Source organism: Meriones unguiculatus, chromosome 9 (genome assembly GCF_030254825.1).
Source record: "Meriones unguiculatus strain TT.TT164.6M chromosome 9, Bangor_MerUng_6.1, whole genome shotgun sequence".
Taxonomy (NCBI): Eukaryota; Metazoa; Chordata; class Mammalia; order Rodentia; family Muridae; genus Meriones; species Meriones unguiculatus.
This window is the reverse complement of record NC_083357.1, coordinates 64,992,851-65,064,939: the sequence shown is the minus strand read 5'-3', so window position 1 is coordinate 65,064,939 and position 72,089 is coordinate 64,992,851. Positions and strand designations below refer to the sequence as shown.

General features: G+C 44.1%; 1 long non-coding RNA gene and 1 pseudogene across 3 annotated transcripts; both read left to right on the top strand.

Moving 5' to 3' along the window:
* Positions 1 to 27,009: 27,009 nt before the first annotated feature.
* On the top strand, positions 27,010 to 27,134 carry LOC132656716 (small nucleolar RNA SNORA17; annotated as a pseudogene).
* A 29,073-nt stretch (positions 27,135 to 56,207) lies between these two features.
* LOC110547755 (uncharacterized) lies at positions 56,208 to 65,352 on the top strand. Of its 3 annotated transcripts, none has more exons than XR_009594346.1 (3): positions 56,208 to 56,604; positions 58,142 to 58,256; positions 65,133 to 65,352. It is a non-coding gene; the product is annotated as an uncharacterized LOC110547755 (long non-coding RNA). The 3 variants fall into 3 exon arrangements; XR_009594344.1 differs by having other exon boundaries at positions 58,131 to 58,256; XR_009594345.1 differs by having other exon boundaries at positions 56,209 to 56,601.
* Positions 65,353 to 72,089: the final 6,737 nt, after the last annotated feature.

Here is a 72,089-nt window from a genome sequence, read left to right as displayed (position 1 = left end):
CTTCCCTTCCTCCCTCTTTAACCACTCTCCCTCCTTCTGGAAATGTTTATGGGGAACAATTCGGCATCCATCCCATGTATACTGCATACTGCTCAGTCAAATTAATTAGCGTCCATCGTCTCTGTGCACTTAATTCTCTGTGGTAAAGACATCCACAACCTTTTCTTTGAACCCTGAGCTCCACAATGCCATTTGCCTTTGTGTCATGAAGCCTGCTGAGGAAATTCACACTGTGGCTCAGAAGGGCAGCTTGCTAGAGCTATCAGGATGTAATGCAAACTTCTGTTGAAGTATTTGGATAATTGCAAGTCTGCAGTCAGAGGCAACCTGAGCTGTGTCATTTACCTGCTTTTGTGACTGGCCAATCAACTTCCAAGTCACAGTTTCCACATATTTATAATTTCCTCAAACACAGAATTATCAACAAGATTTAAAAATGATTTGTGTAGAAAATTTAACAGACATAGCTGATAAATATCGGTTCCCATTTGTTAAGGCTTTAATTTGAAATGTCTGCCAATATGCAGACGTGTGTGTGTGTGTGTGTGTGTGTGTGTGTGTGTGTGTGTGTGCGCTTGGGGCTCTTTTGATTTGATCAGGTTTGGTTTGGATCTGGTAGTTTGTTTGCTTGCCGAGAAACCCACCCCTTCTCTCAGTCTGTTTTTCCAATTCTGTGGTGAACGTGCTTGTGAACCACAAAATGTGTATGGAGGTCAGAGGATGGCACGGGTTTCTCTCTCCTCTAAAATCCTCTCCTGATCATGTGGCTGCTCATCAGCCAAATGGCTGACCTCCATGCTAGCTTAAATGCCATTGCGGTTTTGTTTTGGGGGGTTTTGTTTGTTTGTTTTTCTGTTTTTTGTTTTGTTTTGTTTTATTATCCTTTTTCAGCTTCTTTGCTCAGGGTGCTGGTGGGGGAGTCCTTTAGTTCTAATAAAATTCTCCTAGAACTTCTATTTGAGTTCATTCTTAAATTATTTTATTAATGAAACTGAGAACCTCAAAAGGAGACTCCAATGCCTTAGCATCAGTTTATTATACATTGAGGGTTAGGAGTATAAGAGGGAAAGAGAAAGCCGTGCCATTTGAGCTAGGCACGGAGGTCAGCCATTTGGTAGATTGTTAATCCCAAAGATGGAGGAACAGAGCACCAATATGGGTGGAATTACTCCCACACTAGTTAAAGCAAACATCTTTAAATAAGAATTCTTCTCAGCTGGTTCAGGCACGTAGATAATACCAACCACCAATTTAGCACTTAGGCCCATGCCAAGTACTGTGCTGAGCACCTTAACACAATGTCTTGGAAACCCACAAAACACACCCAAGATCGTAGGGATGAGCACCATTTTATATTTAAGGCAAGTAGCTAGAAAGGTTAAATAATTCACGCAGTTAATAAATACTTAAAGAACTGAGCTGGGCGCTAATTCTTGGCTTTGTAATAAAGCAAGGTAATCCTTTAGCAGGACTGTCTGCATCTTGTTCTTTCCCTTTCGAGTTTTGTGCCAAACGAGACTAAAACAGCAAACACTGGAATAAAAACTGAGGCGTCAGCAATGGCATCGATGAATCTTATCGGTTCCTCCACCCTGGCGGCTGACCCTGCGGGACCTTTCTTCCCTCCTCTTTCCCAGTGGATGTGCTTCTGTTCCTGCCAGCAAACCAGCATTAGCAGAGAATAAGCCACACACATCCATGTTCTTTTTCTCAAGCTCTGAGCTCACAATTCACCGTCTGGGAAAGAATGGAGAGAGACATGCACATGCTGGAAACAGGAGATCAGAGGAGAGGATATTCACCCTGAGCAAATCTAGTGTAGGGAGACAGACATTCAAGGAAAAATTGCATGGACACTTAGTTTTTTGGTTTGGGGGTTGTTATGTTTTGTTTTGTTTTGTTTTTTTTCTTATTTCTCCTTGCTGGGTGAAACAGAGACACAGAATGCTTCAAGACTATATGAAGAAAGGACATCATGTGGGCATCCCCAGGAAGCGACATGAATGCATACACAGATGTAGCCAACGGCAGTAGAGTACTGCGGAGAAAAGGAATAAATTGTTAAGGCTCTGAGTCAGGGAGACACGTATAGTACGTAACTGAAGAACAACTGAATGATAGAGCAAGGAAACAGGAAACTTGTGAGAAGAGTCCATGGCCATAGGTACAACACGCAGGAATGCAAAGGATGTGGAATGGCATAGTAAGGGCCAGAGAAGTAATTAACATGCTATAAGCAGAAAATCCGTATTATTAAAGTCCCCCCAATAAGCCTCCATGACTGATGGAGCCATGACTGATGCTTGTATCAGACTAGACTTTTTTAAATTTTTGTTTTGAAAGACGAAATGTGTGTAAGTGCGTGTGTGGGAGAATGAGAGAGAGAGACACACACATGCCACAGCCCTAGTATGGAAGTCAGAGGGCAACTTTCTCGTAGGCAGCTCTTTCCTTCTACCTTCGCATAGGCTCCAAGGAGTGAATTATGTCATCGGGTTTGCACAGGGCCATCTCATTGGCACTAGAATTTTCAAAGACAGTCAAATGCTCTGTGCAACCAACTAGTAATTCTTCTTCTATATGTCTCATCTATGCCTAGCAAATTCACAAGCGAGCCAAGCGCTCTCGAGCTATTTTCGGTTTCATGATTGATGGGTATCCAAAGGGCTTCAAGTGTATCCTGGAACCTGCATGGAGCCCTTTCCACTGAACAGACTGGCCTTCATGTAGCTGCTTCATTTATTCATGCCGCTTCCTTTTAAACTTTAACGGAGTAGCACATACTGGAGAGCAAGGCACATTGTGCTTTTTGATCTGTGGCTTAGCTGGCTGCCACTGCTAATAGCATGCTCATCCATCAACATCATGGCACATTCAATATGGCCGTGCCTGAGACCATCTTTTTCCAGTAAGGGTGTCTTCCTCTGGGCAATTGCATTTTATACATATTTAAATCTTTTTCCTCCCCTCCCCTTTTTCCCTCAGATGGAATTCCTGTCAGGATATAAAGTCAGACAGCGTATGAGTTCAAATCCAGCTTGAAATATGCTGTGAGGTTCTACCTCAAAAGTGTGGGCATTTTACAGTTCCTTTGAGTGTGGGTAAAACACTCAGTAAATCATATGGAATTTATTGAACAACTACTTAAGAATTACCCAAGTGGAGCTTAACAGATGGTTCAGGACCTAAGCATGTTTGCTACTCTTCTGTGAGACCTGAGTTTGGTTCCCAGCATCCAAGTCACCAAGTCAGGCATCTCACAGCTGCCAACAACTCCAGCTTCAAGGGATCCAGCACCTCTTCTGACTTCTAGAAGCACCTGAACTCATGCACACACACACACACACACACACACACACACATAATAAAAATAAATATTTTTATTAAAAAGAATGCAACTAGATGCTGTGGTGAAATTGAGGACAGAGTATATATTAACTGATCCTGTTACATAAACACAGATATGTTAATGGGTAACTGATACAAGGAAGTATATGGGATTTCCAAATAAATTATAGTAACCACATCTACAATAGAAGCAGAGGAAGGAGTAGTCATTATAGTAATGAGCTAAGTCACCTTAGCTGATGGGCCCTCTGGAGCAAGGGGAATTTGATGGACAGGGAAAATAGCTACAGCATTTTAGATAGAGACTACTCTCCAGTGACAAGGGTGTTGTCTAAAGAAGATGGAGAGGTGGTAACTCCGTGAACAAGAAGGATTTAAATGTTGAAGGGTCCCGGGACCAGATCATAGAGGGACTTCTGTATCAAGACGTGATTCAAGAATACAGCAAGCTTTACATGCAAAGTTGATAGTGGCAGAAAAGGACTTAAAAATTAAAGTCAAATCCCTAAGCTGAGAAAACCACAACTCAATGTGTGTGATCAATACATTTTTAATCTACTGAGAACTTAAATCACATCTGTCTCTGTAGTCATTATCTTTATGAGGCTGCGACAGAAATACGTCATGGGAGCAACAGAAAAGGCAAAGGGTTTGTTGTGGCTTACAGTTTCCGAGAGATTTCATACCTTTTTGGGGAAAGGATGCCGGTGACGCAGCTCTGCCCATGGAGCAAGAACCTACAGCAAATGTTCTCCATTGGCCCGTGAGGAAGCCAAACTGGGGTTAAGTGGAACCTCAAAAGGCCCATCATTAGTGAGCCACTTTTTCCAAACAGTTCCCCCCTCCTAACAGCTCCATAACTCTATAAACTGGGGGTCAAATATTCAAAATGTCTGCCTGTAATGGGCATTTGACAATTCAAACCATAACAACCTCCTCAGGGCTGCTGAGGTAATTCCCAGTTCATCAAACCTGTTTCCATTGTTTCAGTGTTGGTATTATACAGTCAAGCAGAAAAATGGTTCTTTTGTTGGTGGTGATGGTGTTGGTGGTGGTGTTCCAGAGAGTGAACCTAAGGCCTCCTACATACTCACCACTCTAACATTCTAACACTGAGCTCACGCCTTCCTTTCTACTTTTAATCTTGAGACAGGGTCTCCCTAGATCGCCCAAACTGGCCTGAACTTACTCTGTATTCCAGACAGGCCCTGAACTTGGCAGTCTCTGGCCTCAACCTCCTGAGTAGCTGGAATTTAAAGCTTACACTATATTTGAAAAAAAAGAAAAGAAAGAAAGAAAGAAAGAAAGAAAGAAAGAAAGAAAGAAAGAAAGAAAGAAAGAAAGAAAGAAAGAAAGAAAGAAAGAAACTTTCAGAATAAGATCAGAACTTGAGAAATGTTAAATATGGCTGTTACAAGTATCTGTTATCTGAGCTGATCCAAAAAAAAAAAAATTGTAAGCCCTTTTGTCAATTTAAATTAGCTGCAACAAAGACACTATTCCACTGAAGTGTGCTCGGATGGTTCCTAGACTCCTGATGAGTCACGAGGCTACGGTGAGCTGCAGGAATTACTAAAGATTTGATTGGTGAAGGAGAAACCACCCCGCAGGCAGCCATCCTACAGGGCTCCGCTCAGCTCCTCTCCCACGAGCTGCAGCTGACTCATCCTTCCTTCCTGTTGAGTCATTCGCTCTGATCCTCGGCAGTGGGGACTGCAGAAGTCTTTGTTGCCCCCACCAGGAATGCTTTGTTTTACTTAAGGGCAATGTACATGCAGTAAGCGTTAATATACCTCACAGAGCTTAACTACGGAACTTGATGCTTTACTTTTTCATTAAAAAAAAAAAAACAAAAACAAAAACGTTGTGTGATGGAATGAGTGTGGTATATGTGCACCTGGGTGTCCAGACCCATATGTACATTCTCACAAGTGCAGCGGCCAGAGGGGGACATTGGATGTCTTGTTCTGCTCTACTTTGCTCTCTGTTGCTATGACAAAACACAGACTGAAGCTTGGGAAAGAAAGGGTGTGTTTTGAATTACACGTTAGAGTCCATCACTGAGAGACGCCAAGGCTCCGGCAATGAGGAGTGCTGCTTGCTGGCTTGCTTCCCCTGACCTGCTCCACTAGCTCTTTTTATACACCCCAGGCCCACCTGCCTGGCAATAGCATCACCTGCCGGGAAACCCTGCTGCTATGGTTGAAGTCCACCGTGACCAGAAAGCTCTGAGCTCAAGGCAAAATGGAGGCTTCCTCTTCTCTGCCCAGGGATCCCGGATCTCCACACCCTCTACCTGAGAAATGTCGCGCAGTCCTAAGGGAAATTACAGATCCAACTCCTCCCCTCTACCCCATAAGAACCCATTCAGCCAGCACCTGGGATTCCCTGCATGTCTCTCCATGTTAATGAGGCAGCTCAGTACCTTAGCCCTTCAGCTAATGATCCTTACCCTCCCTGGGATTCCCCCAAGCTCTCCCCAAAGTTCTGTATAACCCCTTTCACCCCCGAATAAAATTGATCTGCCTCCCTGAAGCTGATCCTGGAAGGTCATTCCTGATGGTGGTCATGGGCCACAGAATCTGTTGTTCTGTTGTTCCTGAGGACGAGTCCAGGAATGAGGGAGAGCCACAAACACCCACAGCGTACTGGGCCCTCCTCCACCAGCTAGCAATTAAGAAAGTGCCTCACAAAACAAACATGGCCACAGACCAATCTGATCAAGGCAGTTCTTCGGTGGAAGTTCCCTCTTCCTAAGTAGCTCTAGGTTTGTGTTAGGCGAACAGCTGAAGCTGACAGTGACATGCTCTATCACTTACAGCCATTTTCTCTTCAGTCAGGGTCTCTCTCTCTGAATCTCCAGCCAGACTTGCCGGCAGCAAGAGCCAGCCATCCTCCTGTCTCTGACTCCAGAGCTCTAAGGTTACAGATACCTTTGGCCACTTTCATTTGTTGAGCACTTTTTCAGGTCTATTAGCCATTTCTATGCCTTTGACTTGTAGGACTTTTTAACACAAGCACTCTCTCAACTACCTGCAGTCCAAATCCTCTCTCATTTTGTGACCTGCCCTTTGACTATCTTGACCCTGTCTTTTGGCAAGCATCATTAGATGAAATTCACATTGTTTTAAATTTACACCTCGTGGGTTTTGTATCCTAATAATCTTTGCTGCCCAAAGATATTCTTCTAAGTTCTTCTCTAAAAACATGATTATTTGATCTTAATTACACATGTAAGATCCATATTAAGTTATTTTTATGTGTGATGTGGGGTACAGGTTAGAGTTATTCATAGATTACCCAGTTCTAGTACCTTTTGCTGGGAAAAATGGTCACTTATACATTTAGTTTCTATGGCTTCAACAAAATTCAATTGACAGTAGCCAGTTTCAAATCCTGAGTAAGATTTCCAACCCCATTCTCCTTCAAGGCTGTTCTATGTGGTTTTCACTTCAATATGCATTAGGATTCTGCTTACCAACCTCCACACAAATGAAAAATCTACTGGGATAGGACAGCATTGTATCTACAAATCAAGTTGGCAAGAACTGATGTCTCAATGGCTGGAGAGACAGATCAGTGAGTCAGAACGCTGGCTGATCTTCCAGAGCACCCAGGTTCAATCCCCAGCGCCCACCTGGTAACCCACAACAGTCTACAACTCCTGTTCCAGGGGAGCCAATACCCTCTTTGGATCTCTGAGAACACCAAGCATGCACACGGTACACAGACACACATACAGGCAAAACATCCATATACATAAAATACAACTTAAAAAGAAATAATTGAAATCTTAATATTTCACTTTTGCAGTCAGTGGATTATATCTATCCATTTATTGCATTTTCCCTAACATTTAAGCAAAAATACTTCAGCAGTATTTCTTGCTTTTCAGTATAGAGAAACTAGATGGCTCTGTTCCCAGGTACTAGGGAGAGAGGCAAAGATGGGGTTGGTGCAATTATAAATGGCATTGTTTTTAAAGTTCCATTTCCAATGGTTTGTCGCTAATATGTAGAAATAAAAGATTTTAAAATATTAATGATGTTTGTCTTTATGTCTCACTAAATGTACTCACTAGTTCAACTAGCCTTGTTGACTCAACCTCACAGTAAGTCTGAATCAAGACTTTTCCTCTATCCTTTCCAGCTTTTGGCCCTGTTATTCCTTGAGGCAAGTACTTTCCACTAGAGATATATCAGCTTGTACCTCATCACATACGAGGAGTGGCAGTGAGCATATAATGTCACGTAGGAGGAGTGGTAGTGAGCGTGGCTCCTTTGCATTTTCTCCAGGCTTTCCAGGAGAGCATTCACTAACTCATCATTAAGTCTGGTGTAACTGTAGGCCCTTCCTGGCTCTCCTCTGTCATACTGACAGAACTTCCTTCCTTATTTCCTTCTTCAGGAAGACTGTTAACCACAGGCAATTGTTGGATTTTATCAAATGATTTTCTGCCATACACTGAAATTGTATGGTTTTTTCCTCTTTATTCTGTCAATGCAATGGAGTACATTGACTGATAGCTCTTGATCCACCTACTATTTCTGAGATAAGACCCAGGTGACAATCATATATTGGGTTTTTGGTATTATTGCTGGGTCTGACGATAGCTCAAGGCTTTTCAACAACACTCAAAAGGGATATTGGTCTATAATTATCTTATGATGTCTTTGTCAGGTTTAAATACCAGGAAAATGCTACCCTCACTAAATTCTTTGAGAAATGATCTCTCTCCAGCCTCTGAAATAATTTGTGTAAAATTAGTCGTGTTTTCTCATTCCATGTTTGTTTGGTTTAATCTGATTTGTACACACACACACACACACACACACACACACATATATATAGTGTTTATAGTAAAGAAATTTGGCTTAAAGCTTCTCTCTAGAGTTTTTAATGATCTATTATATTTAATAGATGTAGAAGTTTTTGAATTTCTATTACTTCTTGAGAAAGTTGCAGAAAATCATTCATTCAAAAAATTACATGTTATTCTAGTTGAAATAATTCATGTTAGTTCATAATATTTTCTTTTTATTATTTAATATCTATAGAAGTTTTAGTATATTCTTTTATTCATATCTGTTATGTTACTACTACAGTGATGATGATAACAACAGTTACATATTTTCTCTTTTATGCTAATCCTATGGGCTTATAAAATTTATTAAAATTTCCAAATATTTTTCATTGTTGATTTTTTTAAATTGCCAGTTTGTTATGCCCCTTATTTTGTTTATTTTTTTTCTTCTATTTTCTTTGGGTGCATTCATGGTATTTATTTTTCTATCTTTTGTGTCCTAGTCATGGACACTTTCTAGAACTTGGTGATCCTGGAAGCATTATTCTACCTAACTCAGGAACCACCTGTATGAAATACATCATTCATGAAGGGCCCCATCCCTGAGTTTTAAATATCTGGAAGGCATCTATCTTGCATGAAAGACAGTCCAAACAATCAAAACATTCTCATATCTCTTAGTCCTAGGCTAGATAGACTGGGAGGAAGGTTTGCTTTTGCTTATTTGGATTCCATAGGTCTGATTTCCTTGTGGGTAACCTTGACATTTCCATCTCTGTTAAAATAAAGTATTGAAGAATACATGAAACAAAGATAAGAGAATCACACCAAGTTTTACTTGCAAGTTTAAGGAAGAAAGGAGGTAAAGAAAACAATAGGACTCTGAAATGCTATAATTTGTAGAGAATGAAAATAAATCAGAAATATGTACAAGGCAGTATGCTATGGTCAGGGAGAATTTTTCCAATACATTTAGTTATGTTGTAATGCAGAACAAAGATAAATCCGAGGACCAGTGAGCCATGGCTAGAGAAATGCTGATCAGTGGATATTGATCAAGAATTTCCTCTCAGAAAAGGTGTTACTGCCTGTCACACCCTGAGAGAAAGTTTGTCTGCATTTTAGTGGTGAAAGTGAGGACAAAGCAGGAGTTACTCATTTTCACCACATCATAATTGCAATTGCAATCAGCTGTGGACCATGAGCCTGGACATCAAGTGATTGCTCCTCAGGGAAGCTCATGCTGAGCCCAGCAGCTTTTCTGGCTCTGTTCATCCTCTAGATTCTTGGCAACTGACTGAACTTCTAGCAAAACATCTCACTACATTCTGGAACCTGTTTCTTATTTTCTGCTCTTTTCCACTGAGCTTTTCTAAGTGTCTCTGTTACCTTCCAAGTCTTATACAAACTCCCATAATTAGCATGTACTTTTCTACATCTTGATTTCAGCCTGGCCTGATAGCCAGCATTTTTATGTAACATCTGGCCTTGAACCTGGCCATCAGTGCCTGAGGCTTGGTCCAGCTCCAGATAATAACAATTGAAGTTTTAAGGGAGATGCTTCTTAAGGTAGGAGTGATAAGAGGGATTCTGTATCCTGAGACAGTGACCAGAAAAGCATCAGTCAAGAACTGGGCAGGTACCAGGGTAATGGAGTCTAGAAAGTTGTGGAGAGTATCATTGAGCCCATGGACTTTTGTGAGGCTTAGTCTTCATTGTCGACTTGGTAGAATCTTGATCACTTGGGACATGGACCTCTGGGTAAGGCCCCGGGGATTATCTTGGCTACATTAATTGATAAGGGAGGACCCAAGTTAATTGTGAGCATTTCCTGAGCAAGGGCTCCTGGACAATATAAAGTAGAGAAAATACGGTGAGCATGTATTCATCACCCTCTGTTCCTTGACTACGATGTGATGTGAACACGTGCTTTAAGATTCTGCCACTCTGATTTCCCAGCCATGATAGATTGAATCCTTGACCTAAAAGATAGAATAAACCCATTCTCTCCTAAATTTCTTTCATCAGAGTATTTTATCACAGTAACAGAAAAAATAACTAAGATTGCTTTCAATGATCCATAAATCAGCAACCCTTTTCTATTATTGGACCAAATTGTAAATATTTTACAGTTTGTGGGCCAGAGGGTCTCTGGCACCACTACACAGCACTGTGATGGTAGAGAAAAAGCAGCCAAAGACAAAGCATTAAAAAAAGACACAGCTGTATCCCAATAAAACTTTATTAACAAAAACACATGTTGGTCTAGATAAGGGGCAAAGTTACATAGTGGCTCTGCTGTTTATAGTTACATGACCTTGATGACATAGTTGCTGTCTGTCTCCTCTGTCTTAGTTCTCCTCATCTCAAAAATTGTTGTAATAATACCTACTGTTTAGATTTGTTAAGGGTCTCATGTATGTGATCATTAACATTAGCTGTCAACTTGACAGATCTATAGTCTCTTAGGAGACAAGACCCTGGCATGTCTGTGAGGGCTTCTTTTATTAGGTTACTTGACGTAGGAGGACTCACCCAGAAGAGTTAGCACCGTACCATGGTCTGGAGTCGGGGGCTAAGTAAAAAGGAGAAAGTGGGCTGAGCATTAGTATCTGTCTTCTTCTGCTTCTTGGCTGTGCGTCAGAGAGGAGCAGCCACCTCAAGCTCCCACTGCAGTGACTTCCCCACCATGGTGGACTAAAGGCTGGTCAAGTATCTTGTCACGGCAACAAGAAAAGTGATTAATAAAATGTACACGAAAGACGCTTTTCTCCAGGCTTTGACGCACAGTGTATGATTTAGCTGTGAAATGTCCTTCACACACTCATGCTTGAGCACTTCAGTCCCAGCTGCTGGTACTATTTTTTTGGAGGTTACATAACCTCTGGAACATGGGATCTGGATAGTGGAGATAAGCCACTCGAGGTGGGGCTCTGAAGGTTGTCGCTGCCTCTGATTCTGGCAACGATCAGCAAAGTATGCATGGTGACAAATTGGTAAGAGACAGATGTTGTGACTATAATTGCCATTATTATCATATCAATATATCATCATGATAACTGTGATCCAGAAGAGGCCACTAGAATCAACTTCTTTAATTGCCCCAACATACCTGTCTCCTTAAGCTTCAGGAACTTTCAGCCCATCTCTGGCCAGTGATGTAGTTCCCTTGGATAGTGCTATAAAGCCTGGCAAGGAGTTAGACATTCCCGGTACCTAGAAAGCCACTGTCACTCAAAACTTTGATCACTGATGTTTTTACATCTCTGTTCCTAGGATCCTGAAGCCCCTGACCTGCTAGTTCCTAATCTTTTATTAGCATTGGCCTTACACAATACAACCCTCTGGCTTCCTAGACTGACAGTTGTAAGGGCTGAGTTTCCCTCGGTCTTTGACACTTGTGCACTTGAACTGAACTGTGCCTACATAGACTTCTTGGTTGCTGAGATGGCCTAGATCAGGACAGGAGCATGCTGGGAGGTGTTATCCATCCTGTTTCAAGTGAGCCTATGTGCCTACCTCACTATGACTGGATCTCTCAAGCTAGACCGTGTTCTGGGCATAAAGCCACTTCACTGTAAACTACGTACTACTGCTCTATTTAGCGACCCAACTGCATCACAGAATTTCTTCCCATTATCCAACTCTACAGCCATTGGCCAACCTCTCCCATTAATGTGGGGGATCTGGACATGTCTGGGCTCTTGTAAAGAGAAAGCAGAATGATTACCAGGAACTGGGGAGGAGAGGATGAGGCTGAGGTTGGGAGAGAACGTACAGCAGGTACAAACTCAGAGACAGCAGAAAGGAAGTCTGCTATTGTGGTGTGCACAGGGCGATGGTAGTTAGCAGCACATTACATAGGCCTGTCTTCTTAGTATTCCTTCTTAAGCACTTAGCTTCTGGGCTGCTTTTTTTCTTATAGATTTTCCTTAGAGCCTTTGCACATGAGTATAGACAGGGAGAGTCAGAACATCTGCCTGGCACAGGCCTCTCAGAGTGGGGCAAGTTTTATAAACATGGCAGAAATTACTTCCTTTTCTGTGGAACCTCACAGAACAGTACTTAAATCTGCAACTGCAGAGTCACGGGATCTTGACATGGCGTTTGAAAAGTTGGAAATGTATATAACCTCTTTCCATTTCATGATCTGTATCTTGACCCAATATTATAACATATAAGCACCTACATAGCATATCTTTACAAGGCTGCCAGCTCTTCCTAACAATCTGTACAAATGTTTTCCCTGAAGAGCAAGGTTTGTGTCTTCAGTGCTAACAAGAGTGTTCACAGCATTACTGAGCACACAGGCAACATGCATTCCAACACTGAGCTTTCTAACTGGGCTAAGACAAGCTACAAGTGCATTCCCATGACATGCTGGAAGCTCAGTTATCAGCTGTGCATGCAGCATTTAAAATCTTAGTGACCACCCACAGAGGGCCTCTGAAAGAGTCGACCCAGCAGGTTATTAAAGCAGATGCTGAGACTCATAACCAAACTTTGGACAGAGTCCAGGGAATCTTATGAAAGAAAGGGGAGATAGAAAGACCTGGAGGGGACTGGAGATCCACAAGGAGGGCAACAGAACCAAAAAATCTGGACACAGAGGTCTTTTCTGTGACTCCAAACAAGAACCACACATGGTGATAATCTAGAACCCCTGCACAGATGTAGCCCATGGCAGCTCAGTTTCCAAGTGGATACCCTAGTAAGGGGAACAGGGACTGTCTCTGACATGAACTCAGTGGCTGGCTCTTTGATTACCTCCTCCTGAGGGGGGAGCAGCCTGACCAGGCCACAGAGGAGGACAATGCAGCCAGTCCTGATGAGACCTGATAGGCTAGGGTCAGATGGAAGAGGAGGAGGACCTCCCCTATCAGTGGACTTGGAGAGGGGCATGAGAGAAGATGAGGGAGAGAGGGAGGGAGGGTAATATTGGGAGGGGACCAGGGAAGGGGTTACAGCTGGGATACAAAGTGAATAAACTGTAATAAATTTTAAAAAAAAATTTAATCTTAATGAAAGTCACATCAGCCCCTTAGCGGCTCTGCCTGGCAGGGAGACTGAGGAAGCCCATGCTTCTCCACACAGAATTACAGTCTGCTTAGACTGCTGAAAAAAGGCCTCAACCTCAAAGTGTGATTTCCTCAGTGTTCAGAGGCTGGAGGTCTAACTTCTAGGCGTCACCAGGGTTGGTTTCTCTCGGGACCTCTCTCCCAGCTTGCAGGTGGTCACCTTGCTCTTGTCCATCAGGGTTTCTGTGTTGATAAGGACAGCAGTCGAGGCCAAGCTAAAGACGTAATTTGACTTAGTCTTCCCTTGAAAGGCCTTGTCTCTAAATTCAGTCATGTTCTGAAGTAGGGGAGGGGGATAAGCCTGCACGTTATGAATTCGGGGGCCACAATTCCATCCTTAACAAGGTTTATATTACAGAAAAATGTGGTTAAATAGGATAAGAAGAGAGGTTTTAGCCAAGCCTAGCTGTTACTGGAAGACAATGTAAATACAGTTAGCTTTTCGTTTGGGGAAGGGCTGCATATTTTTATTTGCATGTGTTAATTATACATAACAATGGGTTACATTATAGCATCTCGTGGATTGTATTTTTAGCATATTCTCCCCATTACCTTCCCTTGCCCCCCTTCTACTATCTTGTCTTTTTTGTTTTTTGTTTTTTCCTAACCCAATGAGTTTCATGAGGGTTGGTCACAGAACCGTGGGTGATTCCTCTTATCCCATACTGTTCGTTATCTACCTATAAGTCCTTAAGGGTGGGTAGGGCCTCATGGCTCCTTTCCCAACTCTCATGGCAGAGGGTAAATGGCCCAGTCTTCTGCAGGTCGTGCACCCATAGTCACAACGACTGCATGATCAAGAATGCAGCAGCAGAGTCATATTCCAAAGACAGCGTTCCTCCTCATTTCATTCCTCCCTCTGGGTCTCACATGTCTTCTACCCTCTCCTCCACTATGTTCTCTGAGGGGTATTTATTTTTTGAGACAGATTCTCAGGCCCAGGCTGGCCTCAAAATTTCTAAGTAGCAGAGAACTTCTGCTCCTCCTGCTTCTAGCACCTGAATGCTTGGAGGACAGGTACCCACTACAGTGCCTGGCTAAGACAACAGAGTCTGAAAGACACTACAGGTCTTCAAGACGAATACGAGCAAAAATGTTTTTTATTTTCCTTTAGTCCTCACCAAGTGATTTCACTAAGCAGGCTGTAGTCTGGAAATATCACCTGTTCTTCCTGGCTTCTGGAATATTACTCTTCTCTCAATTTAAAGAGAAAAATGGTCTGGTTTTTACTGTGTCACTTCTAGGAAGAAAGCCAGGGTTTAATTTGCCTTTTTATTGAGATTTATATCATGTCTTTGATGTTTCAAAGAAAAAGTCACTGACAGTGGTTCACTCTGTCATTAATACTCAGATACTAAAGTTCTGCTCACCATAACTGCACCAGGAAGTGATGGCAGTCTTATCGATCCCAAGAGTTTATTTATGGGACTCTATTCCAGGAATTGTTGGGAGGTAGGAAGAAATAAAATATTGGTGTTGCTCACCCCTCAAATTAAAATGCAGGGAACTGTGTGCAAGATAGCATTGAATCAATAGAATCAATCAATGAGTCAATCAACCAAATTTGATTTATTAACCCAATAACTTATTCAGTCAATGAGTGTCGGTTCAATTGAGGAACAGTAAATCAATGAAGGGTTTATTGATCACATAGTATTTGCAAGACTGTAAAAGCGGATCTTTGCACAGAAAGTTCACAATTGAAGTGAGAGATGGAATTAACTGTATGTAAGCTAGTACACAATAAATGTTGAATTCCATGGTAGCAGTGACTAACAGCATAGGGATCATTATCAACAACAGCAACCACGCAAACAGAACCTTACACAGTTTGATCACACAGATCACAAGCCGACAGGATGTTTTGGTTGAGAACGCTGCAAGCAAAACGAGGCATGGGAACTGGTGGGACACGTGTCTCACCTAAGTCAGAAAGAGTAACTTGACGAATTGCAAACGATGTCACAAATGAGATGCTCTGCTATGAAGAATGGAACGATGATACACACAGACTTCGTCCTCACTATGGAAGTAACATGGTAAAACACAATTTTAAGTAATATAAGAGAAAAAGAAGGTGTGCTGGCTAAGTTTTATGTCTACTTGACACAAGCTAGAGTCTCTTTTTTCTTTTTTTTTTTTTTCTAGAAGAGAGAACCTCATTTGAGAAGGTGTCCCTACCAAAATGGCCTATGGGCAAGTTTGTGTCACTTTGGGGGAGGGGGACTGATGTAGGAGGGGCCAGTTCACTGTGTGAAGGGCCAGCCCTGGGCTGGTGACCCTGGGTGCTGTAAGAAAGCAGATGAGCAATCCCTGAGGAGCAAGCCAGTGAGCGTCTCTTCCCTGTGACCACTGAACCAGCTCCTGCCTCCAGGTTCCCACCTTGAGTTCCTCCATGAAGACATGTGATGGGGACAGGTAAGCTGAAATACCCCCCCTTTCCCCAAGTTTATGCTCATGGTGTTTCAAAAACACAGGCTAAGAATGCAGCTCAGGAGTATATTGCCTGCTGGTGTGCATGAATTTCAGATTATTAAATATGAGTAACTTGTAAAATGGTGGCGTTACTAAAGGGAATGTGGGGGGAGCAGTAGGGAAGGAGGCAATGATGCAGTTATGAATTTGGGGTGCAGTTCTGTGCTCTCAGAGGAAGAAACTATGGATTCTTGAAGATAAAGAACTGGGATCTGGCTGGGTGATAACAGCACAAACCTTTAACCCTAGCACCCAGAAGGCAGAGGCACATGGATCTCTATGAGTTCAAGGCCACCGTGGTCTACAGAGTGATTTCCAGGACAGCCAAGGCTACGCAGAGAAGCCCTGTGTTGAAAAACAAAACAAAACAAACAAACAAAAAAAAAAACCAAACAAAACAAAAAACCTAGGACCTGACTGAGAAACTGATATGGAGAAATGAGGAATTCATGTATGGCCTCTGAGAAGGTTCTCTGAGGGTTGTTTCTCCTAGATTCAATATATGTGCACAGTAGAAACAAGCTCTGTACTTCAACATCAGCGGAGTAGTGACGACAACTGAATCACAGCATACAATGAGCAAGCACAGAGCCCCAGGCCTGGAGAGGGAGGCTACAGTGCATAGTCACAGGAGAATCAGAGACTGGAGCGTAGTGAAATCAGCGTCGGCTTTCACAGACCACAGTAGCGAGAGGTGGGGGACGGATGTGTGAATGGAACACACATCCCATCCCATCCCATCCCATCCCATCCCATCCCATCCCATCCGTAGGGTCAGACTTAGCAAAGAGTTCAAGATAACAATGGATGAGCTAAGAATAGATTGTGTGATTTACAAGCCCCAGGGGCATCCTCAAAGGAGCCACTGCAAAAACAACCAAGGTTAATGCAGAACAAACATTGGCCAAAGTGCAGAGAATAAGTAGATGAGGACTGTTCATCCACGATAGGCCCTCCGGAGGCCCTATTGCCAGTTGATGACTTATGGGGAGTCATGGTCCAGGGGATGGCACCATGTCCATGAGTACATGGGTAAAACAAACTGGATTCATTGGTTTTAAAAGCAACAATGTGAAGTTGAGAAGGGATGGATCTGGGTGGAATTAGAAGAATTAGTGAGAAGTGTATATGTATTAAAAATACTATACACATATATATACATACATACACATATTTGTGTATATATATATGGAGCTATAACCTAATCTAAGAGCACTGGCAGGATTTAGGCCACTGAAGACAACAGGAGCCAAGAACCAGAATCATCAAGAACCACCTAGTAGTTTGCAAAATACTACGAGGGCTCCACCAAGTGAACCAGATCATCTGAGTAAAGCAAGTTCTGTTGAAGCGAAGGGCACTCAGGACAATTATCCCAACAGGAGCCCACACTTAACCTGAAGCAGCCAGTCCCCTGCTTCTGTACTGCCACTTCCTGCAGCGATGCTCTGTGCCCTTGGAAGCAACACCAAATTATCTAATTAAGGTTAACAGCATCTTGTTTCTACTCTGTGTTGAGGCTGCTGAGCTTCTGCTCTTCAGGTGGTGATGTCCTTCAGCCCAGGCATGAGGAGAGTGTGGAGGAGTTTGTGCTGTTCATCTTCTGTCTTCCCGTGAAACAGTTCCTTCTTGAATACAAGATACACTAAGACCCCTGACACTAGGCTGGGGAGATGGCTCGTCCGTCAAAGTGCTTAAGGACCGGAGTTTGGGTCCCCAGAACTCGAGTGAAAAAGCTGGGTGTGGATTTAGCTGTGTAGAGGTGGAAATGGAAGGACCTCTGGGGTTTGCTGGCCAGTCAGCCTAGCCTACGTGGTGAGTTCAGTTGAAGGAGAGACCCTGTCTCAAAAGCATGTGGTGGGTGACACCTAAGAAATGACATTTGAGGCTATTCTGTCTATCAGACTATCTATCTGTCTGTCTGTCTACCTTCTCTCTGTCTCTGTCTCCCTATCTCTATATCTCTGTCTTTTTCTTTCACACACACACACAGAGTGTATGTCTGTTACCCATATGCAAGTAAAGGCAGTAAAAAAAAAAAAAAACTTTTTGACCTTCAAGCTAGGACCTTGCAGAAACGGGGGCGGCTCCAACCATATTAAAATGCTTAGAGCAGCCATTGGTGGCCTTTTTTAGTTTAATTCATTGTTATGAAAGTAATTCGGGCCAGGAATGCAACAAATTTAAAACCACTGCTTGTCTTGATATCTTAATGTAAATTATTTATACCCTTTCATCCTGGCGACGGTGGCGAGGGGAAGTGGATGAATCAGCAGTTTCTTTGCAGAGCTGAGCTGAGAACAAAAAGCACCCACAAAGCAGGGATGAGAAAGAAAGGCTATACTTGCTTTACTATGACAACTACTTTCAAACCGCAGATTCCTGGAATTTCCTCTTAAAATGACTAGATGTCACACTAGGAATAGGTGTCCTAATTAGCTAATGGCTCATGGGAGGCAACTTAGCTCTTCTGTTGCAGTAAGAACCCAAAGAACATCCCTACACCACAACAGAACATGATCCTCCCAGAACAGCTTCTCCCACCGGCCTCAGAGGGCCACCTGAGGTCCCTTGTGGCCTGGCCTCCTGTGCGAATCCTTAATTCCAGGCTTCAGAAGAGCAGTTAATCAAAAGAACAAAAGAACTCACTGATACCACAAATGTCACGGAGCCTTCAGAGGAAGGAACAAGTGCAGGTCTCCTTTGTTGCCTATGAGAACATTGTTCTGGGGCTATGATAAGTCTTCCGAGATCCTGAGTCCAAATTCACTTACAGTGCTCGCCGGAGTTGGACAGGATGCCCTTCAGAGTGTTGTCTCTCTAAAGGCAGGGCAAAAGTACCTTTGCCTGTGGGTGTCTGGAGGAGAGAGGTAGCCCTTCCAGAATAGAGAAGGCATATGACAATGGATGTCAAAGAGAGCTCCTAGTGCTATTTAGAGATGCCTTCATCCACTGTGGAGGCAGATGATATAGGCAAACTGCTGTGAGGACATTCATTGTTCATCTGATAACATTACTCATGAGTTCTTTTCCTGACTCATTCAGCACACACCCTGCCTCCAGTGTAACAGACACTTCTGCAAAAGAAGCTCAGGGAGGAATGGCTGGCTCTGTGTGTGTCCAGAGCCAAATGAGAGGGGGCTTATAAAACACTGCTTATATAGTGCTCAGGGTACCATGGCGTCACCATGAAGGGATGATGCCTGAGGTTAAAAAAAAATCACTTCCAGGGCCTCTAAAAGACTCTACCCTGCAGAGTATCAAAGCAGATGCTGAGACTCATAGCCAAACTTTGGGCAGAGTGCAGGGAATCTTATGAAAGAAGGAGAAGATAGAAAGACCTGAGGAGACTAAAGCTCCACAAGGAGAGCAACAGAACCAAAAACTCTGGGCCCAGGGGTCGTTCCTGAGACTGATACTCCCACCAAGGACCATTCATGGAGATAATCTAGGACCTCTGCACAGATGTAGCCCACAGACTCAGTGTCCAAGTGGGTTCTGTAGTAAAGGGAACAGGGGCTGTCACTGACATGAACTCGGTGGCTGGCTCTTTGATCACCTCCTTACCAGGCCACAGAGGAAGACAATGCAGCCAGTCCTGATGAAACCTCATAGGCTAAGGTCAGATGGAAGGGGAGGAGGGCCTTCCCTATCAGTGGACTGGGGGAGGGGTATAGGAGGAGAAGAGGGAGGGAGGGAAGGTAATGTTGGGAGGGGACCAGAGATGGGGCTACAGCTGGGATACAAAGTGAATAAACTGTAATTTAAAAAAAAAAAAAAACAACTTCCAAATGAAGACAATACCTCACTTAGTGAAAAGGGCTTTTCTTACTGTGTACCTGATACATGACCAGACACATTATATACACACGCTCTTAACTAAGAGAGACCAGGAGAGAAATCCTTGCATTCTCAATGCTGTGGATGAACCTGAGACTAGAGTAGGACATAGGGCATGTTGAGACAATCTGCTCTGTAGCGTTAGGTCAACAAATAAACCAGTTTAACCTCGTCTCTATTATTGCTTTTACTATTGTTGTTGTTGTTGTTATTATTATTATTATTATTATTACTGTTACTATTCAATATTTAGAGGCTTCCTTGGCTAGCTTTCTGAGCCTAAGATCCTCGCCTAGTGGGATCTTTTGACTGATCTAAAAGATTAAGGTTGTAGCAGTATATGAAAACAGATGCTGCAACCCATAACCAAACCTTGGGCAGTGCAGGTAATCATATGAAAGAAGGGGTAGTTGGTATGACCTGGAGAGGACAGGAGCTCCACAAGGACTAAATATATCTGGGCCCAGGGGTCTTTTCTGAGACTGTTTCTCCAACCAAGAGCCATGCATGGATATAACCTAGAACCCCTGCTCGGATGTAGCCCATAGCAACTCAATATCCAAGTGGGTTCCCTAGTTATGGGAACAGGGACTGTCTCAGACATGAACTCAATGGCTGGCTCTTTGCCCCCCGACCCACGAGGGAGGAGCAGTCTTGCTAGACCACAGAAAAGGACATTGTAGCCAGCTCTGAAAAGATCTGATAAGCTAGGGTCAGATGGAAGGGGAGGGGGACCTCCCCCATCAGTGGACTTAGAGAGGGACAGGAAGGAGATAAGGGAGGGAGGGTGGGATTGGGAGGGAATGAGGGCGGGGGCTATAGCTGGGATACAAAGCAATTAAACTGTAATTAATATTAAAAAAATAATAAATAAAAAAGGAAAAAAATAAACTACATATATAGTTTATTTTAAAACAAAAACAGCAAAAAGAAAGATTAAGGTGGGTCCATTTAAAAACCCCATCATCTAGGTAAAAATATCCAGATGCGGTATATTTTAAAAGTGCAAGCATCATATATAAAAGATGATTGAAACTGCATGGTTTATTTAATAGTTTCTCCTCAGACTAAAAATCCTCCAGAAATAGCAGCTTGGGGAACTGAAGGAGCATGCAGATTGACATAGAAGCGGGCTGCTTTGATCTGTGGAAGGTTAGCTCCTGAGCCTCAGCTCTTCCAAACTGCTGGCTGAACAAAAGCTATTGTTATAAGCTAGTTTCTTCCTGCTACACACACACACACACACACACACACACACACACACACACACCCTCTCCCCTCTGCACTGCATACCATTAGCATTCAGTATCAAATCTCCCGCAGTCTGGGGATTACTGCAGCAACGGCCACTTTGAAAATCCCACTGAGTCAGAGGAATTGACTTTGGCCTGTTGGATTTCAGGAGGCCTTAGCTATTAATTACAGCATGTACTGGCTAATGTCTTCTTCTCAGCAGAAAAGAAGTAGAAACAGCAAAGGGTAAAAGCACATGTGAGTGTTCTTAATGGCCTTTTCCTTCAAACCTGATGAGTATAGGGATGGATAAAAGGTTGCAAGCCCCTAACACTTGGACCGCACGCGTACGTCTGTACCTGGCCTTTTGCTTTGGTTCCCATAACTTAAGCTCAAAGATCAATGAAGACCCCTTCGTTTTCAGTGCCTGTGAAGAAGAATTGATGAAGGACTCTTTGATGTGATAAGCCTGGGTCCAAACAGCGTGAAGGCAAGTCTGTGTAAGCAATGTCATTAGTCCTTGGGTTTCTTGGGAAACAGAAGGTTCAAATATGGCTGCTTGTAATTATTCATCTGTGCAGCGGTGCTGTGGGAAAGCTCCTTAGAAGGCTAGCGGTTAGTACGCGGGCAGGCTGTTCAAGACCAGGTCACAACTGAAAAGACAAATGAGGGCGGTGTTTCTGTGCTTCAGTGATTCTGGAAACCCCGGCAGAGAATCTGATCCTCTTGCAAATATGCTGTTTTTGACAATTAATTCTCCCCCCAAAAAATATCCAGCCTCCCTTAATTCCAATGGGATTTCCTATATTGAAAGACATCACTTTGAAAGAGATGCTTCTCTCAAAGTCATCAGCTAATTCGGTACGCTGGTATTAATTTGATCAACTCTAGCAATTGTTAAGAAAATACCCAGATGCTTCCTAGAGCCTTTTGAATATGTATGATTTAAAGATTAATTATGTTAATCCAGACCAATTGATCACCTACTCTCATTTAATTAACAATAACGGAGCATGACAGGAGATGGGTTATTAGATTAGTTCTTTATCAAAGAATAAGGAGAGAAGACAGAGGCTGATGAATTTGAGGGGCTCTCCCGAGAAAGCCTGAGGGAGCCATCTGTGAGGCCCATCAAGGCGTCTTTGTTCTGAACAGAGCAGACTGCAGAGCCTCTGTTGAGGTGAAGTAATGCATGTCCTACCATAAGCAATTCAGCCTTAAAACCAGGGAGCCTCCTGCATCCAAGCCTCTGATGCAGAGATATCTCTTCATTATGGAGCCCCGTTATTTCATCTTCTGACCATCTTAAGCAAAAGTAATGCAACATCTCTAGTGACAGGGTGCCCTTCCCAGGTAACCGATGTCTCCGGGCAGAATTATGCTAATGGATTTGAAATCAATGTCCCTCCGTTGCGCAGAAGCACTGCCCTCCCCACACTGAGCATCCTCTCTGGGTAAAACAAGCAGCTTCATGGATGGCCCAAAGGCATAGCTAAAGCAAGATGTCAGGAGACCTCCCTGATGTCTAATGGCTTCCAGCAATGAACTCCCATCTAGCTTGCCATTCTAGGCAAGGCCTTAAAGGCATGCAGAAGATTTCAGAGGGAGGACAGGTCAGAGTTAAGCCTGAGAGAAGTGTGTCCATAGCAGACTGTGCACAAGGGAGTGGGGCAAATTTTTCTAGCATTTAGGGAGGTAACAGAAATGCCTACAGTCTTTGAATATTCCACGTTAGATGGATATACTAGGAAAGCAGTCCTTATTTAAGGAAAGACTTTAACATAGTCTAATAGAAGGAAGGAGGGTGGAATGTGGGGGTGGACCATAAGTGAGAGAGCAGAATAGATTTTCATTTGATTGGGCTGTTAGGTCAACCAACAAACCAAGGACTTGTGACAGAAGAAGGGGCTGAAATACACATTAGATTTTTCTCGTGGACCTTGTATTTTAGAGTGGTTTCAAGATCGCAGAAAAATAGAAATAGAAAGCATAGAAAGTCCCTCTCCACCCCCTGGCCTAACACATGCAGAGCGTGGTATGTTTGTTTCAGTTGATGAATCCAAACTAGAGGACGCTGTCAGCCCAAATGCATGGTGCATATTAGGGTTCTATCATGAGATCTCTGAAGAGGTCTATTCACCCTAGGTACAACATTAGCAACAGACTGAAAGAAATAATTCCACTAGCTTGGTGAGTCAGTGAGTTTGCCAGGATTACTAACAGGAGGAGCAGGGCTGACTCAAAGACAGACACATCACCAAAAAGTCCACCCCAGCAGAGACGATGACTCACAGAGTTGTACCCCTGGAGCTGTGGGTCCACCTTGCTGGCAGATCCACCGCAGACTACCTCAAACCCCTCCCCAGAAATAGTGCATTGCTTTGCTAACCTTGAGGTGGGGCCTCACAAATCATGACTTTCTGAACTTAATCCCGTTGGCTTCCTGAGTCTTAGAGCCTCTCTGCACCCTCTAGGAGGCAACATATATCCTGAAGAAAATGGCTACACAGCAGGCTGGTCTTGGTGTTGCACCATCTACAGGTTTCAACACACAAAATGGCCTGGCTGGATCGTCACACAGAGTGGTTTCACTGCCTGTCCTGCTTTCTTTTCCAGTTGTTAAAATACACTGACAGAAGCAATTTGAGGGGGAAAGAATTGATTGGGCTCAGAGCTCCAGAGTAAAATCCATCACAGCAGGGATCTCATGACAGCAAAAACTTGAGAGAAATGGTCTCCTTACGTCCTCAGTCAAGAGCAGAGAACATGAGTTAATATATCCATGCTAGTTCTCAGCTCACTTTCTGCACTCTTATACAGTTCAGAATCTGCTGCCTAGGGAATAGTGACACCCACCATGGGCAGGGCTTCTCATCACAATTATCATATCAAGATAATGCCACACAAACATACCAACAGGCCAATTGAATCTAGACAATTCCATACAGAGATACTCAGATACTCAAATACTTCTAAGTGCCTAGTTGACAATTGACAGTAACCTTCATACTGCCCTAAAAATCCTTTCTGAGCTGCCTCTTCATCCTTCTTTTGCCTCCTGATCCCTAGAAACCATCTTCCTCCTATATCCATAGTTTTTCCAGAATGTCACTCACTTAGGTGAAATCACAGTTTGTAGGGTTTTTTTTCAAATTGGCTTCTATTAGGCTGGATGATACTAAGGTGAAGCTATCAGATCTTCAGGATGAAGAAAGTTCACCTAATTTCAGTCACACTGGTAACTGCATGTTAACTTGTGGGATGCATGCTAAAGCTAAAGGCCACCTGACAGTTTCCTCCATCTGAAATTAAAATGTTTAAGTATAATATAATAAGCCAAGCTAATAACCCAACTTTCTAATAGAAGGAGTCATTTTAATTTAAAAAAATCTCTCCATGTCTTTTTTTATAGCCCCCCTTTCATGTGTGTGCATGTTCATACGTGTGTGTGTGTGTGTGTGTGTGTGTGTGTGTGTGTGTGTGTGTGTGTGTTCAGGTGTATGCCTGCAACAAAGTGTGTGTCAAAGTCAGGGGATAACCCCAGTTATTGCTCCTTGCCTTCTATCTTGTTAGAGACAGGTTCTCCAATATCGTATTGTTTGCTATAGCTATAAGACAAACTAGCTGCCCTTTAATTTCCTTCCATCCTGCCTCTGCCTCTCATCTCACCATAGGAGCATTAGGATTGCAGATATGCTTCTGCATTCTGCTCTGAGTGAGCTCTCAGGATCTCATCCTTGCTTGGCAAGTGTTTTACTCCTCAGGCCATCTTCACAACCCAAGCAATACGCTGTGGACTGGTTATGCTACCGTGTGCTCATTCACTTTCTGGAAATGTCTTGGCATAAACAGTTCCAAGTTTAGGCTGAGTAAACCTACCATGTGTTCCAAGAATCCCGACTTCCCAAGTTTGCCCAGCTGCCTGGAGATACTTGCTGTGTGAGATGATATTTAAGAGTCTACCATGTGATGTCAAAGTGGCTCGTGTGTTTATATCTTTTTAAATTAAAGTACGATTCAAAACCAAAGGATGTTCCTATCAGTCCATCCTCTGTCACTATAGGAAAATGCTCTAGACAGAGTAATTTATAAAGAAAAAAAAAAAAACCTTTTGTTTTAACTCAGTTCTGGAAGCTGAGAAGGGGCGGTATCTTCTTACTTCTGACAAGGACCCATGTGCTCCATAAAGGGAAAGAAAAAAAAATGGCAAAAGAGGAGACAGGTGTGTATGGACAAGATGGGGGCAAATGAGTTAGGCAGATCTCAAACAACCATATTGGAGGCAGCTAACATAAACCCCAGGAGTAACAATAATCTCTCCATGAGGGTAGGTTCCCACATGACCTCATTACCTCCTGAAGCTACAGCATCACGCTGACAACTAAAATTCAAGATAAATGTTGATAGGAGCACATCACAGCTATACCATGACAACAGACTCTCAGTAAATATTTGCCAAATGGTATATGCATACAGCAGAGGGACAGCCCTTAGCGCGTATGTGTGCTGACTATTAGGTAATTGGAATGAAAGTGTGATGCTAGCCTGGAGTCTGCTGGCTTTGAGGTTTTTGCATGGACTGTCATAGCATAGCGATCTCATTTGGGATAACTAACCTGTTTGAATAAATGTCTTGGCTGTATTTATTCCTGAGGCTTTTTGTCCTAAGAAGCAGATGCATAGATCATGCAGTAATGAGGGAGAGAATCAATAGAGGCCTTCACAGCTTCCTTAGGGGGGAAAAAAACTGTGTAGTATAGCTACTTAGTAAAAATGATCATACTGGTTTGTGCTGTTGTGTTGTAGAAATTAAAAAAAAAAAAAAAACTAGTGGAGATTGTGGCAGAATCAAATGTGACTCCTGGCACCTCCAATAACAATCCTAATTAGGGTGACTGGGAAGTGAGAGATGAGAATAAGATGGATAAGAAAGGAAGAAAGGTGATAGAGAGCTACTTTGTCCTTACGTAAGTCAGCAGTTTTTGAGTGCATCCTCGAGGCTGCTGCTGCAGTAGAATTCTGCATATCACTGGTCTCAGGGCAGATGCACCGTTGGGTATCTGATATGGTGTGTATGTGTGTGTGTGTGTGTGTGAGAGAGAGAGAGAGAGAGAGCCATGTGTTCAGAGGTATCAGGAGAATCATAAAAACCATCAACAAGCTTTCTGTATTAAAAGCTCGATCTGCAGGATGACTCATTTCTTTCAAAAGAACCTGCTTGTTATGACTGATATGTAATCGATGCTTTTTGGCTAATGCCCACATCCCCATGCTTGAGGGAACATAGAGAGATGCTCTCCAAGGAAGAGCATAACAATACCACTTTCATGATTACACGCAAAGAGAAACCGAAGTGACATTGCTGATATGGTGCCAGTGTGAAAAGGAAAAATGCAACTCTTAGAGCGCTGGATTATTAAGGACACTTTCCCATAAGCATTGCCGCCAGCAGGCTCTGACACCTTGAACAAATTATTGTGGCCTCTGTTTTCTCATCTCACAAGGATTAGTTTACCTAATCTTTAATATCCACTCATGTTATGTGAGCTTAGAGCTGCCCTACACTTCCTCTTATAAATGTTGATGTTAGATTTTTCTAAAAGAATTTATTCTACATGGCAGTGGTAGCATTCATTAACTCTTTGTCCCTACATGAGACGATTATTTTATTAAGCAGCTACTGTATGTCAGGACCTGTAATGTCACCACATGGTACCCTCGCTAAAAGCAGGCTCATTTTTTTTTTTCCACTGGCTAGGCCACCATCAGTGGGCGCTCAATAAATGTCTGTCGGATTGACTCAAATGGGGTCCTTCAGTCCAAGCTAGAGGTTAGACATGCTGTTTTAGTGCCATCACATTGTTTCTTTAGAAGTAGCCCCTGAAGGCTAGGGTGATGGCTCACCCAATACAATGCTGTCCTTACATGTATGAAGATCTGAGTCCAGTTCCAAGAACCTATTAAAATAAAAATCTGGACATGGCGCTATACCCTCGTTACTCCAGCACAGCAGAAGCAGAGACAGGCAGATTCTTAGGGCTGACTGGCTAGCCACCTTAGCCTATTTGGTGAGCTCTAAGTCAGTGAAAGACCCTGTATGAAAAAAAAAAAAAAAAACAAAGTAGATAGTACCTGAACAACGACAGCAAAGGTTGACCTCTGGCCTGCATACACACGTGTATACGCACACACATACATGTATGTATACACACACACTCGAAGAAATGCCCTGGTACCCCTAGAGGGGTTGTAGGTGTGGCTGCTGTGTCATGTGTGAGTCAGCAGGTGGCAGGGAGGCTCTGTCTATGCTCACTGTTCTGACCTACAAAAATCTGAGGGATGACTAGCCTCACATTTCTTGAAAAACGCGAGCCTGAGACATCCACCAGTTTGGTATTAGGGGCCCCAGACTGGCAGTGAGCCTGAAGTGACAGCAAGTTCGGTCCCCCCTAACATCTCTCTTATCACTACACTTCTGGAGTACATGAAGGGGTGCATCCTATAGATTCAAAACTACAGCAGCTCCACCATACAGGGTAACAACAGACTATCTGAGAGGAGTCTCAGTGAGTTCCAGTGCTGATAGAGCAGAAGCCAGAGGACTTGTACCAGACCAAGGGGTCACTGCAATGACCGTTTGTAAGCAAAGAAATGTGGACAACAGGGTATCCTGTGGGACACACTACAGCTTCCACAACGAGATTTTTTTTTCTCTGTTGGTGGGGGAGGTTGCAAGGGTGGAGGGTGTCTTTGAGGAGAGAGGGAGGAGTGGGATTGGGGTGCATGATGTGACATTCACAAGGAACCAATAAAAAGTTAAAAAAAAAAAAAAAAGAAGAAGAAGGAAAGAAGAAAAAAGAAACTCGGTGGTCCTAAAGTTCAATCAAGATGGCTATGTTAACTGTTCTCAAAGAGTGTGAAACACAGCAGGTTCCAAGTAAGTGGTGGTGACCATTTTCCTCTGGGCTTATCTAGGTGGAATTCTGCTTTGTAACCTCTTTGTTCTGAATCCAATTCAAAACTGCATGTAGTTCGTCTCCTAAGCTAACACTGTTTCGGTGCTCTGAAGAGTGTTGCAATTCTGAGATGCTCCCTCTGGGGGAAACTATGCCTCAGTAGCTCCCTGGTAGCATGAAAATGCATCACAGCTCAGTGGACAGACCCCGATCCATCGATTGAATTTCGGAGTGGCCGCTGACAGCAAGCTGCTATCAGCAAGTAAATTTAAGCCTCTATGAAACCTAATCTTATTTTTTTGTATATACCAAGGAAAAAAAAAACTTCCGGTATTCATCTTCACGTTTCAGTCAACACCTATTGAGTCATTCGAAGGCAGGCATTTGAAGCTCTGCTCATCAGCCAGGAAGGTGCTAATGACCAAATCTGTACTGGTTTAACTAACAGCGCCCCCTATATGCTGGGATGTTCTAATTCTTTGTCTTCAGTTGGCGGCGCTGTTTGGTAGGTTTAGGAGGCACGGCCTTGCTAGAAGTAGTTGTGTCACTCGGGGCCGGCTTTGAAGCTACAGCCAACCTGATTTCCAGTTTGTTCTCTTTACCCTGTGGTGGCTGTTCAAGATGTGAGCCCTCAGCTTCTGCTCCAGCAACCTTGCCTGTTGCCCAGTGCCTCCGCTCTGCCATCACGGATGGTAAACCCCTGCAACCGTGAGCCCAAGCCAATTCTTCCTTTGATAAGTTGCCTGTATCATGCGGTTTTATCACAACAATAGAAAAGTAACTAATACAAAATCGAAGGAGACACGGCATCGAAGGAGACACGGCATGGAGACACCTAATATGTGTTCTGTGTCAGAGAAATACCTTTTGAGTGCCAGTTACTAAGTAGAGGACCTCTTTGGGTAAATCCAGCCCCAGCCCCGCTCCATTGATTCTAAAACCTGGACCATAATGTCAACAAAGATCACAGAGCAAGGGCTCCGTAGCTTTCTGCCTATTCAGTCCATACCCACCATATCATAACCAACACAGTCAGAACACGGATCTTCCACATGACCTAGCTATACCACTCCTGGGTGTGTACCCAAAGGACATCACTTCAATCCATCACAGAGACACCCTCACACCAGTGTTCCACTATTTGCAGTGGCTAAATGCAGCGAACCTAAGTGTTTGTTAACAAATGAGTACATGTACATAATGGAATGTTTTAGCCACACACACACACACACACACAAGAGTGAAGATAGGTTCCTTGCAGAAGAGATATAACTGGAGATTATCATATTAAGCAAATCAAGGCCTCCTCAAAAGGACAAATATCTTTTCCTTCATCTATCATGCCTATATTTTGCATACATACATAAAATTATATATGTATATATGACATGAAAGCAAAAGTTAAACTGTCTAAGGAAACACAGAGAGCTAACATGGGGGATGAGGGAAAAGAAAGGGGATTATCAAATATAGGGTATTTGCTCAACATGTAAGACATATTTGCATGAAGACTTAAAAGTTAAATCCTTTTTTAAACAGCAAAAAAACTGTGGTTAAAAAAAAGAGATGTCACAAGACACACGCTAGGGACACCCTTCCGGAAAGCCAGGACACTGCAACAGCTCGGTTCTGTCAGACTCAGCTCTGGCTATGGGAAAACAGAATCTAGGCAGTTGGGCTTCTGAACCTTTCTCTCCAGGATAGACCTGGAGAGGCACTGGTCAGGCAGAGAGGAGCCCATGAGATGAGTCCCAAGATGGCTGAACAACTGACCTTTTTGGTAAGTGGCAGAAAGCAGGGTAACCAGGTTCATCGACCTTTGCAAGGAGAATGATTACGTTACGTGGGAATTGTGGGCACATCGTGGGTAACCTCCAACTTTCTTCATGATAATTAAATCCTGACCTTTCAAGATTTTAAGAGCTCTGTGCAGAGTGGATAGAGCTGTAGCCAAGATGTTCAAGCTCCCCTGTCACCTGAGACTTAATGTTCTTATCACCAATTAATTACCAGTCTTGGAAGACTGAGTCAAGTGATATGCATTTTACCTAAATGCAACATACTTATGAAGACTCAGTTGCATGCTTGTCAAGGGTACCTAAAAAGATAGCTCAGTCAATAAGGCACTGGCTATACAAGCATAGAGACCTGAATTCGATCCCTAGAACTCACATTTTCAAAGCGAGGGACATGGTGGTACTTGTTTGTAATCCCACTACTGGGGAGGCAGAGACAGAGAGTCTCCGAGCTTTACTGGCCAACCTGTTTAGACTAATTGGTAAGCTCCAGTTTTGGTTCATTTAAGGGCTTGCTATAAATTAGCCCTTCAGCTTTCAGATTCCAGTAAGCACATTCGTCATTCGCCTTTGACACAAAACCCAATACTCCAAAGAGACGAGGCAACGTTCCAACTCCTCTGCCAGCACCCATCTTTCAGTGTTGAGTGTTCTAAGCCTAAAATAAAAAATGTATTTAAATTCCAAAAAATTTATGTCTTGACATGTTTAAATTCTGAAGAAACAGGAGCTGAGGTTACACGTATTTTATGACATGGAGTAAGAACTTCAAAGTGTGTTATAGGTCCACAAGTGGAGGTTTTTAAATGGTAAATAAGTATTTATTCTTTAATAGGTGATGTTAGAAAGCATGTTGTTAGGCTGTGGTACTTTCCTGGAGTTTGGTCCTGCTTTTTACTTCCCGTATCACATCCTACAACACATCTCTCGGCCTTTGGAGGAATCTTCATGTTAGAAACATTCTCTATGATGGCACCTCAGAGCCTTTTGAATTTCCCTTAAACATCTGAATTTCCATTCTTATGCTATTGTGATTCAAATATAACTTAGATTCATTCCTTATCTCCCTTCCACACACTCTTTAAAACGCAGAGTTCTGATGGGTTATGCCAACGGTTTCTAATTCTTTCTCAATTATTTATCTTCAGATCATTTTCTCATGGATGCTCCAGAGCAAAATATCTTTTGGTATGCATATTCATTTTTTTCCAGTACTGGGGGTTGTGTATACTAGACAAATGTTCTACCAATGAGCAATGTCCCCACACAGCTAAATTTCTATTTTTCCATCCACCCTCCCAAGTCGCTTGTGTTTGATTGAATCTGCTTTCTTTGTGTCAACAGTGAAAATGTTTGCCTCTTCCAGCTCAGTCTGAATGCCTGAGTTCCTGTCTCCCAGTCCTCAGAATGACGATGTACTTGTTTTAGATGAAGGCAGCACACACACACAAACAGACAGACACTTACACACAGACACACACTTAGACATGCGCACGTACACACATATGTACATACACATACATGCACATACAAACATACACTCAAACACGCACACACACACACACACACACACGCACACACCCTGCAGCAGCATAGTCCACTAAGAAAGACAACTATTATGTAATACAGAAAGCTCTGGGCCAGAAACTAACTGATCCAACACCCAGAATCTCAGTTATAGGAACTAACCCAAATTATATAACCTCTCTAAGCTTGATTGACTGATTGATTAAGCTGATTGACTGATAGATGGAAGGATGGATGGTCAGATTGATTGGCCCTGGGGATCCAATGCAGGGCCTCATGTATGCTGTAGAAGTGTCCAACACTGAGCAGCACACTCAGCCTTGATTTTTTTTTTTCATTTACAGAAGGATAATATTTCTTCCTTGCAAGGGCTGTCACTTACAAAGATGGCCAGGGAAAGCCTGAGAGGTGGATCTAACAGTATAATGGGTGGCCGGAAAGGGGGCCGTTGCTGAGCATAAGCACATTTGTATTTTAGGACTCACGCATCTCCTGTCTAGACTACTGCAGTAATTTCCCAACCGAGGTCTCTCTTCCTCCTTAATCGATGCTGTGCTGCAGTGCCAGATTAATCAACTTAAAAGCATCATTTTTATCGTGTTCTCTTCTTGGCTTAAGGACGCACATAAGAAAACATGCACCTTTTCATCCACAACTCAGGGTCAACTTGGACCTTCCCAGCACCAAATCCTCCCTCTGACCTGGCAGTCTTTTCCCTACCCTTTCTCAACCTGCCCATTCCCACAGCCTAGTCCTACATAGTTAGTTCAGGTAATGCTTCCCAAGCCTTCCTCTTCTCCCACCTTGGAGGGCTCATGATCTCTCTTTTCAATCTTTCCTTGAGCTGGTGTCCTAGCCAGATATGTTGGCACATTTGTTTCACACATCTGATAGTGTACTTCTCGGAATTTACACATGTATTGGATTTAACTTTAAAGGATACTGTGAGGTGGAGAGCTCTTTATTTAGCTCTTTATCTCCTACATAGACACTGCACCAAAGTTGTGAGCTCTCTGAAGGCAAGAGCTGTGCTGTTTTCAGCATAGACAAGATAGGAAGTGGGCTCTATATCAAAACGTATTTCCCTTATTATTAATTACGCTTTTTTTCAAGGTCAGGGTGGAGGCCTATTCATGCTCATCGAGTAAAGAGAGGAGACTGAAGAACTTATTTACAGAGGAAAACCAAGGTGCTGTTAAGAGCTCTGCTTGAGGTGAGGCCAGCCTGGTCTGCAAAGCGAGTCCAGGACAGCCGGGGCTACACAGAAAAAGCCTGTCTCAAAAAAGCAAACAAAGAAACAAGCAAACGAAAAGAAAGAAAAGGAAAGAAAAAAGAAAGGGGAGGTAAATACAAGAAAAAAGAGAAGGCAAAAAGGATAGGCCCTAGAACTTACATAAATAACTAAGAAAATCTGTCATAAAACGATGTGCTAGAGAGATGGCTCAGAGGGTAAGAGCTCTGGCTGTTCTTCCAAAGGTCCTGAGTTCAATTCCCAGCAATCACATGGTGGCTCACAACCATTATCCTCTATAATGAGGTCTGGTGCCTTCTTCTGGCATGCAGGCAGGATATTGTATAAATGATAAATAAATATATACTCATGCTACCATGTAATCTAGCTCCCTACTAAGGAAGAAAAAAGAAAAGTGGTTTCTGGACCTCTGCCTCTTTTACAAGAGAACTACCGCTGGGAGGAAAACAGTCCTGCTGGTCCCTGTTTCCTCTCTGTGACCGGGTCTGTCCAGCGTTGTAGCTTAGGTACGTGTGAAGCGAATGTGCCCGGAGCTGGTTGGGAAGAGTCCTGAGTGGAGGGAACGTCCTACCAGGCAATTTGGCAGTGGTTGGTGAGATCTTGTTCCCTTGCTACAGACAACTTTTCTGGGTCCTGTGGTCCAACTGATGCAGGAAGTACAGCTCTTTCTGGGGGTTTGACTACTGAACATCCGGGAAGAATTTTACCCTTGAAACAAGGCAGAGTGTTCAGCAGCCGGGTCAGTATGATAAAGCTGATTTTAAAAATGTAATCTGAAAATCTCCCCTTCCTCCTTTCTCAGACTACAGCCCCGGGGCGTGGGCTGACAACACAGAACCCCGGAAGACCCTTCAGCCATTAGAGTCCTCCCGGGCGGGGCCAGCGAGGGAGCCAGTTCAGTGCTGTGACTTTAACAGGGATAAACTGGCTTGCCTACGGCAGTCCTTACTGCAGCAAAGCTCTGCAGTGCGGAGCTCTGGAGCTCTGGCTGAGCCAAGGCTGTCCCGGCAACCTCCCCTGAACCCAGTGCTCCAAAGCACCTCCCAGCCCGCAACAAGCTTCGAGAGCCCCGCTCAGCTTTGATTATGCCAAGAGCTCCTGGTGGCCACAGATTAATCCACAGGGGGAGAAAAGACACAAATTCTGCTTTCCTTAACCAAGCTTCTGTTTCAATAATTCATCAGAGGCAAGGGGTTTAATGGGGAGCAGGCAATCCTTAAAGCTTGGGGTCAAAGAGCTCTCAGACTGACACAGCATTGCAGATCTGCAGAATATTCAAAAAGCCCTCGAGGCTGAGGGGATGTCTCTGTTGGTGGTGTGCTTGTCACAGGTTCTTAAGGACTGGAATTTGGATGCCTAGAATCCAAATAAAAATGATAAGAATGGTGACACACACCTGTGTTCCCAGCACTAGAGGCACACAGAGAGGAGGATCCTCCGGCATGCTGGCCAGGCCATCTAACTCAATCTGGTAGCTTCAGGCTCTGTGAGAAACCCTATCTTAAAAAAAAGAAAAAAAAAGTGGGAGAGGACAAAGGAAGACACCCAATATTGACCTCTGGCACACACACACACACACACACACGTCCTGGATACCTATGACTTTGCTGTTTATTTTCACACACTGGGACTATTTTCTGCCCTGCCTGTGATGTTTTGCCAAGATTTGCTTAGCTTTGTGTGACAAAAATCTTTTCAAGTAGAAGCAACATTACTCGCCTCAGATCAGAAGGCATGCATCTTCTGAGGCAGGGTTTTCTGCCCGGCTACTGCTGGCTGCCATCTCCATACAAGCTGAGTGGCCAGAGAGGATCTACCCATCAACCGCATGCTCACTTCCTTCCTTCCTCCTCCTCCTCCTCCTCCTCCTCCTCCTCCTCCTCCTCCTCCTCCTCCTCCTCCTCCTCCTCCTCCTCCTTGTGTTCTTTATGTAAGACCTCCTCACGGTTACATAAAGGCATATGAAACACGGAGCCAATTGTCTTTCCACGCCTCTTTCATCTTCCCACACCTTCCAGTTCTCCTAACAGAGATGAGAAACCCAATGAGGCCGTTTAAAATAGCAGGGCTCTGTGATAGCCCTGTGTGGGCTGCTACAGATTACTGTATCTTACAACCTGCAAGAAAAGGCCCAAAATGGAAACAAAGATATTAATATGCCCCCATTCCTGTCGGATCATCATTTAGCTTGTCAAGCCAAGTCGTCACAGCAGAGCTAAATGTTCCATCCCCTTGTGGGATGCTCCGGCTTGCGTCTCCCTCCCGCTAACACTGTTAAGAGGAACAGGAAGCATCAGGCAGACGAGGAAGGGGTGAGAATCTCACAGTTTGACTTTATTTGAGCATTCGAAGATGGAAGGTTAATTCTTGCTATTGCCAACGACAGTGCCCACAGAACTGAGAGCCAAAACAATGAGGCAGCTTGACAGAGCTGCATGGGATTAGGGCGAGTGTCCTGAATGTCTTCAACTTACTGTTTGGGGGACTCTGCCACCTTGTGGTCAAATGGCACCACTGCAGGGTGCGGAAGCCTCCCCATGTCTGCATATTCGGGTAGAAAAATCATCCTGTTTTCAAGATGTACTTGGTCTCCTGCTCGGGTGGGATAAGGTACGTTTAGGGTGCTTTTCCAAGTTTGTGAGCCACCATGTGATAACTGGGAATTGAACTCAGCACCTTTGGAAGAACAGCCGGTGCCCCTAACCTCTGAGCCATCTCTCCAGCCCCTGGGCTTTTGTTGAGAAATCTAAGCCTTACAGGTTTGTGCACATAATATAGAGACAGAGGTGACTCCCATAGGGAGTGGCACTATTGGGAGGGATGGTCTTGATGGAGTAGATGTGGCCTTGCTGAGGGAAGAGGGTCACTCTGCGGACGGGCTTGGAGGTCTCCTATGCTCAAGCTACGCCCAGGGTAGCAGTCTCCTTCTGCTGCCTGCAGATCAAGATGTGGAACTCTCGGCTCCTTCCCCAGCACCCTGTCTGCTGCATGCTGTCAGGCTTCCCGCACAAGGCATGCAACTGGTGAGCAGACACACACGCAAGCAAAGCACCCTGACACATAAAATAAGCATGAAAACTAAAATTCACCAAAAGCACACAGTTCGTCTCCCCCAGGTGCCTATAACAACAATTCCTCGTGACAATTGTCAGCCAGGGCCACTCCATTTAGTAAAGCTTCTCCATCAACTTGTCTCTCTAGATTTTTTTTAAGATTTATTTATTATGTATACAATGCCCCATCTGCATGTACACCTGCTCGCCAGAAGAGGGCAGTAGATCTCATGGTAGATGGTTGTGAGCCACCATGTGGTTGCCGGGAATTGAACTCAGGACCTCCGGAAGAGCAGTCAAGGCTCTTAACCTCTGAGCCATCTCCCCAGCCCTCTTTCTAGATTCTTGATCTCCTCATTCCTCATAGCTGATTTTGCATACTGGCACCTGACTAACAGATTCCCTCTCTTTCCCCTGGCCATCCAGGAATCAAAGAAAACAGGACTGCAAGCACATACTACAGTCTACCTGTCAATTGCCCAGGGCTTGGAACCTCCCCCACTTCCTCTGAAACCTGGAAGGAGGAACTCGCCTTCTCTCTCAGGGAACTCAATATCCTCGGAGGCTGAGGTGCTGCTCCCTGTTCATCTTTGGTGTTGATAACTCTTTTAATAAATCTCTCACCTAAAAAAGACAATCAGCTCAGTGTCCCCTTGACCCCCATACCTGAGACCCTTCACCGAACACTTGTGCTTGGCTCCACAGGGAGAGGGTGACAATTCCCACGTGTTGGTTGACGGCTTGCTCAGCCCCTGGTTAGGGGTGGCTCTACAGCTTATTTGGGGTTGATGAACCCATTAAATGTGAGTTAGGAGGGGGCCTCTGACTTCACCAGACCTTTGAGGCACTCTGACACCCAGAATGGTCCCAGCCAGTCCCAGCACCATGTCTTGAATATGCTCAGACCTGACAAGAGGTGAGCGTGACCCGTGGGCGGCCTGAGGCACCCAGCTTCCCCCACTCTTGGAGAGCGTGTTCACAGATAGCGTACTCTACCCTGGAAAAAGTGGAGCCCCAGCCGGGGAGCAGGACAGGAAAGCTGAGCTAGAGAAGGTTAAACTTGGAGCATGCTCCCCTGTAAGTGCCCTGCCCTCCTGGTGGCTGTCTCTGGTCAGGTGGGAAGGGAGATCAGTTTCCACCGCCTCTTGAATGTCATTTCAAAACGCAGCTCAAACCAATTTGCCCCAGGACAGGATGTCAAGATATAGGGCATGAGTCAGGTTGTCTGAAGGTTGCTACGGATAAGGACAGGCACTCCTCTGCTGATGAGAGAGAGCGAGAGAGCGAGAGCTTGCCAATTCTGCAGTGGAAAACGCAGCAGCGCGTTTCCCCACCCCCAGGCTGGAAGGAAGGAAAGAGGCAGAGGCTTGAGACCAACCTTCTAATTCAGGTCACTCATGGCCCCACTTCTTCCTGCCTCCATGGGTTTTCCAGCCCTTCAGAGAATGCGGCGTGACAGCCTGGGTCCCTAGCAGCTCCACTGATTGAGAAGGGAAGCTCCTCTCATCTCCTCTGCCTGGAGACTACTTCTTGGAGCAGACTCTACCAGGGGGACCTTCCACTGAAGCTTTGTGGTTAGTGTGGAAGTGGGCTGAGACTGACTCGTTCCCACATTCTACATGGAGTAAGCAGGGTACATCATTCTCCACTCCACGATACCGCTGGGAGAGGCTTTCACCAACTGGTGTGTGAAAATGAGATTCCACCCCCTCCTGAATCCACCAATGTGAGCATTCAACATTCCTCACACCAGTTGCCCTGGTTCCATGGTGCCATTTTTCACCAGGGCTTTCTGAGATCGTGGGCTTCAGCCTGAGCCTACCTGTAAGGTGACCTGAGTTTCTGCTGTGCTCAGTGCTGGGAAAGGTCAGATACCACAACTACAACTGAGGGTAGCTCACTTAGATGGAGATTCTCTGCCCCTGTCTCACTCTGACGGACGGTGTAGTATAAGCACACAAATCTAGCTGATGCTTTTGAAGGCATCCAGCCATTCAGTGGTTAGAGCGGGCTGATTGTGGGGGCAATGCTTTCTACGAGAAGGTTCAACCACAAGAAAATTTCAGTGATCATTTATTAAAGCAGAGGACATTTAAACTGTATACCGAGCTTTAAAAAAATATATATGTAGGATGGGTCCTAGGTCCTCCAGGCACTTTGTGCTGTCAGGTTCTGATCCCCATCGTCATCCTGTGAACTAGATGCTGTGTTCCTAGTTTCTAGGAGAAGTGAGGCTCAGACGTCAGATGACTGGTATAGGCAGGAGAGCCACACTCTAGTTCACCTATCTCCAAAGTTCACACACAGTCCTCACAGGGTCAGAGAGACAAGGACAGGAACTTGAGCAAAACAAGGGGGTTACAGGAATGCCCGGGTGTCTTTGAGAGTGATGGAGTTTCTTGGGGAACTATAGTCCTGAAAACTGATGGTCATCAAAGCCAGTGGGTTTTTTTTTTTTTTTTTGGACTCCTGTGTTGCAAATTTAAAGAAGTAAGTTTACAGACAACAAGGGGTGGGTTTTAGAGAGACACTTACTACAGATTCATAGATAGGAGTTTAGGAGAAAGAGAGAGAGCCATGACATTTGTGTAAGCCATGGAGATCCACCACGTCTGACAAGCAGTTGCATGGTAAGAAGGAGGGAAGGGGAAGGCTTTGGAGATTTTTAAAAGATAGACGTAAGAGCCTGGCCAGTATCTGAAAGAAAGAGACAAAGAAGAATAAGGAAAAGCAGAGAAAAAGGAAAGGCATGTTGACACGACAGAACTGCAAGGCAGCTCAGAGACTGCATTGAAGGCAGAGAGAAAGGTACACCATCTCATTTAAAAATAAGTGTTCCTCTTATCTCCTTAGCATGGTTTAATGTGAACCCACCTTCCCCGGTAGTGATCCCTGGCAAAGCGATTGACTGGCCCAACTGCATTCACTATTCAGGGAGGAGACAGTTGTAAGTCAGTATGACAGGTCAAGGAATGGGGATGTTTAGCATAAATGCACCCACCACAGAGCTCCCTTATATGTAAAAGTCTTCAGCCAATAGGCACCTCTTATTGTTGTTCCTCTTCTTATTGTTGACTTTATTTTATATCTGTGTTTGAGGCCGTAAAAATGAAAGAGTAATTTGAGTGCCTTTCACAGAATTGGAAAAAAAGTCGCTTGGAACATCCAAATGAGCTTGAAGTTTTATTCTAAGGTTTAAGAAGTCATCGCCAGTCTTTTACGTGGGGTGACATTAAAAAGATGAACCTGAGGGCCACATGGATAGAATATAAATGATAATATTACAAACAAAGAGAAATGTTAGGACAACAATCTTGGCTTTAGCGTCTGTGAGTTTCATGACTCAGCATTTCAACAGCCCATGTGCAGTTACATTTTTTCTGAGGAAAGAGATTCATGAGCTTCAATAAAACTTTAGGGGAAGCTCTGAATATAACAAAGAAGCACAGGATGAATGTCCCAGGCTGGGCTGACAGGGAAAAAAATGCAAGGAAGGAAATCCATAAAGTTGTTTGGGGACAGAACTTGAAAAATGGTTTTGATGTTTTGTTTTTGTTTTGTTTTTGTTGTTCTGTTTTTGGATTTTTTTTTTTTTGCAATAAAGGAAAGAAATGAGTGAATGAAAATATTACAAAATTAACTGTCTCACAATCTACTGTCATAAATGAGGAAGAACGTTAGGTACTTGTTTAGGTTGAGTGACAAGGAAATATGCAAATGGAACTTTGTTATATGGGTGATTTAGTCCACTTTCTGGTGCTGTTGAAAAACATTCAAGATAGAGGGATTTATAATGTAAAGAGGTTTATTTAGTTTATGGTTCTGAAAGCAACAAAGACCAAGAACACAGTGCCAGCAGCCGCTCAGCTTCGGGCTTCAGCTCATGGTGAAATGCAGGAGAGACTCGAGGAAGTGCATGAAATTAAGCAGGAAGAGGCTTTGCTTATTAACAACCGGTGCCTTTGCTAACTAATCCGGCCTCATCAGAGCGATCTCTCATTTCCTTCCCACTCTAAAAGTAATCCCTGCATGAGGAGGCAGAGACCAGAGGAGCCTTGAAACTCGCTGGCCACTGCTTCACTAAGTGATTCTGTAGGCTCTGGCTTCAGTGAGCGACTCTGACTCAAAAAATAAGGGGATGAGTGGCTAAGGGAGACACCCAGCATTGACCTCTGACCTGCATGTCCACAGTGCACACAAATGCACGTGCACACGTAAACACATACACGCAGAGACAGCTGAGGGTTAGAAATGAGAGGTCTAAATGACCAAGAAAACAAACCTGTGCTTTTTTCCGTGGCCAGTGCCATCAGCATTGCAATGTGCCTGTGCTCCCCCCTACAAGTAGTAAATGTGGGTCTTGCTGTCAGTCACCAGCAGGCACCAGCAAGTTAGTTGGGAAAGGACCTACTTATCAAAGCAGGTGTTGGTTTCTCCTCTTCTGACGTCACTAACACAGCACGTTCTTTGACAGCCAAGGTTGTTCGCAGACCTGGGAAGCAGTGAAGATGGGGTGCATGGAAACAGAAAAGATGTGGGAGTGGAGCTCTGTGACCACATGAACCTCATTGACCCCCACACCTGACCCTTTTCTCTGTAAAGACATGGTTTCAACAGTTACATAAATGAGACAGTTAGAAATCTCATGCATTGACTTACCCCCCCCCCCCCCAAATGCCTGTAGTGACTAAATCAATATCACTAGGCTGGTGAATAATGCTCTTCTAGCTCTTCTTATGGCTTCATTATTACTGTGTGTGTGTGTGTGTGTGTGTGTGTGTGTGCAAGCATGAGCATGTGTGGAAACGCCTCTATGTGCAAATTTGTATGCATAAATCTATAGATGCCAGAAGTAGTTCTCTGTTTTTTCTTAATGTTGTTTTCGCATTCAGAATTTTTATTTCAAAACAGAAACTACAGTAACATTAATAGAAAGTATATATGAAGATATTCACAACCTGGTCATTGACAAGTGGAAAAACTCCACCCAGCATTACTGACAACTCACTGAGAGCTGAAGAGCTAAGTTAGAGGAGTCATGTTTCCTTCAAAGCCCCCTTCATAGCTACTTGAGTTTTTATCCAAAGTCTCAATGACCACAGAAAGTGAATAAGTACTGAAACACTGTTTGACTAAAGGGTCTAAAATGTTAAGCACCAAGGAGAGACAGTGGGATCCAGTGACCTACGGAAGAGGGGTGAGGGTCATCAGGGTCATCTCCATTTATGAAAGAAGTGGAGAATGAGGGCATGAGTTGTGGAGGGATCTGTGGCTTATGGCGGGAGAGAATCTTGACATTGCTCCCAACATACTGAAATGCCATATTTCCTAATCCTTTTACAGAAAGCCTCCCCCTTCCCACCACTGCGTCTTCAGGAGCCACAGCCCTGACCTCACACTTTTACATTGTCTGGGTTTTGGTTTTTTGTTTTGTTTTGGTTTGGTTTTTGGTTTTTGGTTTGTTTGTTTAATCTATTTATTTTATAGGTAAGGGTGTTTTGTCTGCATACACGTATGTGTACTGTATGCACGCCTGGTGCCTGAAGAGGTCAGAAGAGGGCATCAGATCTCCCAGAACTGCAGTTACAGACGATTGTAAGCAATCATGTGGGTGCTTAAACTGAACCCTAGTCCTCTGCAAGAGCAAAGGGTGCTCTTAGCCACTGAGCCATCCCTCCAGTCCCCAGGTTCTGATCACTCCTAAAGAATTCCATCTTTTAAATCTGTAAGAATCCACAGAACCTATAGGAACCCCAGGGAACAGGCGGAGCACCCCCTCCAACAGGACAACATTACCAATAGTGCCACTCTCTGTGAGCTCTGTGGGAGCCATTGTCATTCAGATTGTCACATGGCGAGACCCGCCACAGACCCACCTCTCCATCAGGGTTTTATTAAATAAGTTAAAGAATGGGCTGAGTACACTGCCCACGCTTCCTTCATGTCTGCTGAAAACTGGCCAAGAAAATAGAAAAATCATGTGCTGCAAGAGATAGTGTGTCAGACTCCCACCTTGGAATCTGAGGAGCTGTGCCGTATAAGAAAACTGTGAGTAAATTCTTTCAACGGGCTCAACATCGGCCTCTGGAAAGGTAAGTCGCAGCTGAAGGGCTTATTATTTACAGAAGTGTGAAAGAAGGAAGTAAAACAATCAGAAAAAAAACCTTGTTTGCTTGCTGAGCCAGCAAACCACAGTGACCCAGTTGAACACGGCACTCAGGGATGTTACACCCAGGGACGTCAAAGTCTCAACAAGCTCTTCTCTTCCTCCCCATCTGTAGACTCAGTGATCGGTCAGGATATGGGGATGGTAACTGCAACTACAGTGCAGACTCCACAAGACATTCCTCAGCCCCGAAGAAGAATAAAATTATGTCATTTCAGGAAAAATGAGAGAATCTTGAGTAACTAAAGTTGTTTCTCTTGTTAAGACCAAATAAAATCATGATGCACACAGCAGATTTTATATGAAAGAGGTTTATTAGATGAAGATGAAGAGAGAGAGAAGAGAGGAAGATATGATAGGGGGAAGAGAGGGGGTGCCCCGACAGAGAAAGGGGAGAGGGCAAGAGAGGAGAGGGCAAGAGACAGACAAGAGAGAGACAAAGTGGTGGGCTGATCCTTTTAAAGACTTAACCACACCTGCCAGGTGTGGCTACCTGGCTGGCGACACATGATGACATCATAGGTTGCTAGGCAACCCAGAAGCAGGCTGCCTAAATACTAACATCTCTCTCCTGTAAAACACTAGGTTGGCCGACACTGTGCTCCATAATCATGAGTGAGCCAGGCGATTTCTATCACCACGTCTCCACCATCATCCTCAACTTAGGCTTTCATCTCCTGTTTTAATACAACTGCGTTCACTCCTGCCATCATAACTGCATTCCAGCCAGCAGAAATAGGAGGGAGGACTCTAAAATATGCCCCTTTTGTTTGAAGATGTGATGGAAGGATTTCTCTTAACTGTTCCTTTAGAATACAACCAGTGTTTTCATCTGAGACAAAGAATGCTTGAAAGGTTCTATTCCAGGGAGCTACGTACGCAGTTCAAACTTCTGAGCTCTACCATCAGGGGAAGACGTGTTCTAAGGGACAATCAATAGTCCTCACCACCAAGTAACAACCAGTTAGCCCTGTGTGTCAGGGAAGAGTCTCAAACTTGTTGAGGGGATGAGTGACCTAATGATTGTAGATTCATGAGATGCCCAATCTCAGCACTGAATTACCTTCACAAAACATTTGTGCTACAAGCAAAGTGGAGGAAAACTAGGGCATTGGGGCCAATCTGTTTGGGGACTGGGGTGACCCCATCCGTTTATGAAAATAGGAAAGAATCCTCATTCTATAGACAATGAGAAAACAGCTTCACACTGTTAGGTCAAGTGTGTTTCAAGCTTACTTGACTGAAGTTTGTTGGTGTTGTTGAGCCCCAAATCCCACAGAACCGGCATGCTGAGATCCATGTTTATTGCTGTCACTGTAGCCATATGACAGAATTAGCTTAGTGTGTGCATTGCATCAAAACAGTGAAGTTTTGTTCGGCCACTAAGAAGCATGAAATTACATTATTCGCAGGAAAAGGCACTGAACAAAAGAAGCAGAATTCAGAAAGACAAATATTGGGCGTCTTCTTTCCCGTGAAGGACTATAGGTTTTTAGTTAATGTGGTAGGAAGAGCTGGTGGCATGGCAGGCAGTAAAACGATGGCCTCACAGGCATGGGGACCTGAGTTCAAAGCCTTAACAAGCACATGATAGCACATGACTGTACACACAGCACTCTGAGGTAGGGCTGGAGACAGGAAGATGCCCAGAACCTTGCTGTCAGCAGGCCTGGTCTATGTGGGGAAGTTCCAGCCCGTGAGAGACCCTGTCTCAAGGACCCTCAAGATGGAGGGTGCCTGAGGACCTATATCCAAGATCTGACCTCCAGAAGTATGGCATGCATGTGAACCCCTGCACCCACGTGTCTACCTACACACACACATACAAAAAAAAAATGGAATGAAAGTGAAAAGAAACCCATTTTGGAGAAACAAGGAAACCAGCAAATGTGGGGAGAAATAACCAAAATACATAATACACACACATAAACATCATAATGAAACACTGCTTGGGTCAGTAAAATACCCTTTTCAGAAAGAACTTCTAAAAACAAATAATTCTGAAATGTTAGTGCTCACTACAGTGCTGCAAAGTACATGTTAGAAAACACTAAAGTTCGTCTGCCAAACCAGGAGAACTTCACCAGCAGGAATTACCGGTGTTAGTTCTACTAAGAAAATCACAGCTCTACGCTCTTGGAAAATAAACCCCCAGACTAAGAAAAATGAGATGCTGCTGAGTCCCAGGTGTGTGTGTGTGTCGGTGGGTGTGGGTGTGGGTGTGCATGTGTGGGTGTGTGTATGTGTCTGTGTGCCTCTGTGTGTGTGTGTGTGTGTGTGTGTGTGTGTGTGTGTGTGTGTGTGTGCGCACATAGGTGTACGTGTTCCTGCTAGCGTGTTTGTGTGTATATGGGAAGGTATGCTTGTGTTTGTGTTTCTGTGTGTTCATGAACAGGTTTGTACACGCTTGCATGGGTGTGTATATATGTCTGTGTGTGTTGTTTGTTTCTGCGTGGCTGTGTATGTGCCCGTGTGTGTTTGTATGTGTGCATGCATACATGAGTGTCTACATAAACGGATGTGCTTGGGTGGGTGGGTGTGTCTGTATGTGTTTGTGTGTGTGTGTGTGTGTGTGTGTGTGTGTGTTTACATGCATGGGTATGTGTGGCTGTGTATTTGTACTTGTTACTTTTGCATTTGTTTCATCCACAAAGGTGGTAGAAACAAAATATTTTAATGAAATAAGAAAAAATCTTGAGGAAAAAAGAATGCCTTATTGAGAGACCAAAGAATTAAAACTCAGTGAGTATTGTTTTAAAGTTTAAAGCAGAAGCCTGAACGAAGGCCAGCCAGGTGGAGACATGTCCAGCCACCTGCGGACCACCTGCGGGAAAGAACCAGCCTTATTGCATTCTTCTCCTGCCCACTAGAGATACAGTTGCTAGGAAACCGGCCCCTCTCCCCTAAAACAGCCAAACAAGGGAAGCTAAACCATTAATGGTTTGGGGGCCTTCTTATAGCCAGCCAATCAGTTCAAAATGCAGCATCCCCTTTCGTGTTTCAACCAATAGGTGCTTGCCAGGCAGAATTACCCTGCTTTGGGTGCACTGGAAGGGGCCGGACTCTTTAAATCACCCAACTATCGGGAGCGTGAGGTTCTCTGCTCTCACTGCTTCGGAGGTGAGGGTGTGTGAGCCCAAGCTGTAGCTTGTAATAAAAAGATCCTCATGTGTTTTGCAATAGACTCAACTCCTGGTGGTGGTCTTTTGGGGTCTCACGAATAGGGCATCACACTATCTACTGCTTAGATTCTACCAACAACTAGCAAAATTGCCCCAAATGTGTAAATGAAGCATGTGAGCGTAAGTCACAAAATAATCAAGAGACCTTGAAAAGGTAACAGGCTCTCAAAACACAGTCTCTGGTTTCTGGTAACCTTCCTATATGCAGTCAACGGCTAAGCAGAAGCTGTAATAGAAACAAAAACTTCATTTTGGTTGCAACGAAATACAGATTCCCTGACAGAATCCAAATATGCTGCCAAAGGGTCTTCCCTTTCCCCAGAGATTGTTTACCATGTATATGACCTTGAAGAGCGACCTTGTGAGTCTTCTGGGCCTCTGCGTCTTGTTCCATGAGCCTCGCCATCCTCTGCTCCCTCTAGGAGGGAACGTTAATGGCCCGGATCTCATGAGGATCTCCTGTGCTTCATCACAGCTGCTCTGTTCAAGATGCTGACGACCAGCATCCAACCATCCCTCCTCTCACTCTTCATCTGGCCTGCTGTGAGCCTCTCAGCGGTTGTCTAGAACAAAGCAGCGGCTCCGTGAGCGCTCTGGGTGCAGCAGCTTTGAACCAGCTAAGCCAATTGCCATTCCTTCATCTGTTTTCCTTCTTCCAAAACCGGTTGCCATTTCCTACCTCCTGCTGGGTCCTCTCACACTCCTTTTCACTTTGTTCCTCATCTATCATTTTATATAAATGGAGGAAAGAGAGAGATCAAAAATACTTAAGGTCAGCCTCTGGATTTCAACCCAATGCTGCCTAGAACCTAGGAACCATGCATACACTCCAGCTTGCCATTTTGTAACTTTCATTCTCGGAAGTTGATTGACAAGTGGCGATAAACATTCATTGAAGGACTCGGCAAAAGTATTCTAATATCTTCCTTGTGAGATATTTGCCTGGCTTTGGCTTTGTGTTTTTGTTTGTTTGTTTGTTTGTTTGTTTGTTTGTTTGTTTTATGAAATGAGATTTTTGGAAATACACATCAGATATAATGTATAAAATTCATATCCTTTTGCTAATTTAAATGCTCTTGTAAGTTAGGAGGTGTGGAGGGCTAAGCATGGTTTGATCTCCCATTTCACACACAGTTTTCGTAATGTCGAAAAGGAGAGAGAATAACCTTGGTCCAAGCATTTGGGACCTCAGGTGTGATAGCAAACAGCCAGAATCAAAGGAGAAAGTGCAAAGGGTGGACATGGAGGGCAGGAGAGTTCAGCAAAGCTTGCTGCTTCACTCCTCTTGAATAAGATTCATGGGCCTAGATTGAATGTTTAGGGCAAACAGACTCCTGAAAAGGAGAAAGTTAACATGCTGATTTCTAATTCACCCACTAACCTAACTCTCACTAATCCTAAAATCACAGTCTGTCTCTCCAAGCCTGAGACTTCAGTTATTCACACTGAATTTCCGTAGTGATGGTGATGGGGACATTTAGAAAAGAGGCTGGGTGAGCCGGATGTATGGAGTGAAGGGGCCCTGCTCCACGGGAGTGGGGCCTGCTCCAGGAGGACAGTCCAGATGCCACTGTGTAAGGTCACTTGCTCCATGCCGCGCCCAGCAGCCATTCGCTACCTGACCTCAAGGTGAACGACGCTCATTGGAATCATCACTGCTCAGCCTGATGGAGCTCAAGAACCCATCCTGGCTACCCGGAGGAAAACCAGAAAGAGTGGTAGTTTCTTCACTGTAGTATCATCTAGTCTGACTTCTGGCCATCTTGTTCAATCTTAAAACACGTTGCTGGGTGCTGGGTGCATGCCTATAAGCCCAGAACTCAAGAGAGGCAGAGGCAGGCAGATCTCTATGAGTTCAAGGCCAGCCTGGTCCACAAAGCAAGTCCAGGACAGCTAAGGATCCACACAGAGAAAGCCTGTCTTGAGAAAAAACATTAAGCACACCCAAAATCAGGCTCCCTTTAGCAAATCTTTATTCTTTTACTACATATTTGTTTAAAAGAATTTAATAGGCAACAAAAATGTCTGAATTTTCTTCAATTTTAGCCATTTCCATCTCTGAGCTTAGAAAGATTTTTTTTAATATTCTCTAAAGTTTCATTTAATGAATGCAAAAAAAAAAAAGTCTCTAAAAATTAAATAATTAATGAGAACTTTCTCTTCCAGAAGGAAATTAAATGAATAACAAGTAGTTTTGTTATTAGGTTTTGAATGATTTTAATTTCTTAACAGTGACTACAAAGAAAATAACCAGTGTTACAATGTATAGTTTCTGATGATGATAAGAATAATGGAATTTTTATTTGCAGTCTTAATCAGGGAGAAGGTTAACAAGCAATTTGCCGGAGTGCGGGCTGAGGATTATGAAGTTCCATTCACACACAAATGATAAAATGCGTTGCCGTGGAGAAGGACTGGTCACAACAGGAGTGTCCTGGCTCATTTGAAATTCATCAAAGCAGCAATTATCCGATAGAAAGGAGGCGACTCCGTTCTACAGTCCACGAGTTTTCTGGGAATATTGTACAGGGTGAAGGAGAACCAGATGTGCTAAGTCAATCTTGATCAAGCCTGCACGCTGGTACCGCCTGGGAAGAACACTGAATCTCTAGCCCCTTTTCCAGTGACCCTGGTTTGCTTTCTACGTGAGAGGTGCTCTAAAAAGTGGAGTGCCTAAGGCTCTCTGGGGTGACTCTAATGTCCCTCAAGCAGGAGAAGGTTACCGGAAATGTCAGTGCATGCCTCTGACCAAAAATGGAAGCAATAGTGAAACTGTAAATTAAAAAAAAAAAAAAAAATTAAGTATGTGTGTGCAAGCATGCATGCACATGTATGTGCAAAAATAAGTGAGAAGACGAGGAGACCAGAAGACGAGGGCATGGGAGTCCCTGGAGCTGGAATTACAGGCAGTGTTAACTGCCCAACATGGCTGCTGGGAACTGACCTTGGAGCCTTGGCAAGGGCATCAGATCGCATTATAGATGGTTGTGAGCCGCCACGTGGTACCGGGAACTGAGCTCAGGACCTCCCGACGAGCAGACAGTGCTCTTAACTGCTGAGCCATCTCTCCAGCCCCCACCGAGACACTTTCCAAGCCCCAACAGTAATCACAGGTTTGAAACGCAACATTTATGAGGGCTTTGCGAGAGGTTAATTGTATCGGCCTGTCCAAAGAGAAGTGAAAAATCAAAATAGAGAAAAAAAAAAGCGTGGATGGAGTCTAGAACGTTGACTAGAAAAACAACACAGCGTGCCTGCCATCTTGAAAGTATTACATTTTGTGTGTTACATAGTACCTGTTAGGGGAGCAAACTAATGTAGTAATAGAAATACGAAAGAAAATAGAATCCAAAAGTGTGCAAAGATTGCATTCACATAAACTTAATGAGAATTGCATTAGTACACAATAAAAAAGTAAATTTCAAATTTTTTATTCAGTATTTTGGATATTTAAAAGACCGGTTGCGGGCTGGAGAGATGGCTCAGAGGTTAAGAGCACTGACTGTTCTTCCAAAGGTCCTGTGTTCAATTCCCAAAAAACAACATGGCGGCTCACAACTATCTATAGTGAGATCTGGTGCCCTCTTCTGGTGTACTGGTGTACGTGCAGGCAGAATACTGTATAAATAATAAATAAATCTAAAAAAAAAAAAAAAAAGGCCAGTTGCCCTCCCCTGGAAAGTCAGGCTGTAATCAGTAACATAGCTACCTGGTTCTGTTAACCAATGGAGGCAAGAGGTTTGCTTTCCAGGCAAGCCTGGATTATTTGGCTTCACTGCAGTTTGTGAAGTCAAACTCTTACTCAGATGGTAGCACTGAACCCAGGATGAAGAGAGCAGAGACAACCTGGCTACCGCTGAGCTGTGCCTAGAGGAAGGTTTGTGAAATACCCCGGGAACAGAGAACATGCATGTTAGTTACTGGCAGACCACGGTCCTCACTTCTGGGGTCTTCACATCACTCTCTCTCAGCTGCCACTCAAGTTGCCTGCATTTCCCCACTGTCCGGGAACCAGGAGGTCACTCTGGCATGGACCCACATGTGTCTGCTTGTTACACGTTACATCCTCTCTGATCAGAAAAAGGACTCACTCCAGGACTTGGAGAAGTAGTTTGGAGTTGGTTCATAGTTACCCTCAAATGTCATGGCATGAACTTTGGATCTCATTTATTAAGAGGAAGGAGAATGTTCACAGATTTTTTTTTTTTAGATAAGTAATGTGATCAGAGCTCTGTGTAGAGAGAGGACTCTGACAGCAGCTAATTTAGCTAATTTAATATGAAGAGAGAGAGAGCAAGGACTAAACGATATTTATAAATGAATAACACGTTATTGAAGCAGCAGGGAGGCCACTCATAATTAGTTATTACAGTTATTAAGACACAAGAGGCGTTTCTGACAAACTAGATGAGACCTGACCTTCTTGCTCTACCCTAATTATCACTGTGTCGAGCTGAGATTGCTACCGCACAGCAACAACGTGAGTAAAAGCGTATCCTCTCGGATACCCCAGGTTCCAAGTCCAGGGCTGACAGAGCATCACTGGTTAACCATCCTCAGTTGTCAGAAATATTATCCCTCAATTACCACTGCAAGGGCAAACTTTCACTTTTTCAGTTGTATCAGGGAATTACCCGGGACTTCCCCATCCTCATCTCCACTGCTCTCAACACACAAATATACATCCACCTGCATACATTCAGAAGCAGGTGCACACCTGTAGATGTGCACACACACACATGCACATGAGGATGCGCATGCATGGGCAGGTACATCCTTCAACACATAAACAAGCATGTCCTGTGGTCATGTATGTATGTATACCCATGTACACCAACCTGAGTGTATACACCGGCATCCATGAAGCTTTCTTTAAAGTGTCATGAAGACCTGCTAGTTGCTCCACCTTTGCTGGACCCATATTCCAGACATGCCTGATTTCACACTGTCCTACTTCCGGTTTTAGATTGTCCGTTTTGAGCTCAGCAATCAATGCCAGATTGTAGTTACTACATCAGTGCGTGGTAGTTCCCATTGAGGCCAAATCCTTCCCACCAGTCCCAGACTGGCCCTTCCCATGTGCCCCTCCCACTCAACCTCTTAAGATTGACAGGTTTTCCATGCCCCTATTTGGACTCCATCTCCATCAGTCCCGAGTGACCCACATGCCAGAGCTTCGGTCTTCACGGAGTTCAGAGTCAGACCACATCCTTAAGTATATGGATATAGACACTAACATGGAAGCTTTCCAGACGCCATAATTTAATGTTTTATGGAGGTTCCATTACACAGTCACAACTGCTTGAACCATTAGCTACGGGTGGTTAGCTTAATCTTCAGCCCTCTCCTCTCCCAGGAGGCCTAGGCTGACTCCTCTAATCACGCCCTGCACAGGGTTTCACTGGAATAAAAAGACACTTCTATCACAAAGGATATTCAAAGGGATTTGAGAGTTTTCTGTCAAAAATTAGAGACAAAGGCTAAATATGTATTTATCAAGCTTTCTCTTTCTAACGTCAATTAGTGCAGGATAATTTTCTTCCCTTATTATTTTCCAGTGTTTACAAATAATGTACTATGTACATGCATGCATGCATACATACATACATACATACACAGGAATACATAATGAACAGATTCTGAGTCTAGATATAGTAGCACAATAGTCTTCAGGACTGACTGAAGGAAATCACAAACAGCGCTGGGATTTTCATAGTGAGAGGCTTTAATCAGGGCCCTGGTTAGCAGATGTGAGAAGGCTGAAGCAACATAGATGAAAAACAGCAAGAAGCAGATACATTCCTATGGCTAAGGGGAAGAAGCGCAAAATGCAGAAGCGTCGAGGTCAGTTAGTGATATTTTTGCTCATGCTGGTCAGTGCCTAATGCCTAAGGGGAACACCAGTTACAGTTGCTGTGATGAATGCTTGAAGGATGGACAGCACACAATGGGACTGAAGGACTACGAGAAGCTGGGAGCTGGCATGTGACCGATTTGGGAATAAGTCTGTGTTTTGATTCTTTTTGTCTTAATCTTGAGTTTCTTTGGTTTGTTTTTGAAACAGGGTCACCTCTATCCCAGGCTGACCTCAAACTTACTCTATAGCCAAGGATGGCATTGAACTTCTGATCCTCCTGACTCCACCTTCCAAGTGCTGGGATGACAGAGGTGTCCCCCCCAAGCCCGCGGTACTGGGGATGGAATCTGGGCTATATGCTTGAACTTTGCTAGCTGAACTACATCTCCAGCCCCTAACCCACATTTTTAAATATCCTGTTAGTAATGGTGACATAAAATTATTTCAGGCTATGAAATTAAACATTTCATTTTTGCAGCACTGAACATATTCTGGGAAAATATGTCAGTTACTATATTAAAATGTCAGGCACAAGGCTATTTCCGATTCCACCCTTAATCTCCTAAGTGTGTGAATTTTTCAACAACAGAACTTAAGTTTTTGAGATTATTGGAAGTATATGAAAATGCACAATAAAAGTACATTCATTTTTTTTTCAAGAGAGCTTCTTTTTCTGACTAACAACAATGAAAAACAGATGGCAAGTGTTTACCCAAACTATAGGAAAAAAAAGACCATTAGAGTCCTAAGCCTGCTTGTTTTTTGTTTTTGTTTTTGATTCATCGAATAGACTTCTCAAAACCACCCTAAATCCAATGCCTTGATCCCATGGGAAATTGCTCAATCTTAAACTGACAGGTCATGGGCTGGGGAGATGGCTCAGTTAAGAGATTTTGAGTTTTATCCCCAGAAAACACTTGAAATCTCAGCACTGGGAAGACAGAGAGAAATGGATCTCTGGGTCTCCCTGATTAGCCAGCCTAGACAATTTGGTGAACTCCAGGCCAGTGAGAGACACTGCTTCAAACAAAATGATGATGACACCATAGGAGCCACACCTCCACATGCATGTGCACACATTTGCACACACATGTGCACCCCCCCACATGAAGGCGCACACAAGCAGCCTAAGCGACTCCATCTCAATTGTTTCTGTGAACAAATACCATGCACACATGTAGCGTCTCACGTTATAAGGTAGCAAGTGACTTTCGGGTGTTTCCGATCTTTAACAGCTATCTTGAAAGATAGGAGTATCTGTCAAGAATGTTCCTTAAGGGCCAGCAAGTTTGCTCAGTGAGTAAGGCCAAGTGACACCAAGCCTGACATTGTGAATTCAATCCCCAGAACTCACATGATAAAAGGAATCCTGCAAGCAGCTGGATTCCTCTGACTTACAAACACACACACACACACACACACACACACACACTACTTTTAAAGGAATGCTCCCTAAATAAGTTTATTTGCCTATAATAATCCAAAACAAAACTTCAACATATTTTACATCTTGGGTGTAATTCATATCTTGAGCCCTAATGTGTGTGTGTGTGTGTGTGTGTGTGTTTGTTTTTTGTGTTTTTGTTTGTTTGTTTGTTTTAAGTCATTGAATGTGCTGATAGTCTGGTAACTTTTTAAATATTTATTTATTTATTATGTATACAGTGTTCTGTCTGCATGTACACCTGTGTGCCAGAAGAGGGCACCAGATCTAGATGGTTGTGAGCCACCATGTGATTGATGGCTGGGAATTGAACTCAGGACCTCTGGAAGAGCAGCCAGTAGAAGGGCTCTTAACCTCTGAGCCATCTCTCCAGCCCAGATACTCTGGTAACTTTTTAAAAGCAGAAAACTGGCCACATAAGACAGGCCTGTTGGGAGCGCTCTGAAATGCTAACTGTTCAAGAGACGTAGGAAAGAGGATTGCAAGTTTGAGGCTTGCCAGGGCTAGTTAGCAAAACCTTATCTCAAAACAAAAGATGAAAAAAAAATGGGCTGAGAATATAGCATAGAGGCCGAGTGCTTACCCAGCATGTGTGAGGCCCTGGCTTCAAGCCCAGCATCACAAGACAGAGAAAAGTCACAGAGCTTTGTGTGTTATGGGGTTAAGGGATGAATTGGAAGTGAGAGAGTGGGCACTGGATTAAATCCAAACATTTTATATGCATGAATGATTATTATGTAAAATATTCTAAATTTTACACGTTAAGTGTTTTGGGTGCACCATTAAGAGACAAAAACTCCAGCAATCTCTTTAATGTTTTTCCTTCAGCATTTAATCACAATTTTCATTTTAACCTTCCCATCAGGATCTATTGTCAATGATTTTATCGAATCCAATTGTACAACGCAAGATGCTTAATGAATAAAGACCCGTGGGCTTTCTGAAACATTTGTTATTGTTAATTGTGCACATCCATACAATCAAAGAGAGCAATGGAACAATTTCTCTGCAAGTCTAGTGTCTGCCAAGAAACCAGTGGACCAGCAGAGGGAAATGCATACTAAAAACATATATTGGACAGTAAGAGCACATTTTCCCAGCCCTATGAATCAGTTAGATGGAACAAAATATGGAAGAAGACAGGCCTGAACCAGCAGAAATTGATTTTCTAATAGATCTGAGGGCTGTGGAGCGTAAGGTGAAGGCCCATTCTGGGTTTGGCTTCTATTGGGGATTTCCTTCTCAGCCTCGAGAATGGGTAGAGAACCCTGGTCCTGATGCCTCTTCCTCTTTTTACAGGCATCCCAGAACTGAGAATGAATCCTGCCCTCGTGGTTCCATTTAATCTACACCATCTCCTCACAGGTCTGCCCCGAGCCTGGGGCTGCACAGGGACTTTCCAGGCAGACACACTGTGTGCTCATTACTTTTCACCTTCATGTGCCTCCATACCCGACGAGAAGCCACTTAAGGGAAGAAGGATTTGTTTTGCACAAGGTCTGAGGAGATACAGTCCGTTACAGTAGGGAAGGTACAGCTGTGGGAACAGGGCTTGAAACTACCAATGCGAGGGCAAGCCTGCCTCTCCCCATCTCAGCAGACCAGGAAGGTGGAAGGGGGAATGCTGGCCCTCGGCCGCCTTTTTGTTTTTCGTTTTCATTCAGCCAAGGACTCCAAGACAGCTGTGTGGGTCTGCCCTTCTGGTTAAACCTCTGTATAAAAACATACCCAGAGGTGTGAGACCCTAGGAGACTCTCAGTTCAGTTGACCGTGAAGAGTAATCATCGCACCTAGTGACATCAGAGCCATCTTAGTCTGTGTAAGTAGCTGTCTGGCATGCACACAACGATGGGATCTCCTACAAAGGTGACCTGTGAACCTGTGACTGTACGGTCACAACTGTTAGGAGCCAGGTGCTCCCCTAGCCCGTCTTCAGTGACTCAGAGCCAACAGCCACGTCGTCACCAGCCGCCAAATGTGACACTCATACCCACCATCACTGCCCTTGTTCAGTCTCTCAATCTCTCTCCCCTCTCTCTGTCCCTTCTTGCTCTCTGTCTCTGTTTCTATGTCTCTGTCTCTGTCTCCTCTCTCTTATCCCTGCTCCCAGTGTGGCCTTTTGCTCCCCTTCCCCTAATAATTCTCTTGTATGAGATATGCTCCAATTTGATCCACCCAGGTATACTTTCTTCTAAAAGGAAACCCTAACAACAATGGAAGTTAAAGTTTCAACATATGAATTGGAGGGGCACAGATATTCCAACCATAATACCCATCCTTTTGAATATCAAAAGGGTTTCCCTGTGGTCAAGACACCAGTGAAGATGAAGAACATAGAAAAGTTAAAGGGGTCCATAGGACATTACAGCCAACTTACTAGAGAGAAATCTGCACAAGAACCACAGTCTAAGCAGGAATTAGAAAACGCTTCTTCATGTAGGTCTGAGGAATCAGAACTGGACTAGAAAGAGGGCTCCGTCTTAAAGTGCTTGGCACAAAGTCAGAACCAGAGTTCAGAGCCTCAGGACTCACACAACTATCGTGTGAGCTCTGCAGCACGGGAAGACAGAGACAAGGGATGCCAGAGCAAGCTGCCAATTAAGACAAACTCTATTGGCAAGCTCTAGGTTTGATGGAGAGACCCTGTCTCACTGATGGAAGAGAAACAGGGGATGATTTTCTACATCAGCCTCCAGCCTCCACAGGCATGGGCACACAGGATGTGTCTACACACATGCAAATATGCATACACATACATGGATAACAAATACATGCACTCGCACGAGTGTGCACACACACACTACATGGAAAAGGAAAAAAGAAAGAACGGGGACTTTGGAGCAGTTAAATTCAAACTTGATGCCTAGTTGAGCAAAGTACAGACAGAAAGGACACCTACCCAGAGTCAGATGCATGAAGCTTAAATAGACACCATCGTCATTCGTACCCATTGTCCTAATGGATGGCTCTCAAATTCATGTGATCCTCCTTATAGATTCCAAAATTCAGATCCATTTCAAAAATAACAAGGGGTGCTCTGAGCTACCTACCTGGCTCTCTCCACAAACAAATGAAGAAAGACAGATCGTTACTACAGGTGTCAGGGGAGGGTTAGTGGCGGGAAGGTTTAAATCATGTCTTTCTTCATTTGTTTGTTTACTTTTCATTTTATTTATATGACTCTTAGCAATTGGTGAGACCCACCCAGGAAACTCTACACGTATGTAGTTGTTTTTCCAGGACCTGGCATGGAATGAGACCCCAGCCAAGGTCTTCCATAGAACTGAACGGTGAAAGGAATGAAGGGCCAGAAGACAACTCTGTGGTGGCTGTGTCAGCTGCAGCCTGAAATGACACCTCATTTCCAGTGGCCATGGCAGTGCTCAGCATGGCCTGACAGCAGCTGTTGAGAAACAGGGTCTCTTGCTGTTGTTGGCTCTAGGTTCTGTCTCCCTGGTTCCCTTTGGTTATTGTTTGAATTCTGTTTCTTTCAGCCTCTCATCTTTTCTACCAGATCCCTGTCTTAAAATTGGTGCATCTGCTTAACAAAGCAGAGGAATCTGACTGCGGCTTTAACCGACAACTGGACACAAACCGGGTTGGCCTATGGCTATGTCTGCAGGGGGGGTTGTCTTACTAAATTAATTCATGTGTCTTACTAAATTAATTCACCCAGCCCAGTGCGGGTGGCACCATTCCTTACGCAGAAAGTGTGGAACCATATTAAGAGTTAAGAAATCGAACTTGTTATAATAATGATTCAAATGCCAAGCAACAGGTCTGCTATGAAAGAGATTTATTGTGAGAAAGGGGGAGGGGAGAGAGAGTGGAGGGTGCCCATAAGAGAGGGAGGGAAAGAGAGAGGGAGAAAAATTCAGAGGGTGAGAGCCCAGGATGGTGGGCGGGTCCTTTTTATCCGGCACGCACCTGATCTGCACCTGGCTGCAGCAGGCGATGACGTCAGACGTTGGCTGGAAGCAGGCTATTGGAACAGCGGACCTGAGCAGGCAGGTGTCCAGTTGCTCTCTGCTCTTGGCTGTGGCGACTCCCTTGCAATGACAGACCATTACCCGGAACCATGAGGCAAAACACACCCTTTCTCCGCCCCAATGGCTTTTTATCAGGGCTTCTTATCACAGGGACAGAAACAAAAGTCAGAAGCCTCCGTGAGAACTGGCGTGGAAGAAGTAGGAAGGGAAAATTGGAGGATAGAGAGGAACCCAGCAATCGATTTGGGCCATGCAAATGCAAAATGATCTACCAGCTGCTTTCTCTTGTTTTGTCCCGGAAGCTAGCAGGGCCTTTTCAATAGGTTCTCCCAGAAGATTTAAAATGCTCCCTGAGGTTTTGCAGTGCAGGGCCGGTCCGCTGGGCGGCAGGTGTCATGTGGCCTGTGTTTCAGACCATGGTGCGTTCCTGTGCTTCCTAGTCTCCTTTCCTGTGGCCTTCGTGGTCCGGGCTGTGGGCTACCACCTGGAATGGTTCATCACGGGGAAGGATTCTCAGCCTGTGGAGGAGAAAGAGAGCATCTTGGAGCGCCGAGAGGACCGAAAGCTGGAGATGCTGCCGCTTCCCAAGGACCTCACTCAGGTGGTGAGCCTGAAGGACAAGCTGGAATTTGCCCCTAAAGCACTCTTGAACAGGCTGCCCTCCGGAGGGCCCAGGTCCCTGTGGTGCACAGGGCTGTAACATGCCCTGCCACCGTGTTGACCCTGACTCAGGACACACATCTGCTTTGCTGCTCACTCCAGCCTCTCTGCCCCCACAGCCACACATACTGGGTGGTGGTCTTTTATGACTGTGCAGCTGCGGCAAAGAGAAAGTAGATATGGCCCTCCCCATGACCGCGCAGGATTCTGCTCTTACCTGGGAGTACTGCAGGGAGGACCCCGGGGGAGTGAACACTGGTCTCAGGCTCCCTGGGGAGGGGCTTGGCCTCAACTAGGAATGGTTGTGGTCTGTTTGTTGCCATTAGGAGGGCCACTTCCATGTCTAGTTTTAGTCTTTGCACTGGAAAGAATTCGGAAACCCTCCCCCACCCCCGCGCCCCCGTTCCCTTGATGAGTTTCTCTTATTTTCTGTGCACTTCATTGGCTCAGGAATGGGATTCTCAGGGGAAGGAAATGTTTCTGTTGTGGGGAGCTCAGGCTGTTTACCTCGGGGTGAGGGGGTTTGTGCCTGGAAATAATCACTGTCTTCCACTCTTCCTCACCTGTGCATTAAGGACCTCATAAAGTGGAAAAAAAAAAAATGCTCCCTGAGTCTGAGTGGTTAAGAAAGGAGTGTCTCCTTGATTTGCTTAGCTAGCTCTTTGAGTCAGCTCCCCCGACAAGGGTCAGGCAGCTTGAAAAGCTGCTGCAGAAGGCGTCTAGAATGCAAAACGTAGCCAAGTTCTGAGAAGCAATTTATTCTCAGCCTGGTGTGTTCCAGCAATAGGAACCCAGGGGTCTTTTTTTTAACTCCCATGTCTGGCACAAATGGGCTTTAGTGGATTCCGAATCACAAAGATATTTTAGGAACAACTTTTAGAGGAACATTTGAAACTTTGTAGCATAGCAGGGTGTAGTTTGCTACTGCACTGAATTTCCACAATCTGAATTTTGAGAGTTTTTACAGCACCTGCTGTTGTGACGCCATCCAACTTCCTCTGGCTGAATTCATAAGCAGATAGGAGACCTACAGTGCTGAGAACTGGGTAATTGGAAAATTTAGGAGGAAAACGAGGTGCATTGCTCTTTTTCTCAGAAATGAGCCCACACAAAGCAGCATGAGACATCTACATTTTCACACCAACTAATTAAAATTTCTTGAGTCTTACCTCATTAGACTGATTGCATCTGAGCTAAACATATGCAAAGGCTCCTACAGTTGGCACAATTAAAATAATACAGGATGTAAGGCCACTGCAATTGCTGTTGTAGAAGAGGGGCCTCTTTTTTTTTTCTACAAGGTATTGACATGTGCTGTTGGAATGTATCCATCCATGTATTTCCCCATGCATGGGTCAGACCTTAAGGTAAATTTAAAAAGAATTTTGGAGGCTGAGGCTGAAAGGAGCAAGTTAACTTTACAGGTTTCTTTACGAATTCTATGCCCCATATTAAACTAACTTCTCCCAGTACTTTTCCAGAAAGCAGAAGGACGAAAGGAGAAGCCGGTGAGTTGAGACAAGATCCACCCTGTTGCAAAGGAATGCCAAAGGTCTCCACCCCGCTGCTGAGGAATGTCCAGATCTGCAGTATGAGGTAGAGTTGCCTGGCAACCAGTCCAGCCTGTCACAGCTCCCCCACCCACCCAGATCGGGGCAGGACTAGATGGACTTGGTAGTCAACCACCCTATAGCCTCTTCACCTAATCCTGTATTGTCAAGCTTGCAACCCCCCCCCCCCCAGCTTCCCTACCCTTTTTCCTTTAAAAACCCCAGGCTTTTGTCTCTCGGTGCTGTTCCTCGCTGGTTTGGAGGGCAACCACATCGAGTGACGGCTTGCATAAACCTCTTGCGTTTGCATCGATTTGGTCTCCTGAGTTCCCTTCATCTGTCTCCCTGGAAATTAGGCTTATGCTGGGCCTAACAAGGCTATGGCTCAGTTGTTAAGTATGGTTAAAAGCACTGGCCTCTCTTGAAGCGGACTCGGGTTTGATTCCCAGTGCCCACATGGCAGCTCACAACTGTCTGCAACTCCAGTTTCGGTAGATCCCATGTCCTGTTCTATCATCCTTGGGTACAAGACATAGACACAGGCAAAACACTCATACACATAAAACAAATGAGCAAACAAAAAACTTGTCTGTAAACATAGCAGAGTATCATAAATGGTGTCAAGGGTTGGCTCTCTCCCTTGGGGTAGGTGTCAGGTTGGGCCAAGCATTGGTTGGTTGTTCCATCAGTCTCTACTCTATCTCTTTACATCTTGTAGGATAAATTTTGGTTCGAAGGTTTTGCAGGTGGATTGGTGTTCCCCTCCTGCTACTATAGGTCCTGCCTGACTAGAAGGCCTTTGCAAAGCTCCCCGTCCTCCGTTGTTAGAAGCTCAACTAGAGACATCCCCATATCCTCCCTTGTAGACTATCCTGTGGCAGTTCTCTAGCTTGTCTCAGTGATGTCCTCGCCTTCATTTTCCATTTTTTTTCTCCAGACCCTCAAACCTCCCCTCCACACTCTACCCACATCTGGTCTCTCCCTGCTTCCATTTCCCTCCCCGCACTCTCTCCTATCCAGTTCCCTCTCTACTTCCTCTTCCACTGTCTATTCTATTTCCCCATCTGAGTGAGATTCATGGAGGCCTCCCTTGGGCCCTTTTTGTTTCTTAGCTTCTTTAGGTCTGTGGATTGTAGTATAGCTATCCTCTATTATGTGGCTAATATACTCTTGTTAGTGAGTATATACCATGTGTGTCTTTCTGGGTCTGGGTTACCTTGATCAGGATGATCCTTTCTAGTTCCATCCATTTGTCTGTAAATTTCATGATTTCCTTGTTAGTATTCCATTGTGTAAATGTACCACATTTTCTTTATCCATTCTTGGGTTGAGGGATATCTAGGTTGTTTCCAGTGTCTGACTATTATGATTAAAGCCACTTTGAACATAGTTAAGCAAATGTCCTGTGGTATGGTTGAGCATCTTTTCGGTATAAATGGTATAACTGGGTCTTGAGGTAGAAGTATTTCCAATTTTCTAAGGAAGCCAAATTGACTTCCAAAGTGGTTGTAAAAATTTGCACTCCTACCAGCAACGGAGCAGTGATCCCCTTTCTCTCCTTCCTTATCAGCATGTGCTGTCACTTGAGTTTTTTATCTCAGCCATTCTGACAGGTATAAGATGGAATCTCAAAGTTGCTTTGATTTGCATTTCCCTGATGACTAATGACACTGAGCATTTCTTTAAGTGCTTCTTGTATATTCAAGATTCCTCTGTAGAGAATTTTCTGTTTAGCTCTGTACCTCACTTTTTAAATTGGATTATTTGGTTTGTTGGAGTTTAATTTCTTAAGTTCTTTCTATATTTTGGAGTTTAGTCCTTTGTCAGATACAGAGTTGGTGAAGATCTTTTCCCAGTCTGTGGACTATCATTTTGTTCTGATGACAGTGTCCTTTGCTTTACAGAAGCTTTTCAATTTCATGAGATCCCATTTATTGATTGTTGATCTTAGATTCTGTGCTATTGGTATTCTGTTCAGGAAGTTCCTGTGCCAATGAGTTCTAGGGTATTCCCCACTTTTTCTTCTAACAGGTTTAGCGTGTCTGGTTTTATGTTGAGGTCTTTAATCCACTTGGACTTGAGTTTTGTGCAGGGTGATAAATATGGGTCTATTTGCATTTTTATACAAGTAGACATCAAGTTAGACCAGCACCATTTGTTGAAGATGATTTCTTTTTTTTTTTTTTTCTATTGTGTGGTTTTGGCTTTGTAATGACAGATTCACGGGACCCTCAGAGACCACCAGGAGACAACTCGATGCAAGAGCAAGAGAGCTTTATTACAAGAGTGATCGAACTCGGAACCCAAGTCTCAGTGACACAGCAGTAAAGAAGTGGGACCTCAAGCTCTGAGTGAGCATTGTTTTTACAGGGAAAGTCTGTGATCAGGGGGTTTCCATGACATGAAACAGGGGGGCACATGTCTCCATGACAGCAAGTAGGGAGGGGCACATGCCTTGACGTTACAGGATTAGGTAAAAGTTAGAGGGGCGAGGTAACCTTCTCTGAGGCACATAATCACAATTGCCGAAAACATGTAATCACAGTTGCTATTCTTCTAAACTATATCTGAAACACTGAAGAGACGTTTCCCAGCCGATTCCCAACTGATACTCATTGATTATTGCCAGGGAGATTGTCTCTATTTTCTATGAAGCATTTATTCTGTGATAGTTCCTGGAGGCTGTTGCTAGGAGAGTTAACTTTGTTTTCTGCCAAGTATACATCCTGTGATATTTCTTGGTACCTGAATTCAGCTACCAGTCAAGATGGCTCTTTATTTCAAAATGGAGTTCTACCCAGGCTAACTTAAACGCTTCAGCTTCTTTGTCAAAAATCAAGTGTCCATAGGTGTGCGAATTTATTTCTCAGCCTTCGATAATTCAATTCCATCTCTGAGAGGCTCCACCCCCAGCAGCTGATCAAATTAGATGCTGAAACCTACAGCCAAGCATTAGGCAAGCTGGGGGAATCCTGTGGAAGAGTAGGAAGGAAGGACAAAAGGACCTGGAAGGGACAAGAACGCTGCAAGAAGACCAACAGAGTCAACTAACCTAGACCCACGGGGGCTTACAGATACAGAAGCACCAACCAAAGGGCATTCATGGACTGGACCTATGCCCCTACACATATGTAACCAATGGACAGTTTTATATTCGTGTGGGTCCCCTAGTAAGTTGAGTAGGTGCTATCTATCTATGTTGCCTGTTTTTGATTGCTTCACCGTAACCGGGCTGCCTTGCCTGGACTCAGTTGATGATGAGGAACTCAGTCCTGATGCGGCTTCATGTGCTAGGTTTGATTGTTGCTGGGGAGGGGCTCCCCTTTTCTCAGGACAGAAGGGAGTAGGAGAAAGAGGATGGGAAGGAGGGACGGAGAGCAGAGAAGGGAGGGGGCTACAATTGGGATATAAAGTGAATATATAAATATATAGTATATATTATATAGTATTAACTAATAATGACTTTAATACAAATTAAATAATAAAACTTAAGTAATAATGATGAATTTTAAAACAGTTGCATTGCAGATAGAGATCTAATCACAGTATATAAGTTGATGCTAACTACTCATGATTATAAACAGAAATGATTAACTCCAACTTCTTCCAAGCACTCAGGCTTTCAGGATTTTTCTTTTTATACAGTTTTGCTTTTCAGTTGTTTTATATAGCAGCAATTAAAAATGTGAAAGCTTCCCCTGGGGCGATCTGGAAGCCAACAGGAGATTGGATCTTTGATATTTGGAACCCAACATTAGCCAACTTTCCTTTAAAAGTTCTCTTCTACTTCCTTTGTTCCCTTTTTTTCCCTAATGCCTGAAGAAATCTAAGGGAAATAGAAGTTCTTAGGCACTGCTTTCCATTTTGCCTTTGTTCTCGCCTCTGCCTTCTGGGTGGGCATTGGTCGCCACAAGAAGCATATGAGACTCTGCACCAGTCTGTGCCTTAGACTCGGCATGTCCTTGGGGCTTAGAATTCACCCTCACTAGTGGGCAGGATACGTGTTACACAGTGGGAGCAGTTTTAATGGGACACTAGCCAGATGAGGACAGCAGCAGGAATACCTCAAGGCAGTGAGCCTGCCCTAGCAGGCATACAGGCAAATTCCAGGGCCAAGAGCAGAGCTGCCCAGCCAAAGGCTAGAAGAGGGACCGAGCAGGGAGAGAGGCACTTTCAAAGCTTTGGAAATGAAAAACAGAAGTTTTAAGAACATCCGCTTAAATCCAGGACATTGAAAAGACTGTCTATAGTAGCCAGGCATGGTGGTGCATGGCTTTAATCCCAGTGCTCAGGAGGCAGAGGCGGGTGGAACTCTCTGAGTTCGAGGCCAGCTCTGTCTACATAGTGAGTTCTAGGACAGCCAGGGCTGCATAGTGAAACCCTGTCTCAAAAAAAACTAAAAAAGAAAGAACTGTCTACAAGTCAAGAGAAAATGAAATAGGACTATGGCTTAAGAGTAACTCTGGACGAGGCCACAAAGAACCCCCATTTCTCCCCTTGTGAGAACACGTAAAGTTGGCTTCCATTCCTTTTTTTTTTTTAAGATTTATTTATTATGTATAGTGTTCTGCCTCCATGTATGCCTGAAGGCCAGAAGAGGGCACCAAATCTACTCGGGACCTCTGAAAGAGCAGCCAGCGCTCTTAATCTCTGAGCCAGCTCTCCATTCTTTCAAGCCAACCCAGCATTAACACAATAAGGACAAACTAACACTGAGTACTTTGATTCTGGACCAGTTTTAAAAAGAAACATGGCAGCTCGGTAGAGATTCGTATCTCAGCACAGAAGGAAGAAATCACTGCTGTGCACAGATGGTCCAGATACAGATGCTGCCTGGCTGAGGTGAAGGAATGCCCTGTTCATAACGTCCTGTCCACCTGCACAGAGGGCCGCAGACGATTTTGCTGACCCTGCTGATTGCATGGCTAATTGGATGCTGCTGTCCCTGCCCAGCAACACCAGGCAGCATGAGGATCATATTAGCATGAGGATCATGACTAGAGGCCTGGGAAAGATCAAAAATTAAAATTTCCAAAGGTAGATTCTCCTGGGTGACTATCATTTTTCACACTGCCCCAAAGTTTAAAACAAAAAACAAAATCAAAACAAAATTAAAACAAAAACTCAAATCAAACCAGCATCAGTGAAAAACTGTCTGTGCAAGGTTTTTAGACTTATTTGCTTAACTGGTTATTTGTTTATTTCAGGCTTTTGCTTTCTGGAACACGGCAATACATTGGATAGGAGTCTAGGTTGCAAACAACAGAAATCAAATATGGCTGTCTTAAGCAGAGAGAATAATTGATTAAAATGGTACTGGGACGGAGGGGAGCCACAGAGATTAAGTGCTCACCATGAAAACATGAGGACCTGAGTTCAGATCTTTAGGTCCCACAAAAAAAAAAGCCAAGTATGGCTGCTTATGCCTACAATCCCATGCTAAGACATGGGGTTTGCCTGGCCTGCTGTCTAGCTAGTCTAACCAAAGAGGTAAGCGTTAGGTGCAAGGAGAGTGTCTTAAAAAAGAGAAAGAACAAAGCCATCAGTGGCTGTGCATGCCTTTAGTTTCAGTATTTGGTAGGCAGAAGCAAGCCTATCTCTGTTAATCAGAGGCCAGCCTGGTCTACAAAGCAAGTTCTGGGACAGCGAGGGCTACACAGAGAAATCCTGTCTCAAAAAAAACAACAAAAAAAAAACCCCAAACAAACAAACAAAAAAAAAAAAAAAACAAGAGCTGGAGAGATGACTCAGAGGTTAAAAGCATTGGCTGCTCTTCCAGAGGCCCTGAGTTCAATTCCCAGGAACCACAGGGTGGCTCCCAACCATCTATAATGAGATCTGGTGCCCTCTTCTGGTGTGCATGTGTATATGCAGACAGAACACTGTATACATAATACATCTTAAAAAAAAAAAAAAAAACAAGAATGTGGGAGGCAGAGCCAGGTGTCTACCTAGTGAGTTCCAAGCAAGCCAGTGAGACCTTGTTTCAAAATAAACAACAACAAAAATCTGGAAAAAAAATCAAGGTGGAGTACTATTGAGAAAGATATCCAGTATTAATCTCTGGTCTCCACATTCATTTGCATGTATGTACCTCCCAAACATGTATGTGGGGGGGCACACACACACAATTATACCCACATATACAATAATAATGAAGGTAAAAAAAATTTAATTTAAGATGCACATTGGCAAGCATAGATCTTGTGCCAATTAAAACCGGCTCGAAGCTTTCCATTTTATTGTTTGTTACCAGTGTGATATTCATATTTGCAAGATGGTATATTCACATTGCTGGTGAGTCTGGCCGATCTTGATGCTAATTTCTACAGAGACGTCCGAAATAACGGTTAAGTAGTGGCAAAACTCATGGTCAAAGTTTTTAACATGCAGGAACAGGGCCAACAAGAGAAGAAAAGTAAGATGGGAACTGTGAGCAGTGAGGAACTGTGAGAAAACTTCCCGGCTGCAGTGCAAGGTGAGAAATCCCACATGGAGTCGTGAGGCTCGCAGAGCTTAGAAAGCAGAGCTGAGCCCAGGCAGGCAAAGGTAGCCAGAGTTTATGGGCAGGGAACCAGAGGGAAGGCAAGAAGGTCCCAGAGATCTGCGGAGGATCAGATAGCAGAGTATAGCAGAAATACGCGGGGGAAACTACCCCAAGCCAAGGAGGAAAAAAATAGCCTGACGTGAATAAAGGACACAGGATTCAGAGCTCACGTGGGGCTGGGGAAGTAAGAGGCACACGGAAAAACCTCGTAACTCACTGCGCATTAGGCAGAGCGCAGGAGAGCCCTACGCTGCTCTGCTCCTACCTAATAAATCTTAAAAAGCAAAAACCGAAAGACTCAGTCTGCTTCCATGGAACTTAGTTGCATACTGTAATAAACTTCAGGGTTTTTTGTTTGTTTGTTTTGTTTTATAGCAAGAAAATATATCCCAGAAGTAGCAAAGTGAAATTCACATTTGGTATCCGGTGGAATCTTACCAGGGAAGCCCATGAACAAAGAAAACGACCCACGATGAGAAGAAAAAAAGCCCAGCAATGAAGATGTTGGAGGGAGCGGGCCAGCCGTGAGAGGAGTCATCATCACCGTTTTTTGTTTTTGTTTTTGTTTTAAGGTCAATAAACGAAGAATCTCTGACGCGGTGTTTTTCCTCCCGAGGCAGCTGTGACTTCTATTGGCACCGTCTGAAGCTTTACTATCAGAACGGTGCTGGCCTCTAGTGGCCCAGTAGGTCAGGCCCAGGAAGGCTGGCTCCTACGGGAAAGCCCCATAAAGAGAATTAGCCAGTTCAAATACGCCTACAAGGACACAGGTTGAGAAACTCCGAACAGACGGATCAGGACAATATAAAGAGGCACGAGAGATGGCGGGAATTACCAAGATCAGAGAGGAAGGTGGAGTCACTTGAGAGCCCTAAAATCACAATAGGCCGGATTTGTGGATAGTTATGAAATGAGCAAAGAAGTTTTAAGATTTAGACAAAATTGACGAATATACTGTAAGACAACAAATCATAAAAGCTCACTGAAGAAAAACAGATTACTCGTAAAAAGCACACGTATATACATGCGATATGCACACACTCACCCTGGCCTGCAGTGAGCACCCGCTAACCGTTTCTATGGACTTACTTCTTCAGGTGTGTCATAGACATACCACCAGACACTGCGCCATCTTTGTAGCTCATCTGTTTTTCACAGAACTTGTTTTCCAGGGTTTATACGTGTTTTGGTATGCCTGACTCCTTCGCTACAATTTTTTTGTGTGCGTGAGGATGGAGACGTTCTGTGACATGGATCTGTCACGCGCTGTTGGCTCATTCATGAGTAGGAGAACGTTTTCACTGGTTCTACTTTGTGTCTGTTACGGACAATCTTGTTCAGCTTGTATGCGTTTCGTGTGCGAGTTTGGTTCCATTGGTAAATCTACAATGAAAGTATTGCGGGGGGGGGGAACCCCTCTTTTCCCGAATGGTTACACCACTCTATAAACCCGCCAGTGTGCCAGATGGGTCCCTTGGTGAGTGCTTATTACGATTTTCATCACAGCTCTTCCGGGGTATAAGGCCGAGTGCCACCAGGATTTGATTTATATTTCCCTGGCAGCTAATGAAGGTGAGCACCTATTTATGTGTTTATTGGCTTGTTCACCTTTCGGGGCGGGGGGAATGTCTTTTCTTGTCATGTGTACAGTTTTTAATTGGGTTGTTAGGTTTTATTGTTGACTTGTAGATTTTTTTGGGGGGGGCATTTTAAATTTTATTTTTATTTATGTGTATGTGTGTGTGTGCACATGTGTGCAGGTGCCTTCAGAGACCAGAAGAGGGAATTGGATCCTTTGAAAACAGACTTACTGATAGTTCTTTTTGTTACTGATAGTTCTTGTTTATTGTTGGTTTGGTTTGGTGGTTTAAGACATGGTTTCTCTGTGAAGCCCTGGTTATCCTGAAACTTGTTCTGTAGACCAGGCTGGCCTTGAACTCAGAGATCTGCCTTCCTCTGCCTCTGGTTGCTGGGATTAAAGGTGTGTGCCACCACTGCCAGGCTATGTTACTGATAGTTTTGAGCTGCCGTGTGGGTGCTCGGAATCAAACTCTGTTTATTTGTTTGTTTGTTTGTTTGTTTTTTGGAAGAGCAGCCAGTGCTCTTAACCACTCAGTCACCTCTCCAACCCTGAGTTGCCAAACCTTATTTTTATATTCTCGGTACTAATGTCAGATATCTCACTTTCAATCGTTTCTCCACTTCTGTGGGTTTCCTTCTTACCGGTCTGGGTGGGGTCACCCTGTTGATGATGTTCACACCTGATTGACCCGGAAGAAGTCCTATTTATTTTTTTAATTCTTCCCTACATGTTTGATGCTAGATTTGAAACACCATTACCTCGCTCAAAGTCACTAATGTTTACATTTACTCCTGTGTCAACCTTCTAGAAGCTTTACATTTTAGCTCTCACCTTCAAGTATACGATCCATTTTGGGTCAACTTCCTAGATAAAGTGAGGTAGAGATCCAAATTGATGTTTAAACATGTGGCTATTCTGTTGTCCCTGCATTGCACTGCTCTGTTTCTAGACCCTTCTAGTCTCTTCCGTTGATTGTTCTGTGGTGCCAACATCGGAACGCACCACGACGGCTTGGTGAGTTCTCCTCTTCCTCTATGAAGGCAGGGTCATCCTTGCTTTAGCCTTCTCCTCAGTGGGAATCCAAACAAGCAGCTCAAAGCCTGGCTGTGCTAAGCCTTCCAACCAGGAAACAGGAGTCTCCCAACTGCGTTCTTTTTCGAGACTGTTTTGGCTGTGAGTGTCTGACATTCCTGTGTGGATTTTAGGACTAGCTTGTCAACTGCAAAAATGACGATCTGAACAAATATGCCTGTCTTCCTCATTACCTATGTGTGTGTTGGCATCTGGATGGGCTGACTTGGCCAGATTCAGACCTGAAATCTCCAACCAGATCACTTCCCGATGTGAGAGGACAAAACAAAACACACACACACACACTCACACGTGCGCGCACGCACAAACAGGACAAGGTCAAGTTTCTTCAACCAACACAAGCACAAGTGAAAGGTAACCATGGGGGGGGCGGGGTGGAGTTCAAAATTAAAAGATACTAAAATGGCTTTTTTTTTTTAAAGTTAAACTTTATTGTTCATATGCAACGGAGCAGAGAAACTGTAAAGGGGAATTGGGGAATGAGCTGGACACAGGCTGCTTTTGGCAGGGAAGCTGTGGCCCCTGTTGGGCTGGGCTGAGACATAAGGGGATGTCCTGAGAGACTGGACTAGCGCCCTTAGCTCCCCGTGGCAAAACATCCCAAACAAGTGTCTTCCCAGCAGGCGTGGATCATGCTGTGGTTCTGGAGACACTGGTGAGCTTGATTTCTCTTGAAGGTTTTCACTTTGGCTACAATCACCCCTTGTCTGGTAGTGACGGGGAGGGGCAGAGAAGACAGGATCTCCCTGTAGAGCCGGGCTGATCTGGAATTCTGTGTAAATCAGGCTGTGCTCAAATGCATACTGATCTTTCTGGATTACCTGGGCATGAGCTTCGCTGACCAGTGACACCCACTCTTGCTGCCTCTTCACATAGTCATTCCTCTATGTCCCCTTTTCTCCTCTTCTTATGGGGACACTAGGACTATCTTTTCAAACTCATTTAGCCCCAGTGACCTCCTTCTATGGCCCATCTCCAAATACGGTCACATTAGGGGTCACAGTTTGAACATAGGAATCTGGGGGCAGCCTGTCTTTGTCCTTACAGTGACTAAGTGGCCAAGTTTCCATGAGTTCACAAATAGTCTCTCTCTCTCTCTCTCTCAGTGTGTGTGTGTGTGTGTATGTGTGTGTGTGTGCGTGCACGTGTGCACATAAGACATTCACAAACCATATAAGACATTATATATAACGAACAGATATATGCACACATAAACTACATATGTGTATGTACATGTAAGACATTCACAAACCACATAAAACATTACATAGAGAGTTTATCTATTCATACATAGACCGTGTGTATGTGTGTGTGTGTGTGTGTGTGTGTATGTTCTTCTGCATGCCATTTGTGAATCTGTTGTGCTATGCTGTTAAATTTTTTAGAAGTTAAGATCACGATCAGTTTTGAGAAGAGAGATTTAAAGGTGCATGGAAGTTTTGAGGCTATGGTTGCAACCTGATTTTTTTTTTTTAATCTAAGTGATAGTTACATGGAGACGAGTACAATGAGGCTACAGCACACATTTATTACTTTTGCTCTTCTATGCATGTCTGACTTCAGTAACAGAAGTTATTCAAAAATTGCAAGCAAGCACAGGAGGGCCTTCTCAGCCGCTACTCTGCTCCAACTTTCCTTTTCTTTCTTTCCTTTTTTTTAATCTTAGGGAATTCTGCATTTTGGTATCCTCTGTGTCATGGGAGAAATACATAATTCCATCTTCGATTTAGAAAGAGTCCAGATGCTGTTACATTATTTAGTTGGCGCTGGGTAGAAGTGTGGCTTAAAGAATGACTCCCGGTGCCAGAAATTCCCTTGCAATCTATCACCTCAGACAGTGATGATTTGTGTTTTAAACGTTGCCTAATGCTTTATGTAGGATTTGAATTCTTATTGTTAGCCATGAAAGCTATCTGTGGGGAAATCCAGGTCTTTCCTGTTTCTCATTTCCTTCATTTTTGGAGATAACATCACAGTATATATAGAGAGAATCTAGTTATTTCCAAGTCCATGCACTCGCTGGAGCTGGGCGATGTCAGATCCGCACCTGAATAAATAAAACATGAGCCCATTAGCGCACACTCATGTGACCTGTCAGCATCGTTAGCTCGGCGGTGCAGGAAGCCAGCTGGGATCAGGGCTTTCATAATGATGCTGTCTCTCGGGAGAGTCCAACAAATCCAGGCTTTGCTTTCTGAATAAGCATCCCGGTGTTTACTTTCCAAGGCAGGTCTCATTTCTTCAGGTTGCTGTAATTCAAGCCCTGGGCTCCCCGCAGTCCTCCAGCCCCTCGTGAATGGACTCACCCAGCCAGGCTCCACAGAATCTAGAAACAGAAACTCACTTCTCTCAACATAACCCACAGAGTGGCCAAGGGGAAGCAAAACGCTCACTGGCTTTGCTGTCCTGGTATTGCTAACCTCTGCAAAGACACACACACGCACACATACACACACACACACACACACACACACACTGTGTGCACACCCTGTCTGCTAAGATACCTTTGCTAACTTTCAATGCAAGTTCATGTGGGTCCTGGAGTTGAAGCCAGGATTTCAAACATACCAGGCTAGTGCTCTATTACTGAGTCAAATTTTTAGCCTAGGTTAATATTTAAGAATCTTTAGGAGCTTTGAGCAGCAGGGGCACACTCCTTTAATCCCAGCACTTGGGGGGCAGAGGCAGGAGGATCTCTAGGAGTTGGAGGCCAGCCTAGTTTACAGAATGAGTTCCAGGTCAATCAACGCTACCCAGAGAAATCATGTCCGGGGGAGCTGGGGGATCTGGGGGATCTTTAGGATCATCTACCTAGACCCAAATTACCCATGTTCAAATCTCTGCCTTGCCACAGGTACCAGCGGTGCAAAACTTGGACAAATGACTAAGCCTTCCTGGACCTGAATCCGCTTATCCATCCAAGGGGACCACGTAAGTAACTATCACTCTCTTCTATGAAAGTTAAATTATCATAATAGATAGCACTACAATGACATAGAAAGCACTTTGCACAGGGAGAAGCCCGCGCACATCACCGTATGTAATAGTTCATCTTCACTCTCGACTTGAATGGACTTGGAATCACCTAGGAGACACAGTTGGTCCAGAGAGGTTTAACTGAGAAGGGAAAATCTACCCTGAAAGTAGCTGGTGTCACCCCATGGACTGGGGCCCTGGACTAAATTACATTAAAAAAGAAAGAGAAAGGGGGTGAAGAGAGAGAGAGAGAGAGAGAGAGAGAGAGAGAGAACAAAAAGGGAAAGCAACCTGAGGCTGAGTCCCAGCATCCATCTCTTGTTTCCTGACCTTGGGTGGAACATGACCAGCCATCTGAGTCACACACCTGCCACCATGCCTTTCCCCTAAGATGGACTGTACCCACAAACTGTAAGCCAAAACGAACCCTTCCGTCCTTGAGTTATCCTGGCTTGTCACAGCAGCCACAAAATCGTGAAACACGAAGGAAGTAGTCTAAGCCACAGCTTCTCAAACTGCAGGTCACGCCCCACATGGCGTGCTGTAATTGACTATAACAGGTCATGGGTGGGGAAAAATGACGACAATAAAAGCTTTGAATGCACCATGACAAAAATAAATAAATAAATTTGAAATCTACATGTAACGAATCTGGGGTGTATATGGCATTGTCTGTCTGTATCGCATCTTGAAACTTCATTGCAGTTTTGACACACTTGGCCCACACACACCCTTCCTACCTGCCTCCAAGGTTTACTGCTGGAAACAGCCCAGCATAGTTGTCATTCTGTTACAAACTGCAGTGTGTTACTCTACACACGAAGCTCTCTACTCTTACGGAAACAGAATGGTTAATTTTATAAAATAAAGTTCTTTCCTATTATCATTGCTCAGCATGTAAATATCCAATTAGTTTCATTTTCTGTAAACAGAAGTAACAAAAACAGTAGTGACTTTGTCCTGCTGTTGCTTTAGTGAGTTAAACTGTTTATCACAAAATAAGCAGACACATTATCTCATTAGTGTGACAATTTGTTTTTGTATTTATTTTTGGTTGTGATCCTAGCCTTGAATGGCTGAGCCACCACCTCTCAGACCCTGCTTTTATATTTAATAAATGGTAAAATTATGTGTACCAGGGACTTGGTTTAAAACACATTTTTCATGATTTATTATAAATATTTGATTTGTATACTTATATTCTATACAGACGTACACAGATTCACATAAAAATTTCCGAGGGGGCTCACAACCATCCATATTGGAATCTGATGCCCTCTTCTGGCATGCAGGCGTACATGCCGGTAGAGCACTCATACATAAAATAAGGAAATAAAACCTTTGAGAACTTTTCTTTGGTAAAGGATTTATAAATGAAATTAAGAAATTAACGTCGCTGAGCAGGTCAGCCTTTGGTCTCACATTCAACCTGCCCGAGCAGAATGGAACTCAGCAGCTAAGTGTCCACAACAAGGTTAGATTAGATCACCACGCTACCGAGGCCACATTGGCCAAGAGGATGAAGGGCACAGATGGGCTGAAGCTGTGAATGACCGGCCACAGGGAGCATCTTTTGTACCAAAGATACTGGGTAGACTGGAGCCGTCATTTTTGGTTTGGGCTTGTTGGCACTCAGAGATGTTCTAGGACCAGCACATACTGTCAGGGAGCCCTGAGCCACG